This window comes from Danio rerio, chromosome 21 (genome assembly GCF_052040795.2).
Source record: "Danio rerio strain M-AB ecotype USA chromosome 21, GRCz13ab, whole genome shotgun sequence".
NCBI lineage: Eukaryota > Metazoa > Chordata > Actinopteri > Cypriniformes > Danionidae > Danio > Danio rerio.
In genome coordinates this window covers 30878066-30950154 of record NC_141041.1, presented here as the reverse complement: position 1 = coordinate 30950154, position 72089 = coordinate 30878066, and the positions used below count along the sequence as shown (strand labels likewise).

At 35.8% G+C, this 72089-nt stretch overlaps 3 protein-coding genes and 1 long non-coding RNA gene across 6 annotated transcripts in view; 2 read left to right on the top strand and 2 right to left on the bottom strand.

The window, feature by feature from the left end:
* Nucleotides 1–22210: 22210 nt before the first annotated feature.
* On the top strand, nt 22211–35289 carry ppp1r14ba (protein phosphatase 1, regulatory (inhibitor) subunit 14Ba). 3 transcript variants are annotated; one of them, XM_087300105.1, is made up of 5 exons: nt 22211–22361; nt 22485–22693; nt 30037–30120; nt 30399–30431; nt 34203–35289. In XM_087300105.1, exons 2-5 carry the CDS (start codon nt 22502–22504, stop codon nt 34284–34286), a joined length of 393 nt encoding a protein of 130 aa, XP_087156231.1. In that variant the 5' UTR covers nt 22211–22361; nt 22485–22501; the 3' UTR covers nt 34287–35289. The 3 variants fall into 3 exon arrangements, with proteins under 3 accessions (XP_087156231.1, XP_087156230.1, NP_001039318.1); NM_001045853.1 differs by having other exon boundaries at nt 22223–22361; nt 22497–22693; nt 34203–34884; XM_087300104.1 differs by having other exon boundaries at nt 22211–22693.
* fkbp2 (FKBP prolyl isomerase 2) lies at nt 35135–39979 on the bottom strand (the record flags this gene model as incomplete). Its single annotated transcript, NM_001004677.2, is given in 6 exon segments — nt 35135–35531; nt 38019–38054; nt 38150–38196; nt 39135–39247; nt 39331–39493; nt 39897–39979. Coding segments are annotated over 5 exon segments (417 nt in total). The 3' UTR covers nt 35135–35469.
* Nucleotides 39980–61106: 21127 nt separating this feature from the next.
* Nucleotides 61107–64794, top strand: LOC147838852 (uncharacterized). Its single transcript, XR_015520502.1, has 2 exons — nt 61107–63658; nt 63725–64794. It is a non-coding gene; the product is annotated as an uncharacterized LOC147838852 (long non-coding RNA).
* Nucleotides 64795–67033: 2239 nt separating this feature from the next.
* The window catches only part of pcxa (pyruvate carboxylase a), a 224914-nt gene continuing 219858 nt past the window's right edge, over nt 67034–72089 (bottom strand). Inside the window, 3 exon segments of the mRNA NM_001328356.2 lie at nt 67034–67504; nt 71466–71606; nt 71774–72022. Of these exon segments, the coding sequence (NP_001315285.2) occupies nt 67253–67504; nt 71466–71606; nt 71774–72022 (642 nt within the window). The 3' untranslated portion in view covers nt 67034–67252.

Here is a 72089-nt window from a genome sequence, read left to right as displayed (position 1 = left end):
CTCTGTGAGGAAGTGTATCACGATTCGTTCAACATTTCTACTGGTTTGAATAGTCACATATTTAAATTGATTTTCAAAGGCTCACAGTAAATCCTTACATCCCTATTTGTGGGGTATGTTGAGCTGAAACTTCACATACACACTCTAGGGACATCCGAGAATTATATTTTATATTGTAAAAAAAAAAAAGTGCATTGGGCAATTCCATCACTTGTTTCTTATGCAATACTATAAAATAAGCATTAACATGGGGTGATGGAAACCTAGCTGTTTTATTACAAACTGTGTATGTTTATTAAAAAGTTTATATAAATATTTCAAAGAACCTATATTTAATATTAAATATATTAAATATTAAATTTTAACCTATAATGAAAGTCATTGGGGCACAGAACAAAATGTAAGTCCAAAGTATACTTTGTTTTGTTAGCCCTAATTCAACCTGGTTTTACCACATGCATTGTAAATGTTCCGGTCATACATTGTCAGCCTAACCATCACCGTTTTCACCTATTATTAGCTTGCCAAGTTCTAAATGAACATTGTCAACCTAGTTTACAGATGAAAATATCAAATATTCATTTTAATACAAGCTGCACACAAGCCTTTTATGTGTATGTTGCTTTACACGCACAGTTGAGCAGATTTTCATTTCCCAAAGCTTTTTATCTTAAAGGATCGAGGGAAATTAGATTGAATATCATATGACCCCTTTAAAGAATGTACGCTTGAACGGTGACACTTCTTTTCAAGCTTTTGCATTCTCCAGAATGTTTGACAGATGGTTCCTGACTCGGTTCTTTCCCCCTGCAGACCGATGAACAGCACAGAACTACAAAACAGTCATTAGAGGGAAAGAAAAGGAAAGGAGGAAGACAGGGGAGAGGAAACGCTGTGGAGTGGAGAATGTAAATTACAACAACAGAACAACACTGCAGAAAGCCTCATAGGGAAAGAACAGGAGGCAAAGACGCTTTTTTATTTATTATTTTTTTATAATGCCTGTTCATCTGAAGAGCTACAAACAAGCAAGTAAGAATATGAGATGTAAAATTACCATAGCATGCTGTCATTTATTATTGCTCATAATCTAGATGAAAGTAACATTCTGATAGTTTCGAGGGGACCAAATGTACTTGCAGTTTCCTTTAAATCCACACAGCAAGAGGAAAAATGTTTGTAATAAGACTGGTTTCCCTGTACACTTGTTTGTAACAAAGTTTAACTGCAAACAGTCACAGTCATCAGGAGAATGCATAATTTATGAATTCATTGATCTGGCTAATTGATTTCCTTTTATAATGTTGTTCTCTATAACTTTAGAGTCAACATGAACTGAAAATGCCCCCTATTTATTTTGTGTTAATACATCCATGTATGTTTTATTCGTTTAAAAAGTCATTTTGACATCATTTTTTATTAAAATGCCTTAAAACTTGATCTCCCTGTAAGTTCTCTCTTGCAGCATATACACTCACCGGTCACTTTATTAGGTACACCTTACTAGTATCGTGTTGGACCACCTTTTGCCTTCAGAACTGCCTTTGTGGCATAGATTCAAAAAGATACTGGACATATTCCTAAAAGATTTTGTCCATGTTGATATAATAGCATGACGCAATTGGTACTAATGGGCCCAAAGTGTGCCAAGAATATACACCCCACACCATTACACCACCAGCAGTTTGAACCGTTAATACAAGGCAGGATAGATTCATGCTTTTATGTTGTTGATGTGAAAATCTAACCCTACCATTCAAATGTTGCAGCAGAAATTAAGACTCATCAGATCAGGCTACGTTTTCCAATCTTCTATAGTCCAATTTTGGTGAGGCTGTGCAAATTGTTGCCTCAGTTTCCTGTTCTTGGTTGATAGGAGTGTGGTCTTCTGCTGCTGTAGCCCATCCGCCTCAAGGTTGGACATGTTGTGCGTTTAGAGATGCTCTTCTGCATACCTCGGTTGTAACGAGTGTATATTTGAGTTACTGTTGCCTTTCTATCAGCTGGAACCAGTCTGGCCATTCTCCTCTGACCTCTGGCGTTAACAAGGCATTTGGACAGGTGTCCTAATAAAGTGGCCGGTGAGTGCATATATTTTATCTCCATAATCTTTTTTTTTTTTTTTGTAAATCATATTTTGTAATGTTTCCTTGCAAAGTAAATAGTACAAAACAGTTAAATGAGCCAAATTTCTTTCTATCACTAGTGCAAAACTTCTTCGCGTACAGCATTGTCTCCAGAAAATCTTTTTTTGAGTTTTAATGTCAAAACTGAAGCAGTCAACATATTCCTGTAATTTATATATATTATTATATATATTATATATATATTGAGACTTATGACATTCATATTTTCTAGGACATTGCAGAGAGCTAGTGTTTTATGCACTGAGGAAAGTTGAGGGGAAAAAATCCAATAAAAAAAGAAACCTTGATCTTTATTGGAAACCAGAAATAGCAGGAGAAAGCAAAGGCCGGTGTTCAATAATGCATTTAAAATGAGCCACATTTCCCTTATAACGACGTTGTTGCTCTTCGCTTAAGATCCTTAGAACTCACTTGAACTCCTTTCAGCACATTTTGACGGTCAAATGAGAACCGAATTTTCACCCCTTTCTTTTCAACCCCCCTTCTTTGGCTCATTTTAAAGGTGCCATATAGTGCATTAATACAATAAGGTCAATTGTTCTCTGATAAACACTCACCAGTCCAATTTTCAGGTACACCTTACTCGTACCAGGTTGGGCTTGGACCCCCTTTTGTCTTCAGAACTGCCTTAATCCTTGATGGCATGAATTCAACAAGGTACTGTAAATATTCCTCAATGCTTTTGATCGATATTGACATGACAGCATCACACAGTTGCTGCAGATTTGTTGGCTGCACATTCATGATGCAAATCTCCTGTTCTGTCTCGATATGGTGATTGTGGAGACCATTTGTATACAGTGAACTCATAGTTATGTTCAAGAAACCAGTCTGAGATGATTTGTGCTTTATGACATGGTGGGTTATCTTGCTGGAAGCAGCCATCAGAAGATGGGTACACTGTGGTCATAAATGGATGGACATGGTCAGCAACAATACTCAGGTTTGTTGTTGACACAATGCTTAATTGGTAGTACTGGGCCCAAAGTGTGCCAAGCAAATATCTTGTGTTGTGCATTCAGAGATGCTCTTCTGCATACCTTGATTGTAACGAGTGGTTATTTGAGTTACTGTTGCCCTTCTATCAGCTCAAACCTGGCCATTCTCCTCTGACCTCTGGCATCAACAAGGCATTTGCGCCCAAAGAATTGCCATTCACTGGATATTTTCCTTTTTCGGACCATTCTCTTTAAACCTTAGAGATGGTTGTGCATGAAAGTCCTTGTAAATTAGCAATTTCTAAATTATTCAGATCAGCCTGTTTTGCACCAACAACCATGCCACGTTCAAAGTCACTTAAATCACCTTTCTTCCCCATTCTGATGCTCAGTTTGAACTTCAGCTTATTTGCAGTCATTAACTGGCCCCAATATGCTATTTTTGGTTTTGACCTTATTTGGAAGAGTCATCCCTATTGCTCAGACACACACAGGCAGCGTGGTTTACTCTAAAATACACATTTGAAAAATACTTAAACTGTCAAAAAATTATTGAACAAATTGAGTAGATTCCTTGTGAATGACAATCTTTTCAACTGAATCGGTGGAGAGGTTTATTTTAGCTAGAAGGAGTGAGTGAGCTATCTCTTATGCCACCAGCATAGGCTTTATGTACAGACAGCAACATTGACAAAATGATACTTGTTTACATGGATCAGTGAAAAATGTATCATGCATGTTAGACCATCCATAAGATGGTGATGGTCTTGGGATCTTATGAAAGTCACAGGATTGATTCCCGAGACCAGCAGGTATTGTTTGTGGGAATATACATGGGGAAAAACCATTGTGATGTAAAATTCCAATACAAACACATAAAAGTTTTCAGCATTAAGCTGAAAGCAATATCATGTAAACGTCCCCTCAAGTCTTACCTGTCAAGCCTACTCTGATATTGATTGGTATTTCAATTTACCTTCACAGAATCATCTTCTTCAATATGCTTTAAAAACAAGAATCTTCCTGATCGATGAGGAATCAGATGTCTGTTGTTTTCAGTGACAGTCTTTCTCACAATCCACATCTCTATTTTCAGATCACTGGGGAGATGGGAAAAAAAGACACAGCTGCAGTGACAAACATTACAGTGGCAATTTAGTGTCATCAATCACAGCGGCCGCAGCGAGAGACGGGGATGAAGCGAGGTCAGCTCACATCATGCTTCAGAACTCAACTGCAGTTGTTACTGGAAATGGATTTCACTCGCCCAATTATAGCCGTCATGTTGTATATCTCAACCAGATTTGACTTTGGCGAGCTAGGTGGGATTGGTGGGAGGGCCAAGTGTGCAACAGATAGTTAAGAACACCTAGGCGAGAAACTAAACTACATTACCTATAGCACACGACGTACATCACAGAGACGTCTATTAACATTTTGAACGTTCATACAGCAGGGGTCCGTTCTTCGTACCTCGCTTAAATGATCTAAGATTATTTGGCAGATCCCGGATCTTTTAATCTTGATAACTGATCTCTCGCTAATTTGGTTCTTCTAACGAGTTCGCGGATCAGATTAGAATGTCTGGATGAACTGATCTGAGATCGCTGCGTGTGTTGTGAAGGACAGATCTATCGATCCTCGAAATCATGATCAGCAATGCAATGATTGGCTGACGGCACAGCAGCGTAATGACAACATCTGATTAATATTAAATTATCCATGTGAGCAAAATTACATCAAATTAGCAGTAAACGGCTTGTTAAATATGACACACAATAACCTTCCACATGTTGTGAGCTGCAGGCTTTACAATTTCATGTGTCAAGAGTATTCATCATGTATTTCAATGCAAATCAATGTATTTAGTTCTACATTTAGAAAAGATTTTCTTTATTATAGTAGCCATTTTTTAATCGGTGTAAAGAATAACTGGTTGTTTACAAAAGCATTTTCATATTGGTAAAGGCGTCTGCAACTTTTGTGAAGCATCAAATCACCGGCATATTAACTGTCAAAACATGTTTATGACTGCTGAAATGTATTATTAAAAAAGTCACATATTGTGCATTTCTATTATACACAATTTGTACTAAAGCGATCTAAAAAGTTCATATCAATAAGCTTTCTCTTTGCACCACCAGGTGGCAATCTTTGTAGCCTACTTTTATTTCGAGGGTGCAGATTGCATACGTTTTATTAAAATGTATACCTTAATTTATTTTATTAATGACTATAACTTTATTTATATAGTTTAAAAATATGTACAATTTCCCTAAGTTTATATAACTACTACTGTAAGAAAATATCAGAATTCGGAACATACTTTCTCTATTATCTTTGCTTGAACTAAGCCAATCTAATCCTGTTTATATGAATTGAACCTGCTGCCGATCAGGTTTGACCTAGCAGAACTGTTGCTATGACAACAACTCTCGGATCAGCTTTGAAGAACGAAACGATCCTGGATCATGTCAAATCGTCAATATCCAAATCCAGCTAACTGAGTAATCCATGTACGAAGAACGGACCCCAGACCTTTAAACCTTTATGTTATGTTGAGAACATTTTCATCCACTATGAGGTGCTGTTTAGTCTTCAGTTGGCCACAACTTTTTCTGTTTCACCAAGTGGAATGATTTTTGGTGACAAATCTTATTTTGACACATATTTAGGAGAGAATATGTGTCCATGCTTCCATTATTACAACATTGTTTTATTGCAAAGCCATGACAACATATAATTAAGCATTCCTGATTATTGGTGGTTTTTCCTGTTGGGAAGAGATGCTATTTATAATTTTTACTGTTGATTATCAGCTCCACTGCAACAACAGCTTCCTTCTTGACTTTTATTTGAAGTATTACAGTAGTATTTGGAGAACTACTTGGAGTGAACAAAAACAAAGTAAATATATTTATGCAGGCACACTATCATTTGGTGTTACATCCCATATAACTCTAGATAAAAGCCAGAAGCTATGCTATTTTTGCACAACACCATATCTATAGGGTTCATGTGCCAACTGTTGATTCTTACTCTTCAACAGTAAGAAATGACACATTGTACCTGTTCCTAACAGGGAAAACCGCCAACAATCAAGAATGCATGATTGTATGATATCATGGCTTTGCAATCAAAAAATGTAATTATAATGGACATCAATGTGGAAAAAACTGAATAGTAAATGAAGGAGAACATTTGTAAATCTGATGCTGCACAAAACTGACAATACATCAAGGCCAATGTTGTGACTAATATTTCACATATCCAAGACTGTTATAATAGTTAAAAATATATTCAGTCCATAATTACCTTTAATATTGAGTACAAATCATTTTGTACTTTTGTTTTAATAAAGTAAGTCACATCATGAACTTTAAACTGAGTCATAATCCTGGATTAAAAAAAAAACAACAACATTCACCCCCGGTTTCACAAACAAAGTTAAGGCTAGTGAAGAATTAACTGCATGTTTGAGCTGTCTCAACTCAAAATAACTAGCAGTGAGAAGTCTTAAAATATGCCAGTGTCTTTTTTTGTCTCCAGGTGCACACCAGTAATATATTTTTCTAAGGCCATTTTTATAAATGTGGTTTAAATAGCCTTATTTAACTAAGCCTTAGTCCTGGCCTAATCTAAGCCCTGTTTGTGAAACTGGGCCTTAGTAGTTTTGATCAAGACTAAGGTTGATTACCAGATGTATGCAAAAAAATAATAATAATAATAATAAAATAAAATAAAATAAAATAATATTTAACTGATACATTTTTACAGCAGTTTAACTTGGTGGATGTTTTCATCCCAAACATAACTAAAGGGTAATAAATTTGAAAAATAAAAAAGAGTTAAGGATCTTTGTCAGAGCTTTGACTACAGCAGATGTTTTCCAGATGTTAAACACTAGAACTACATAGACAAACTACAGAGATTAAATTTGTAATTTAATAACTTTAAGATAAAACCAATATAACAACTTAACAAGTTATAAATGGAGGTCTGAGCAGGTCCAAGTGGGTGGAACTTGAGCTTCAAGAGGGCTGTACAAACCTGGAGTTTACTTATTTAATGTCTTGTACATGACATAGTCCAATGTTTTGCTTTACAAATGTCTATATCTACCCCAACCCTAAACCCAACCTAACAGTAACCTGATCTGTTTTATTAACGTCTACTCCAGCAACAGTACGCCACCTAAACTCAGCCTACTTGAGCCTACTACTCAGCATAAGTCTTTTTGCTTAGAAGTCTCCAGGCTGCAGTGATACCTACGTGCATATGACTATAGCCCCTTGACTACTCCTAAATGTCTGTATATTTTATATAATTTTTTTTTGTACTTAAATAAGGTCCCACTTTATATTAAGTGACCTTAACTACTATGTACTTACATCAAAAATATAAATATAATGTACTTAATGTCTACATAATTGATCGAAGAACACTTGTGTGAGAGGGTCAGCAATTTAGGTGGGATACGGGTATTGAGACGGATTTGGTAATTATGGGTAGGTTTAAGGGTGGGTTCAGGTGTAAGGCATGGTCAACATTGTAATTATACATGTAATAACAGAAATGAATTACAGATGTAATTATGTATATGCATGTATTTAATTTAGCATACGTAAGATATAAAAAGACATTTACACAATAAGTACATTGTAAACACTGTAACAAATGGCCAATTTAACTTAACCAGCACTCAGTTACAGGGAATTACAACTACCTAACTTCAAAGAGTAACAGTTCTTGACCCCAGTGAGCTACAAAACAAAATTGTTGTCATTGGAAAGAAGACACTATGCTTTACTGTAGTTGGCCTAGAAAATGTAATGCTAAAAAATAGGAAAAGTAACACACTACTGGTAAAAAGTTTGGGGTCAGTAGGATTTTAAAATGTTTTAAAATAAGCTTATTCTGCTCACCCAGGCTGCATTAATTTTATTGAAAATACAGAACACATTGTAAAATTGTGAAATGTTATTGCACTATAAAATAACTGTTTAAAAATAGTTTATAATTTAATTTAACAATTTATTCCAGTGATTACTCCAGTCTTCAGAGTCACATGATTCTTCAGAAATCACTCTATTATTATTATTATTATTTTTATTATTGATATTATTAATATTATTATTATTGTTATTATTATTATTTTTTTAAGGCAATAGTAATAAAAGCAATAATGAATGGAGTAATAATTTCATTTGAAACTACATACAATGAGTAATAAATAAATATTTAATAAATAAGTATTGAATATTTTTTACATTTAATAAATTCTGCCTTGATGAAGAGAATAATTTTATTTAAATTATTAACTAAAATTGATTTTAAAAAATAACCCCATACTTTTGGATGTGTTTGTTATAAAGTACCTTGAGCTACCCTGATCCAGTTACTATGACCATTTATGTGAAGCTGCATTGACACAATATACATTGTAAAAGCGCTATACAAATGAAGGTGAACTGAATTAAATTGAAAGTGATGAGAAAGTAAAATTGTACTTTGTTCAATATTTGTTTTTCATATACAAACACAGGAAAACATTTATGTAATAACCTAAACAAAAGCCACGTGTCTTGTGAGTTTACAATTCAAATTTGATAAAGAGAACATGCAAAATGAGATTTCTGCTAAATGTGTTCCGAGGCTATATCAGTGTCTTTCTCTTCCTCAACGTCAGAGGCACTTTCTCAAAAATGACCTTCCCAAACTAAAACAGTAACAGTTGCTAAATCATTCCGTCTACATTCGCAGGTCATGTATCTTTGTAAAGAAGACACTTTGAGCTTTACTATCTATCATCTAGAATTTATTATGCTCAAAACGAAAAAATATACATATTAGTTAAGGCCAATTACTATAAAGTGTGACCTTGGAGGAGTCCTAAGTATTTCTACCTTGAATAGTTATATAAGTGAAATTAACTGCACGTATTTAAATGCCTGCTACTTTTTCCCACACCTTTGTATGTGAGCCTCCATTGACTAGCAACTTTCTGACTAGAGACTTTCTGAAAGTAAAAACATAACTTTACTTTATACATGCCTGTCAAAACAACATTTTCACTGCTATATCGCTTGCCGAGCAAGGAGAAATATGCATCTTTACTGTTGATCTAATAACTTGTTAATAGGAAGATCAAATTTGTCAGGTAATGACTTCATAAAATATGATAACAGACATTTAAAGCTTAATTCTAACTTCAGTTTGGCACAGTCACATATGAACTGACAGAATCACCAATTTAAGTGAAGTTTATTTATAAACTAATTTCGAGAGGATCATGTGCTATGATTGCTAGCAGCTGGATCCGCATCATCCAAATCTCAATGCACCAATCAACAACTCCTAAGCTACTACAAACACCCTAAGTTACGTACCACCGCAATCTTCGTTTTGAAGAATCCCCCAATCCAACCCTACTCCTCCTTCTTCCTAGATGGGTGACACGGTGGCCCAGTGGTTAGCACTGTTGCCTCACAGCAAGAATGTCTCTGGTTCCAGGCTTTACCAAACCAGCAGACATTACTGTGTGGAGCTTTCTCCACATGCTCACGTGGGTTTCCCCCGGGTTTCCTGGTTTCCTCCCACCGTCCAAAAACATGCAACTTAAGTTAATTGACTAATCCAAATCGGCACTATATAGACATGCTTCTAGTAAGTAGTTATCTCTTAAGAGCAAACACTATCTGTTTATAAGTTACTACAGCAGGGAAGTTCTCGAGATCTACCTGAGCTCAAACTCCCCTCTCGTTTTGAAACGGGAGGAAGCCCCAGGCTTGAGGATCTTATGAGCTCAGGGCTCTCTCCCGGGACAGCATGCCAAAGTAGCTTATAATTAATCATCAGCTGAATGTGAACTCTTGAAGTCTACAAAAAAGTTCTGTTAGTTTCAGTGTTGAAATATATTTTTCAGATGTACATAATGCTCTCTGGGTTTGTGTGTCTTACAAAGCAGTGGAACCGCACTTAAAGCACAGGCACAATAACTGCTAATTCACAGCTAACAGTCTCATTTATCTGGGAAAATATGACTAAATTAAGCATTAACTTGAGGTCACAGTCCTTGACATCTAATCAACATATAAACAATTTGACTAATTTAGCTTAACATCCCCCTGCGCTTTGTAGAAAACAGGGAAAAAACTCATTCTAGTAATAATAAAATAACACCTTTCCTTTTATTCAGAGTCTGTAATTACTTGTACAATGTTCGCTTTCTGTCTGCCAGAGAGCCCGAATGTCACCCAAAGAGGGGCGGAAATGACTTGAATTAAAACGATGAAGAAAATGGAAGTGAGGTGGGAGGAGAGAGAGAGAGAGAGATAGGATGCTTGTTTCATGAATCACTAGCTTAGGCAAGTTAGTCATCACATAGTGTCACTTCAGGGTGAGGATGATTCACTCTTAGTGCAAACTAACACTGTAGTCTTGCTGAACGCTAGCTGAGCTTTCTAATATTAGAAAACAGTGAGAAGCGGAGCATCACTTTGCCTGCTTTCACAGCGGCTGCTCCATCTTACTGCAAACAATTTTCTCTCTCTGCGAGTGTATTTGTATTGGATAGAGTGTGTAAGCATTGGACAAATTGAATACTGATACATCTACATAGCACTTTTGTCACACTCAAAGCACTTTACAGAGAGAGTGGAGAAATCTCTTTTACCTGCATGATGGGATGATAGCTACAGCTCACACATCAGCAGAGCGTAGAAAAGCCCATGAGGTTCATCCAGATACACGGCTATCATTCAAAAACAATTGAGTGCCGGAGGAGTCAATCCCCTCACTACATGCACACTGTGTAAGTTGCATTGGTCCCCCAAACCACTAGAGGGGCGCCTTGCTCTCAAAGAAATTATATAATATTGTTGCACCACAGGTGTGGTGTGTGTCTCTCCTCCCCGTGTGTGCTCTCTTTTTTCTCTCTCTCTCCTGCTCTTTTACTTTACAAAGGCTTCGCTCTAATTATGCCGGCGACTTGCCCTGGTATTGGCTGGCGTGGCCCAGGGCATCTTAAAAAAAAAAAACTGGAACGGGCATGGAGCTGGAGAGGGAGTTGGTTGGTGAGTGTTTGGCGTCTAATGTTGTGAAAATTATTATAGTTGCAAGTGTATTTCTGATTGTGTTCCCATGTTGTGTGCATGTGCAGATTTTGGCTTTGGTTTGTTGTTTATGCGTCCCCATTTTGGGGTTTGTTAGTTGTATTGTAAATATTTTACTATAAATACATAGTTAGGAGCAGTAGGAGTTGGAGGGGTCTCCGAGGTACTGGCTTCACGGTTTTTGGGAGTTTAAAAAAAAGAAAAAGAAAAGACAAGACAAATAAACTGACCGGACTGCAAGGGTTTACAAAACAGACTTTTATTTGTCAATTGACTTTATGTTATGCCCTAGACCAGGGTTGTAACAATGTAGGCATGGATGTGCATGATAAAGAAAAATTTTAATACATTAACAAACACTCTCAGACATGCACTTTCACTTCATTACACCACTGTAATGCGTAGGGTTAGGGCTAGGGGTAGGTCTAGACATTAAAAGTACATAAATGTACCTGAGAGTGCAAGTCTGAAATTGCTTGTGCAGTAATTCTGCAGCCAGACCCTTCTCAAAAATAATAAAAACAAAACATTATGCTACATATTTTTTTGGATTACATTGTCATTGTGTTTACTACAGCCATACAGCTCCGTTGAATCTAATGCTAAGCTCATCAAATGTGAATGTTTAAGTATTCGCACAAGTAAATCACATGTAAAGTCAATGCAAAATAGCTGAATATGAGCAAAATTCCACCATGTGGTGTGGATGACATTGAATGAACAATGCATTTGCTGCAGAAGCATTTGCCAGAGCAATAGCCTGTTAATTCTGTGTGGGAAACCCTGATAAAGAAGGGACTATGCCAAAGGAGAGTGAGTGAGTAATGTAATGAAATGTAATGTAGATATTTACATAGCGCATTTATTGTGTGTGGCCATACATCCCAAGTGCTTTAACAAATCATGAGGGGGGGTCTCTCCACCACCACCAGTGTGCAGCATCCACTTGGATGATGCGATGGCAGCCAAAGGACAATAGCACCAGTGCGCTCACCACACAGTAGGTATTGGTGGAGTGGAGAGACAGTGATAGAGCCAATACAGTGAATAGGGATGATTAGGAGGCCATGTTGATAAGGGCCAATGGTGGGAATTTGGCCAGGACAGAGCTAACACACAAACTCTTTATGAGAAGTGCTATGGGATGGGTGAGTCAAGACCGCATTTTAAAGTTTCATCCGAAAGACGCCGCCCTCTGACAGTACATTGTCCCCCTCACTATACTGTGGCGTTAGGACTCACACAGACCACAGGTTGAGCGCCCCCTGCTGGCCTCACTAACACTACTTTCAACAGCAACCTGTTGAACCACCCATGTGGTTTCCCATTCAGGTACTGACCTGGCTCAGTCCTGCTTAGCTTCAGTGAGTAACATGTTTTGGGCTGCAGGCATTAGGCATAAGGGAGTGTATTTGATTTCTTTTCTGGTCTTTAAAGATATTGGGACTGTTGCTTTATGAAGGATGAGAGAACTCTCAAATGTTTTTAAAATATTTTAATTTGTATTCCAAAGAAGAAATGAATGTCTCAGACAGTGAATTTGAATGACATTAGGGTGAGTACTTATAAACAGGCATTTTAAATTGCTGACAGGGTCCCCCTCACAACGTTGTGTTTAGGGCCCCTAGAAATGACATTTCCAAATTCCTTACAAGAAATACTTTGGATTTTTAACAGATCCACCTCTTTGATAGATGATTATCGCAAATATCTAATCAGCTAGTCACATGGCAGAAATTAGCTTAGAAAACTAAGATTGGGATCATTAAAATTTGACATTAGAAGACTGGGAAAACCTAGTATAAGGATTTTTATTTTTTTGCTGGGACGTTCATATGTCAGTCTACCAACATATTTATTTTTGTTGAGCATGTCTATCTCTTCATGACCACAGTGAACCCAAATTGCCATGTTACAAAAGCTCCAATCATCTTTTTCAATTCTCAGTTCACTAAACTCAAACGGCCTCGACAGTCACCAAAACTCAATCCATTAGAGCTCCTTTGAGATGTGCTGGAATGAGAGGTTCACATAATAGATGTGCAGTCAATAAACCTGCATTAAATGTGATGCTCTCAAGCCAATATCATCCAAAACCTCTGAGGAATATTTCCATCATCTTGTTGAATCAATGGCATGAATAATTAAGGCCGTTGTGAAGGCAATACAGGGTCCAAATCGGCTCTTGCAATGTGTACCTTATAAAGTGGCTGATAAGTGTGTAATGACCACACAGCTTTTCAGGACCTCAGTTTAACATCTCGTTTATCACACCTTTCACTATGGAGACCAAGCGCCCCCTTCTGGTGTTACCAAGAGCTTTTCCAGCATCAGTATTTAGGCATTGTTTACACCTGATTGGTCCAGATACAATGCAGTTGGTAAATGCTTAACAAACAGAAATCAAACCTGCCAATTAAACACAGAGATTAAAGAAGACTTTAGAGGGAAAGTTCATCCAATATTTCTCATCCAAATGTTTACTCATTCTTTACTTATTCCAAACCTCTTCTAGTCTGTTTTTTGTTGAACAATAAAGAATATATTTTCAAGTAAGATTGAAACCTCTAACCATTTACTTCCATATATTTATTTTTTCCTACTGTAAATGTCAGTAGTTTCAGAACCACTTCTGGGTTTGGAACCTCTTTGAAAGTGAGGGAGAGTGAATAGTGAGTAAATGTTCGTTTTTGGGTAAGCTATCCCTTTAAGTTTAGCTGGTCGTATGTGTGTTTTGAGAAGCTGCACATAGATATACAATGTCTTCCTTTTTTTTTGGCTACTTAAAGAATACTCTTAACAGAATGTTTGAAACTTTTTGTATTTTTCCTGTTTTCTTAAAGCCACTTTTATTCTATGAACATTTTGCTATAAATCTCACCTTTGTTCTTTGGTCTTCCCTGTTATGATAAATGACTAAGTTTGTGTTGCCTCATATTTATAACCCTGCAACAAATGTCATGCTTGAACAATTTCCTGTGCCTAGTCTCTCAAATACTTAAAACAATTCAAAATATCAATTAGAAAAGACTTTAAAGATATTTAGCTTAAAATAATTCATATGGGTGCCGATATTGTAGATTTGGGATTGGTTTTGCTCAGTAAGAGGAGAGTTTTTACCATATTAAACAAGGCGTCATGGTGGCACAGTGGGTAGCATGATCGTTTCACAGTAAGCTGGTTCGAGCCTTGGCTGGGTCAGTCAGCATTTCTGTGTGGAGTTTTCATGTTCCCCCCGTGTTTGTGTGGGTTCTCTCCAGGTTCTCCGATTTCCCTCACAGTCCAAAGACATGCGGTACAGGTGAATTGGGTAAGCTAAAATTGTCCGTATGTGTGTGAATAAATGTGTAAGGATGTTTCCCAGTGACGGGTTGCAGCTAGATGGGCATCTGCTGCATAAAATATATGCTGGATAAGTTGACAGTTCATTCCGCTGTGGCGACCCCTGATAATAAAGGGACTATGCTAAAAAGAAAATAAAGGTATGAATGAATATTAAACAATAAAGACATTTTTGCACAACCTTTTTGACTCATATTTACCAAGGGTTCCAATATTACTCAGAGAACAATTACTTAACGGACTTGTAATAAACAATAATGAATATTTTTAACAAATAAATACATTTGTTTTTATTTTACTTTAACATTTCAGTAACTTACTATGAATTTGTTACAAATACATATTTTTTTTACAATTCAATGCTCTATGTATTATCTTGAACAATATTAACAAAAAATATTAGATTAGTGCCTTTCTGTGGAACTTTTAAGTAGAACTTACTTCAAATTTGTAATTCAATTTACATTTCATTAACATCACAAAGCAACTTAGACGTGAGATTCCTATGAAAATAATTTTGTGAAGTACCAGGCAGTTCTAGATATTCAAATGCGAATAGTTGCATGGAGAATGACTTACTTATACTGGTCCTCACTATTCATCCTAAATGTTAATGTCAGGTTTAAACATGTGTCTGACCTGACCAAGTAGACTGGTAGCTGAAGATCTGGGTACTCTTGGCGCTTTGAAGGGTCAAGGACAGCTTAAAATGCTATATGATTGACAGGTTAACCAACCAATCATGTTTAATTTTGTGCCACATCATGCTTAGGGGTGTGGAAATGTCCACATAATAAGCAGTTATTCATTTACAAATATCTTACAACGGAGCATCAATAATTGAAAAGATGTGTCACCAAAACACATTTAGTCCTTATTTTTGTCCAAACTTACTTTCATTCAGACTTGTTAAGATCGCTGAACATTCGACTCCCTGAAATCTTGTATATTTAAACCAAAGTAAAATTTCAAATCTGCTGAAGTGTTTCCAAAAAAGTGTCATATGCATCAGATGTTTAGCCACAAATGTGTTACATTTGAGGCAGAGACCACATATTTTCACATTTTAGACAAATAACCCAACATTTGAAGAACAGACCAATTTACTTACCTAATGAAAAAGTCAGATGATAGACAAATCTTTGTTGTGAGGTTGAAAGAGGCAGCAAAAACGCTAGTAAAATAGCTGAAAACAAGTGATTTATAAATCCTTAAATGGTCTGGCACCTCCTTATTTATCAGATCTCCTACACCAATAAAGACCCAGTAGGTCATTAAGGTCATCAGATTAGTATTTTCTGTCTGTGTCAAGGACCCAATGTAAGCGAAAAGGAGATCAAGCTTTCACTGTTATCGCTCCAAACTGCTGAAATAAGCTACCTCCTCATATTAGACACACTCCTACTTTACTTGTTTTTAAAAACCTTGAGAAATTGCATCTTCATTCTTTAACATTTGAGCCTTTTGAATGTTGAGGGGTTTGTTTTTATGTTTTTGTTGTTATTTATGTGCTGTGTGATTTGTTATTTTAATTAGTTTTAATTGTGTTCAGCACAACACAAATGATTGTGTTTGTAAAAATGTGCTATAAAAATATACTACAACTGCTACTGCTACTGCCACTACTACCACCACTACCAAATAAGTTTTGTTAAGATCTATTTTTGTGTATGCTGTATTTAATAAAAGGAAAGGTAAGGTAACCTCTCTGATATGACATAAATAGTCACTTTTCTGTTCATACTCAGCAGGCACAGAACATCAACTTGACATCAAATTGACGTTGTACCCCAATGTTGTGGGGAAGTTACATTTTGTTCGCAAATGAAAATCTGGTTTACATCAGAACCCAACTTCGGGCTGACGTCAATGTCCAACGTAAAATCAACCAAATATCAACGTTACCCCTATGACATCAATCAGACGTTGGATTTTGGTTGCCATACCTGACGAATAAATGTCAGTATTTGACGTCACTATGATGTTGGTTTTAGATGTTGGCTTGACGTTGGATTTTGGTCACTTTCCAACACAACTTAAAATCAACCAAATATCAGCGTCATTTGATGTTGAATAATGTTGTCCTTAGACGCTGGCTAGACATTGAATTTTAGTCATCTCACATCACAGCCTAAATCTAACCTAATATTAACGTCTTATGATGTTATCTGCCTGCTGGGCAACCGAAAATTATTAAACTCAAGCAAAATTATTTTCGCAAATTTTATGGAACTTCAAAAATGCAAAGGCTTCTGTATGTTGATATGTACAGCACTGGACCTCTGCAGTTTTTTTCTCAGTTTTTTTCCAATTAACCACAAATTTTCACTTTTAGCTTGAAGGCAACCCTGCAGGGTAGAAGTTGCTGGCTAATTTCAGTCAGGCCTTTACACGAATGTCTTGAAAAACTCCACACATACTGTAATGCTGTTATAGTGGTCTCCATGACCAAAAGATCCTCAAAGGAAGAAAACACGGCCATCGAAACAGATGAGAAGAAGGACAAAAGACACTGCTGTGAAAGATTTCCCATCATTCCCCTCCCAACAGCTTAGACTCACTGAGTGTAAATATAGAGGGAGAACTGAAAGCTCGATTTGAACGCTATCCAATACTTTAAGCCAACGAGCCAATGACAAGTGGTTATGCAACATTTCATGTTGCGGATGGATTGTTTGGAAGGGCTCTTTCATCTCAAACACTAACATTAAGCTCCATTATAATCCCAAGCGGTTTGGAGAAGGCAACATGTTGGTTTTGGTTGGTTTTGTTGTGGCAGTGGCGTGTAGAGGAGCGGGTGTGATTGAGGCCCACAGAACCCAGAGCTCATAATCCAGAGCCGCTGTGTGGCACTCAGGGGCCACTGAACCAATTACATGCTGCATTAAAAAAGAAGGATAACTGCCTCTTTGGCAGCAATTTCATACGGGATCTGCCCTGGAAGCAGCAAATCAGAGGAAATGTAAAAACTGATTAACAGAGCCTTGAAGACTACAGAGGATCCTAGCCACTAATTTGTGCATTTGCTTTTTACAGCTGTTAAATGTGTTCTGTAAGCAGAGGCTCGAGTGAAATCCAAGCTGATGATTCTGGTTGTTTTTTTATTTTTTTTATTTGTATGCTATTCGTTGCAAATTAGTTAAAGTGCATTTGAAGTTTTCAAATTGATTTTGTTGTTCTTAATCTGCATATGCATGATGGTTTTCTTGTTACATCTGTGAATGACATCTTGGTCAAATGGCTTTCTCGTTTGTAAAATAAGCAGCTACTTTTTTTCTACTTTTTTTTAACAAAATACATGCATTACATAATGCTTATTCTCAGCATTGTGAATCGCTCGACACCCTTCACTGAAATAAAGTGATCGCAGACTGCCATCTAGTGTTACCTTTCAAGAACTAGAGCTCAGTATTTATTTATTTTTTTAAATAAAGTACTTTTGTTGATCAAGGATGGATTTCATTGATAAATGTGAATCTGAAGATATTAAAAAAAAAAAAAACTTTTTCAATAAATGCTCAAATATTGTAGTCAAAATTATAAGCCCCAATGTTTGTGAATATTTAGTTCCTTTTAAAATATTTCCCAAGTGCTGTTTAGCGGAAACATAATAACATAATAATTTCAAACAACTAATTAGCTTTGTCTGTCATGATGACAAAACATAATGTATTATTTTGCAAGGTATACGAGTACTGTGCTTAAAGTGTAATTTAAGGGCTTAACTAGATTTATTAGCTTATTTAATTAGACATGCTATTGAACAACAGTGGTTTGTTCTTTTGCGAATGGGGAGGGGGGGGGGATCTTAAAAGGCTAATAATGACCTTAAAACTTATTTTACTTTTTTAAACTTCCAGGCAATCTAAAAGAAATACGACATAGCCTGTTCCAGAATAAAAAAGGAAATACTGTGAACATCAGTACACACTATTTTGAAAAATAATATTTTTACCCATTTCTCGGTGATAATCCGTAATATATTTTTGGTGCATTTAACAAAACAGATTTAGAAATATATTTGTATTTTAAAAAAATGATATCTCTTTATTCTCTTTATTTTTACTTAAAAAAAAAAAAATTATTCAGTATTTTATGCTAACATATACATGTGTTTTGGACTGTTGTTGTAAGTTATTTTGTTAGATAGGCTCCAGATTTGGCATTAATACTGACTAATCTAATGTATGTGCACAAACATAATTTTGTATAGCATCTTACAGAAAATATTTATTTGAAAGATAGATTTCTGAGAGGTGTGTTCATACGGTGCCTAGAATAAATAAGTACACCCTATTTTGTAAATGATTATTTTTATCCATTTCTCAGTGAATATAGGCAATGCATTTTGGTGCATTTACACAAACCAGATTTATTTAACAGATTGATTTATTAAAATAATACTTTAGTCATTAAACATCTTTTAAAATGAAAAGATAACACATTTAAATTTAAGCAAAATATAGCAAAAACTATTTACAATTTACACTCTTTCAACAACACTTTTTTTGCTTCTTTTAATTTTTCCTCTTTTTTAAATTTGTATTTAATATTTTTTATAACATATAAATTTGTATGTATTTTGGTCAATTTAAACAAAACAGCTATATTTATTATTATTAAAATTTTATTTGTCAACAAACATAATTAGAAATTGAAAGATAATACAATTAATAACATAAATGTGGGTGTACTAGTTTTTGGACCGTTTTCGTAAGTTATTTTGTTAGATAAGCTCCAGATGGCTTCAGTACTGACTAATGTATATACACAAATATAATATTGTATAGCATCCTATTAAAAATATGAATTTAAAAGAGAGATTTGTGAGGGGTTTACTCATAAATGCTGAACTCATATGCTGAGCACTGTGTTTACAAAAACAAATTGAGCAGTTTTCAATAAGAAATCAATTGAACAAACAAATCAACAGAAAATCAATATGTTACAATGAAAGTTGAGCTTTGCATCACATGAATGAATTGCATTCAGCTTTATTACAAAACAGTAATTTTAATATGTGACATCTGACAATATTTAATTATATTTAACTGTAATCAATTCAAGTTTTAGTGAGCATAAGTGACCTTTTCCTTTCACAAAAAATAACAAAAACAGGATTACTCCATCTATTTGAGGAGGTCTCTGTTTATTTCAGCTTTTTGAAGATCATATGACAGTAAGATAATATTAAAATAACTCAAGTTTAGAAAAGGCTTAATAGTATGTAATAATGCATCATCAAATGTATTAGCTTTTTCTTTTAAGTACAACAAAAAACACAATATTTATTCATTTTATTTCTTTTCTGCTTAATCCCTTTATTAATCTGGGGTCGCCACAGCAGAATGAACCGCCAACTTATCCAGCATACTGTATGTTTTATGCCGAGGTTTCCCTTCCAGCTGCAACACATCACTGGATAACATCCATAAACTCTCATTCACACACATACACTGCTGTGAGGCGACAGCCCACTACGCAACCGCACTACCCCCACAATAATTATATTGTATCAAATGATTAATTTAAATATAATAGTTAAATACCAAAGTGAAGCCACGTAACAGTAAATGAAAAAGGTTAATTGCCCCCAAAATCAGCTTTTACCATCCTGACATGTTCTGCATTTAGAAAGGAAATTGTGCAAATATGTGTTCAATGCTGAAAGTTTAGCAAACCGTGATACTTTTATCTCTTTGCTCAGAAACAGGAAGGCATCAGAGGTTGTGCATGGCACAATTATTCATAACACATTAGTTGGAATGACACAGCCACAATTAAAAATACAGATTCTATTAGAATATTTCGTAATTTTACACTTTAAAACATTTACCACTGCCTGAAGATAATTTAAACAACAAATAAACAAAACACAGCTAAAAAAAAATTATTGATGTATGTTTGATTTGAAGTGCTTTACCAAAAATGTGCACATTTCAGCCTTAAGTCCCATTGTTTATTTTAGGACAGACAGTATATTTTAGTCATCTTATTTATCTTCTAGATTTCCACTATAATGTACAGGTATACTGACCTATTGAAATATTAATACTCTTTTTTTTTTTTAATCTCATATTTAATTTAGAAAAAATAAAATTTAAAAAATTAGGTTGGCTATAACAACTACAGCCTGCTAATTTCGCTGCACGTTTGACCGACTAAACATTCATTCAATTGAATACATTAGTAAGGATTAGCATAAACATTAGCAATTTTACCACGCCCTTAAGTATTTTCACATTTTTAAACTTAATTTTATACATTTAAATGTAGTCACTTCACTAAACACAGTTATGGTGCTTAACGTCAAAAAGGAATTACAGTAGCCATGCATGACCATAACAGTAAAATATAACCCAATCAAATAAACATAATAATAAAATAGTCATAAAAGAACATTCTAAATGGACAATCAAATTGCCCGAGGGCTGTTGAACCATTCAAATTCAGCTGATGCAGAAATGATGGCTATTTACTGAAGTGAATGAACCAATTGTGGTTGAATAAATTACATAACGTTGGATGATTTTACGATGAAATGAGACAGTCGGAGGGTCACTTGGTTTGCACAGGCGCAATGCACAGTGTGTAAGTGTGAGAGCGAAGGATATTTGATTTAGATGGAAGAGTCCACATAAAAAAGAGGGGTCGCAGACAGCATCTATTATACATACATAACATAACAATAATGCTAAGGTAACTGTACTTGACATAATTATATGTGACTTTATATAAACCGATATCAATAATTAATCTATCAACTTTAGAACCACAGACACAGCTACATAAAAAACTGAGGAAACGATTAGAGGTGGTAATATTAGTGATGGAGGTCCGACTCTTTCGCGAATCGGTTCTTTTGAACTGGTCTTTTCAAAATAGTGGTTCAAATGCCTTTTTTGTGATATTGATGCATTCTTCATTAAATAACAATTAGAGAAGATTGCTGTAATAAGTTTTAATTCTAATGTTACTGGTCGCTGCATGGGCATCAACGCATGGCTTACAGTTTTAGTAAAACAGTCAAATGATTCTTCATTACTTCAGATTAATGTGTCTGTCTAGGCCTAGGTGCAAGCATAGACTGCAAAAAAATAAAAGTGGTGCTCACTGCAGAGCGAGCAGTGTCTCCAAAAATAGGGTGCAACATATTGCTATTTCTGCAATAGTGTAAAATACACCTAAAGTAGCATAAATTAGTAGTAGTGGCTGTTTCTGCAACATTAAATAAATAAAACAAACAAACAAATAAATAAACATAAATAAATAAATAAAGGCATTGGAAGATATAAAAGTTGAGGGGAAAAATAATCAGATTTAAGTTTCCTCTTTATATTAAATAAATATATGAGCGCTGAGGTTCTTAGAGATACACTTCTTAGAGATAAAGTCAAAAGTGTGACATTCATTCATTCATTTTCCTCCGGCTTAGTCATTTGATCATGTGAGAATTTTAAACTTGAAAATGTATTTATTTGTGACAATTTGTTTTTAAGTCAGAACTATAATACGAACATAAGATCCAGAAACAAGCTTTTATTCACGATTGCTACTCTGAGTCATTTTTGTGAACTCTTCAACTGATCCACTTAAAAGAACCGACTCGAACGACCGATTCATGTGCGGCATCCCTGGTATTTGAGCGCGGACACTTGGCGGCGCCCACAAGCTGTTCTGTGACAATTGATGGAGCGATTTGGGGAAGATGGACTTTGATAAACCGCGGCCACACAATTAGTCTAATGAATTCTTCAGTTTTCTAAGCTCTTTGTATGCCCGATCTCAGTCTACCGTGGCGGACTCCTTGCAAACTAAAGGTCTGTTCCATTTAAGAAAAGGGGGCCTGGTACTTTTTTTCAGCAACATGCAATGGATGTGCACATGACCAGCTGTCTTTTGAATTGATGCTCTTATTAATCAAGCCATTAAATCCACCTCAGCTTTTTTATTAGGGACAATGGCAGCGGTAACGAGTCCGGAAACAACACCTCAACCCCGGGTCTATTTTCAAACACCTCCCGGTACCGAAGAAGAAGTGCCACAGAAGCAAGGACGAGTGACCGTAAAATATGACAGAAAAGAGCTGAGGAGGAGGCTGAATTTGGAAGAGTGGATAGTTAGCCAGTTAATGAATCTGTACGACTGCGAGGTAGGACACTGAACACTGTCACTGCTTTCAAAACCTGCAATCCTTTGTTGCCAGGAATGACAGCTCTTTCTTTCCAGCAGCACTCGTGCACCGGTATTCTTCACGCTCCATTTGTCATGTCCATTTAGCGCGATAGTTGACTAATAAATAGCTTGCTTATTAACTCCAGCATGTCATCTTTTATTTATTTTATTTTATTTGTGTTGACTTTTAATCAATGCTGATTTTATGGTTTTGCGTTTGCACATGGAAGGGCGTGGCATGACAGAACTAACAGACAAAGCCATAAAACAAAGGTGAGTCTTATGGACAGGTGCTGCGAGGACAGAAAATAGACATATATTCATAATGCAGTCTTTAATCATAACGAATCCATTCATTTTTCATCGAAACTTGGGCTTGCCTCGTTTATTAATAACAGGATGGAGCTCTAGTTGCAGGAACAAAGACATAGATTTCAATTCTAATATTTTTATATTTACACGTGCACAAATCCCAAGATTTCTCTGAATGGGGTTATCATGTCTATTTAATATGCATACATATACAGTAGGTCAGGATGCATTTTATTATTTCTTAGTTTCAGACCCCTGGGATGTTTGGAATCACCCTTTTAGCCATTGTGATGATGTCATCTGTTCAGACATGCAAAGCATGCTTCACTCTGAGCTTGACTTAACCTCCAGGGCTAATATAACTGACCTAGATTATATGTGGTGTAAAACTAGGCAGCTCTTGAAAATGAGATTTTTTTTCTCCTGTGAATGCTCTCTTCAGCCCAGCGGTAGGCCTCATCCTGAGCTAAAATCTCGCTTTGTCTGATTGACATACTGAATCCGTTGGATTTGTTTAAGAGCCTGCTGACTTGTGATAAGTTTTCCACTGACAAATGGTTTCTGATGTCAGATTATAGCCCTACACAGTATGGTGACATTTCAATAATGAGGAGGAAGAAGAAAATAAAAGAATGCATTGTCGAACCTGTGAAATGTCATCTGAATCCCACAGGTTATGCGTACATTAATGTGGCCTGACAGCAGAATTTTCCATTATATTGCATGTTTGGTCCAATTATGCTGATGCTTTGAGAGCAGATCTGAAATCACAACAGCCCTCAGCCAAAAAAAACCCCCGAAGATAAATGTTTGTACCTAAGAGAACAGCGATGCACTGTGACAAATTACATAACTTAATTTAAATCTTTTTTTGTTGTAGCTTCTTTTCAGAGTAGTGGACAAAGATTGGTTGAAATGTATTTTTGATTAGATATGTAGCTTTTCAATCTCAACACAGCACTGAAAATATTATATGTGTGTTAAAGTATATTTATATAGATAGATTTGTACATTTGCTCATTGAGCATAGAGCAGGGAAAGAAAAACTACATGGTAGGCATGGGCCGGTATAAGTTTCTGATGGTATGAATATCTTGGATAAAAATATGGTTTTACAGTATCACGGTATTGTAATTACTGCTATCAAATAAGTTATTTTTAAATGTCTGTGTAAGAAAACCTTTTGCCCCATTTAATAAAATACATTTTATTTTAGGAAACATGTTATTTTGGAACAGTAAATATGTCAGGATAAATAATTTAAATAAATCATTTTTTTAAAAACACATTGAAAAACCTTATAAATACACCTTAGGAACATTATAACAGAAAACCTAAGCAGTTTTAAAACCTTGACTTCTTCAAATGATGTTTAACAGAGCAAGGAAATTTTCACAGTATGTCTGATAATATTTATTCTTCTGGAGAAAGTCTGACTTGTTTTATTTCGGCAACAATAAAAGTTAAAAATAAAATTTTAAAATTTAAAATATTTTGTGTCATTTTGTATAATATAATTTTAAGGACAAAATTATTAGCCCCTCAAGCAATTGTTTTTTGATAGTCTACAGAACAAACAATTGTTATACAATAACTTGCCTAATTACCATAACCTGCCTAGTTAACCTAATTAACCTAGTTAAGTCTTTAAATGTCACTTTAAGCTGTATAGAAATGTCTTGAAAAAATCTAGTCAAATATTATGTATATATATATATATATATATATATATATATATAAACAAACTGACTTGAAATATGCACACTATCATTCAAAGGTTTAAGGGTCAGTAGTATTAATTAATGTTGTATTTAATAAAATCTAATTTTTATAAATATAGGTACAACTAAATAGAACAATACTGTGTAATATGTTGACAGAAGTTCAAATGTTTTCATTTAAAATTTTTAAAGGTCCCATAAAATAAAAAAAATAAAAAACTTAGATGTTAGTTTCAGTCTGTTAGTTTTAAGGACATCTATATGTTGATGCGCTCCAAAACATTGACAAAATTAGCATTTATAATATATAAACCAATATAAACATGTAAAGCTTGCAGTTTATCACTTTGGCTAAACCAGGGTGCCCAAACTTTTTTCAAATAAATGGCAAAAAACCAAATATTATTATGAGCCGTGGACGGGAGGTAAATATACCAAACTGCATTACATTACATGGTATTACAAGTTCATTCATTCATTTTCTTTTCGTCCCTTTATTAAACTGAGGTCCCCACAGCGGAATGAACCACCAACTTATCCTGCACATGTTTTATGCAGCGGATGCTCTTCCAGCCACAACCCATCACTGGGAAACATTCACACACACTCATTCACACACATCCACACCGGACAATTTAGTCTACCCAATTCACCTATACCACATGTCTTTGAGCTTGTGGGGGAAACCGGAGCACCCAAAGGAAACCCACGCGAACATGGGGAGAACATGCAAACTCCACACAGATACGCCAACTGACCCAGCCAAGGCTTGAACTAGCAACTTTCTTGCTGTGAGGCGAACGTGCCACCCACTGCGTCACAGCATCGCCCTGTATTACAAGTTGCCATAAATAATTTTATAATTAATTGCAATATATATATAAAAAAAAACATTCCCTTAAATTGTATTAACTAATGCAGTGTAACTTTTAAAATGATAACTTATTGCAGTAAAAACATAACAGTGAACAGTGGGGTTCAATGCTGAATACATTAGTCAAACAAAATCTGCCATTGCCTAATTTGCTAAGTTTCGACACATTTGCTTCGACTGTTTCAGTGTTTCATGAAGCCTCACCTTGCCCACTACTATAAAAGGTTACATTAGATTTGTATGACTATCTTGTAACCAGGGGTGACCAACCCTGTTCCTGGAGATCTACCTTCCTGCAGATTTTAATTGCAACCCACATCAAACACACCTGCCTGTAATTATCAAGTGCTGTTCAGGTCCTAATTAATTGGTTTAGGTGTGTTAGATCAGGGTTGGAGTTAAACTCTGCAGGAAGGTAGATCTCCAGTAACAAGGTTGAGCACTGCTCTAAACCATCCCCATAAATCTTACTCTCTTCTCAGTTGGGATGGTGGGCCAAATCAAAGGTTACTATGGGCCAGCCCGCGGGCCCTAGTTTGGGCATCTCGGGTCTAAAAGATAAACTTTTTTTTTCACATCATCTCATACTTCAGTTTCTCATCAAAGCTTGACTAATCAAATGCTCTCTAGTGTCTGCCATGTCATGCACCCTTCAAAACGCTTTACTTTTCACTTGATCAACTTAAGCTCAAACCCACTCATTGACAGAGCTGTGATTATTAAATTATTATTATTGGCTGTTTTTTATTAAAAAGGGGAGGAGCTTCTATACATCCTCTTTTCATTTTTCAGTTGCGATTACGTTAAACATTGAATAAAAATGCACATTTCAAAGGACTTCACGGGACCTTTAAGAATGTCGAAAATGCTGGATTTTCAGCATCATCCCTTCAGTGTAACATGATCTTTCAGAAATCATTCTAAGATATATGTACTCTACAAATTATTATTGTTATTATATTATTAACAATGTTGAAAAAGGTTTTGTGAATTATTATTTTCTTGATATTTTAAAAGTCTATATTATTTTAAAAGATATTTTAAAGCTATCCAAAATCATTTGCAGCATTATAAAAGTCTCACTTTCATGCACCTTTGTGGTGTTTTTTTGTTCATTACTTTCACAGCTAAAAGACAGAGAAGTTTAATTAACAGATATTATATTAGTGGTAATTAGTTATAATATGTGAGCATTACGTGACAGGTCAAGACATGAAACCGATAAAGTAATACTTCATGATGGCTATAAATAAACACTTTCAGTCAATAATAGCAGAGGCACTAATATGCCCCCTTTAGTGGACATCATTGAGCCTGTGACCAGCCAATCAGAATCCACTGAGAAAGAGCAAATATCATACATTTCTCAGTCCCATTATGGTCTCTTGAAGTGCTACACAAGTCTGCAAATGCTAAATGAAGGTAATGCATTGACCTTTCTCATCTCACTGTGCTCAAGTAATAGATGCGAGAGAAAGTGTTTTAATTTTAGGCTTTGGTCAGCTGTGATAAAGCAATATGGGTCAGCGAGAAGGGTTTCGTAACAGACCTGCTTTCTCAACCACTGCAGTGGCACATATACTTGAAGAAAAACTTGTGACAATTTCTTCTATGGCAGTTTTCCTCCCCCGTCTTCCCTCTGCACACATAAACCCACTAATGGGGCCTAATAGCACTGCAGGAAACAGCAAAATGAGAGTGAATCTTTGATGAAAAGAAGCGTGACTGCAAACTAGCCGCAATAAGACATTAAAATCCCTGGTTTTACACAGCTTAAGCGAAAGCTGGGGTTCAACATAAAAACTATCAGACTGCATTGTGTGGATAGACACACAATGTTGTCTTTGTAAGCTGACAGGAAGTGAATGGAGATTGCTATTTTTACAAGCAAACGTACACAATAAATCGCGCATGGAGATGAGGATCAGCCCATCCTGTTGTGCAGAGAGGATATCATGCACAAAGGCCACAGATAACTTGATTTTTATTTACAATTTTTTTGCAGTCTTGAACAACATCTTGTCACTGGGATTGCACCATTAAAAGGGCAACTTTTTAACTTGACCCCTTTAAAATACTACTATGAACCATTTCACAGTGTGAACTGAGAAACTCAAATTTCCTTGATTTGAATTTAATTCCTTGTTTTTTTTTTTTTTTTGTAGTCTGAGTACTAAAAACATTCTGTTAGGATCAGAGCTCTTTGTTACTCTATAAACTGATTTTATAAAATGCCGTCTAAGAAATGGCATTCTGTTGAGGGCTTAAAACAAGACAGAACATAGTCAATTTAATTTTATAAATAATGTTTTTTTTATGTTAATGATAACATGATAACCTCAGAGAACAGTACAAAATAAAAAAAAATTCATAATCACTTTTAAAGGGATAGTTCACTCAAAATAATAATTTTGTAACATATTACTTTCTCTTCACTGGAACACCTGTGGGCACCTAAACAGTTTTGGTTCACCTTGACATCTGGTATTTGGGCCTAACTACAATGCAGACCTATAGAAACTGAACCCAAAGAGTAATTATCATCATTCCTAGGCCCAAACTCAATAGTATCTGGCTGCAGACTTCCACATGCACAGAGAAGTGCAATCATAGACATAAGGCACGTGCACACATAGGGCTCAACCTGTATTGTGTGTCCTTTTTAGTCTTGGATAGAAAGTGCCCTTCCAAAATGATCTAAAGTGCCCCCGCTATCCACACGGGGCTGATAGACATGCAGTCTCAGACACATGCATTCAATATACCTGGTGACATCACAGTGAGGGGCGGGGTTAAGTGTATGCATAAAAGTATTGCAAGCAGTCTCAGCTTGAATGTGCACCTGTTCTGCAGCCAGATACGTCTTGCCAAGTTTGTATATGATTTAAAAAAAAAAAAACTTAAAAATGTGTAATGAATTTATAAAATTATAATAATAACATTAAAAAATCATAATTTATTAGTCATTGCCATACCTGATAAACTGGATCGCTGATAAAAATGGATGATTTTCATTTTAGTGCAGTTGAGGTAAATATTAACATAGATGTTAAAATGTGTTAAAGCCTTCCTTTAATGTTTTGAAATGTTATGCCATTGTCAGTTTGTTTGTTTTTTTGGGAAGTACTCTACTCATAAATACATAACATGCAATATGAAGCTGCTTTTGCATTTTTCTGAAAAACAACACTCGATAGACTAGAGGTCATTCAATTTCAGTGTTCAAACACACTTTCTGTAATATAACAGTTTGATCAGGGTTTTTGTTACTGTATGTGTGTGTTTTTTAGACATACTGTATTTGGTCCAATTGTTTTGTGTGCATATATTCATTACAATATATGTTAATATTAATATATGTACATATATTAATTAACCAATTAGTGCAGCAATCCCATGTAGAGATAAAAGAAAACCTAAGACATTTTTTTCTCTCCTATATATTTTGTATCCATTGAGCTTTTACAAATGCAGTATTGGGTAGTAAGTTACTTTTGAAACTAATATATTGCAATCATATGCTTATCTTAATCTTTAAAAAAAAAAAAAATAACAGCACATACTTTCACATTACCTTACGCAAGTAGTAAAACATTTAATTACTTTTCAAATAAAAAATGACTCAAAATTGAAATATTTATTTTGCTTCGGCTTAGTCCCTTATTTATCAGGGGTTGCCACAGCAGAATGAACCACCAACTATTCCAGCATATGTTTTACACAGCGGAACTGGAGCACCGGAAACACATGGAGAACATGGAAACTCTATACAGAAATACGAACTGGCACAGCCGGGGCTCAAACCAGAGACCCTCTTGCTGTGAGGCAACGGTGCTAACCACTGAGCCACCTAAAATCTTAATACTAAATTACTTTTAAAATGAACTTTACCCAAAACTGTGCACCTCCAATGCAATCCGCTTCAAAAGCTTGCCCTTATCATGCTATTTATACACTTTGTGTATAGACAGGGCTTGTGCTGGCAGATTCATAAATCTGTACATTAGATTCATTTTCTTTCTTCTGTTGAACACAAAAGAGGATATTTTGAAGAATGTTGGTAATCCTTTTTTCTTACTATAGATGTCACTAGTTTCCAACATGCTTCCAAATATCCTCACACTTTTATGAGTGTAAGTTGTACACATAATGGTAAATAATAGTGCAAAGTTGTCTCTTTAAGGGCAGTGCTTCAGTGATAAGCTGTTATATCTATAAAAAAGTAAAATCTTCCACATTTGAACAAATACTGTAAGTCAGCCAGCTGCCTGAACTATCAGATCAGCCGGAATGTTTGTCTGATTGATTTCACCATCCAGCTCTCTGCATAGTTCACGATCTGACGGCCAGTCTGTGGCTTGTGAATTATTCACACTCACTCACATTAACGTCTCCCTCATCTGTGTTTTACAGGAGGATGAGGTGCCTGAGCTGGAAATAGATGTGGATGAACTTCTGGATTTGCCCAGCGACGTCGAGAGAGCCATTCGAGTGAAGGTCTAATCAGATCTTTAACACATTTACTTGATTCTGCTGGCTTCAGATATCTTCCCTTTAAGACTATTAACATCTCCCTTCACGCTTCTGAAGTGTGCTGTAGTATCCCTCGTCTGCAGGTGGTTTGACAGTAATCCTTGCTCTTTTTGAAGGCTGAATTTTCACTAGGAGATTTATTTCAGTGCTTTGCGTCAGCTTTCATTGGTGCACAGCTGGAAAAAAATAACACGCAGATTAGCGTGAAAGGCATTCATTTTGCTTCCATTTCTGTTTTTCAGATGCTGCTGGTCGACTGTTATAAGCCTAATGATGTAAGTGGCATTTTGAATATTAATAGCATTAGCAATTACCTTCATTACAGGCAGTGGGGTTATTCTCAGAGCCGCTCATTACAATGCGATTATGGCTCATTTAATCACACTATTCTGCCATAATTCTTAGGGCTCCAGCAGTACACAAAGTCACAGTTTGGCACTAAACATAGCATAAAATGAAACACTCAACATTTCTCTAGCAAACGAAACAAGCTATGGAGAATAAAAGAAATGTAATGCTACACTGTAAACTGTTTTACTGATGTTTTTCTACCACTCAAACAATAGCTGGGTTAATGCACACAAGTGATGGAACCTTAATTAAACTAGTTATGATCTGTGGGTAGTAATGTCTATGAAAGACTAGTGATGTCTAGTGTTGGGGTAACGCATTACAAGTAACACGAGTTAGTTTTAGGGTTTCTGCAGGCTTCACCAAGTCAAATGTAAGATCTCTGTAAGACCATCAGGAATGAAATTTCAGACAAATATAGGGTTAAACGCTAAGGATTTTCCAGCAGAAAAAAAAATGTACTTGCCCCATCAAGAAACAAATTCTAATTGGTAATTTTTGGTTACATATTTTATATAATGTCAAATCAAGCAGACCCTAGTTGTACACATGCAAACTTTTTATTTTTGCAATTGCCTTTCAGCAATTTTATGAAAAGAATTATAATGTTGTGGATATGTACTTATTTGACTTTCATTTTTCATTCATTCTTTATCAGTTTTTTTAAGCCTCTCTTGAACATGTGTTGAGCAAGTCTGCTAAAACACCTAAATGCAATTAGTTCGTCCAGTGTAATTGTGATGTCCATATCAAATAAACAATCAATAAAATGATATTAGTTATAAATAGTTTTTTTATAAGTTTAATTGAGATGTATTTGTTGCTGATTGGATGCGTGTTGGATGAATTGGGTAGTTTTACATAAACAAAAGATGGCTGCACCCACTCGTACGTGTAGAATAAGGTCAAGAAATGCTGGGGTGCTTTTATGTGTTTTTTAAAGGTAAATGTAGGTTATACAGTGTATTGATAATTGCAGAACTCCTCTACTAAAAAAAAGTTCTGAAAGAGATCAAGCCAGGTGATAAAAAGCAACTCAAAAGTAACAATGCATTACTTACTATAAAAATTATCTAAATAATGCAACTAGTTACTTTTTGGGGAAGTTACTCAATATTGTAATGCATTACTTTCAAAAGTAATTGTCCCCAACACTGGTAATGTCCGTGAGAGACTAGTGATGTCTGAGAGAAACTAGTGATGTGTGTGAGAGACTAGTGATGACGAATAAGAGACTAGTGATGATTGCTGAGAAAAACTATTGATGTCTGTTAGAGATTTGTGAAGTCTATGAGAGACTAGTAATAACTAGTAAGAGACTAGTGATGTCCTGTGAGACAAGTGATAACTGTGAGAGACTAGTGATGACTGAGGATGCTTTCACACTAGCACTTTTGGTCTGCCCCCAAAGTCGTTTGACATCAGAGTGCAGTCTTCTAAACTAGGTTGCACACCCACAAACCGTGCCCCAGTCTGTCTGAAAGTCATGGTCTGGGGTACGGGTCACTTCTGATATAAATGCAACTGTACCAAGTGAAGTTTCACAAACTATTTTCAAGAAGAGCACGTGATATGATTGATCGTGGCTGGTCCCTCATCATTAATCATTAGCTAGCCATCGGATTATTCCAAACTCCACATAAATATCCTTCCTGAATTTACTCCCTCATCTTCGTTTTGGAAGATCCTCCCATCCACCCCTTCTCCCTCCTCCTCTTTTCTAGTTCAGTTCAGGATTGGGTGACACAGTAGCTCAGTAGCTATGACTGCTGCCTCACAGCAAAAAGGTCACTGGTTCAGTCCTGGCTTGGCCAGCTGGCATTTCTGTGTGAAATTTACGTGTTCTCCCTGTGTTCATGTGGGTGTCCCACAAGTACTCCGGTTTCCTCCCACAGTTCAAAGACATGCAGTATAGGTGAATTAAATAACAGCATCAGTCACAAGCACTTAAGTACTGAGCTTCTCTATGCGAGTAAGAACTGGTGAGGTTGGTGGTCTATTCCTATAGCACTCTCATTGTTAATCAAGAAATAGGCCAAGCAAATTGGGGGAGCCCTCGAGAACTATCTGATATTGTACCCCCTTTCATGCTCATTGACCAGGTGGAAGCTGTGAACTCATCCATGTTCGAGCTCAGGGTTCTCTCCCGGGACATCATGCCAATCCAGCTAATGTCGTCAAGCATTATCTAAGTGTGAACTCCTTTAATAAGATAAATGAACCGCCAACTGTACAACAAAGTTTAGTTTTCATAACATTTATTTCTATGTCTGTGCATCACCTACCTTGGTGACAAGCGTGACTGACCCATTGCAAAGACAGTGATAATGTCTGCTCGTCTTCTCCGAAAACAACTTCTGTGGACATCGTGTGACTTTTTCATTCTTAGCGACTGATAGACGTAAGTGGCTCTTTTTAATTTGATTTTGATAACAAAACGCAAAAACATTTTGGTAACAAAACGAAAAGATACAGTAAAAGCAGAAAAACCATGATGTGTGTACGTCTTTCGATTTTGGCACCTTTGCTTTTTTGGCCGTCACTAGCAACAGCTGTACACACAACAGCAGCTTCAAATGCAAGCTTACCAGGGTTCAGAAGAAAAAAAAAAGAACTCAAATCAGCCAAGAAGCTGGCAAGGGGGGATAATCGAACTCTGGTTCGGACTAAGCAATCAAACCAAGTGTGAAAGCACCCTGAGCGACTATTGATATACTGTAAGAGATTAGTGATGACTGAGAGACTATCAATGACCAGAAAGAGATTAGCGATGACTGTGAGAGACTAGTGATGACTGTGAGAGACTAGCAATGACTAGAGACAAGAAATGTCTGTCAGAGGCTAGCAATGACTGTCAGACACTAGCGATTTCTGTAAAAGACTAGTGATGAACAGTACGAGTGATTGTGATGTCTAGTGATGTCCTGTGAGAGACTAGCAATGACTGTTAGACTACTGATGACCTGAACAAGACCTGTAATGACTGATGTCTTACATGTGCTAAACCAAGGGTGTCAAACTCGAATCCTGGAGGACCACAGCCCTGCACATTTAGTTTCAACCCTGCGTTACCTCATTTACCTGTAGGTTTCAAACATGCCTGAAGGACTCAGTTTGATCAGGTGTGTTTGTTTTGGGGTTGAAACAAAACTGTGCAGAGCTGCGGCCCTCCAAGAGGCCAGTTTGACACTTGTGTTGTAAACTCTTGTGTAACCTTCAGACATTTTAATCATAGTCTTTATTCTCCTATAATGTGGATTATTTTGTTTTCCACAAATAATTGGTTGTTTTGTAAAACACTGTTCTGTCTGCACTGTAGCCTAGTGGTTAGCACGTTGTCATATGTTGCAGTAGCACATCAGGGCATTTCAAGTTTGATTCCAAGCTCGAGGACATTTACCAACCCTTCCCTCTCTCTCTTTCCAAATTTACTTCCTGTCTCATTACTGTCCTAACTAATAAAGGCAAAAAGGCCAAAAATGAATCTTAAAATAAAAAAATGTTGTTAGCATGGTAAAGTCACAACTAAAACCCTGTACATTTTTGAACAATAAAGATTACATTATTTCGACATCATTATAATAAAGCTAGTTTTATAACCAAACTGCATTTCTACAATATAATTGCACCTCAAACCAAAACATCAACAAACAAGAGTTACCCATTAATACTTCACACACCGTGTCCGCTTGCAGGATTTTGTGGCAGCGCTGCTGGAGAAGGTGCGGGGGATGCAGAAGCTCAGCACCCCTCAGAAGAAAGGCGATCTGACGCCATGAGTTCACCACAGCTCCTCCAAACACCACCAAACCAACCTGTCACTCCAAACCCAGAGGAGCGATGCAGGCATGCAGACCCAACCACTAAACCACAGCGTCTGTCAAATGAAGATCAACGATACGAGTCCAGCCAAGCCAATCTCAGCCGCAGGTTGACCACCCCGAACTCTTTTTACTTCGTCTTAGTACTGTTTCAGCATATATTACACGTAGAGAGTGTGCTAGTGTCCCCCCCTTTAGTCTAAAACTACCGTTGTGATTTAGGGCAAGGAGTCGAATGGTTGATGTTACACTGTTCACTAATACACTTCTTTTTATTTTCCGACCACGTGACTTGGCTTGATGTGTCTGTCTGTAATCAAGTAGGAAATTAGAACAAAGCTGATTTCTTTTCACCCTCTTTTTTTTTTTGGTCAGTCTCTCACATCAGCTGTCTTTCTTGAAGGCGAAATGATTTTTTTGCAGGCCAGCAAATAGTTGTAGATGTGGGGATTCAGCTTTTGGAGCGTGTTGATGTATTTTGGGTAGGGGAAGGGGGGATGAAAATTGTGAACTTGTGTTTTGTAAGCCATTTTTAATCTACCATTTTTAGAGAAAAGAAGAAAAAAAATGACAGTTCTGTGCTTAGTACTACTGCTTTTAGGAATCATTTGACTGAAGAAAATTAAACTAGATTGAAGTTCTTTTAGGATGAAGAGCAGCAATACTGATTGAGTGGATTTGCCAATTTGTTACATCTGATATTTTTACAATAAAGGAGAGTACGCCGAATTGTGATGAAGGCTATGAATGATGATGCGTTAGTTGTGTAGGCCAAGGTTAATGCGAAATCAAGCTCAAAGCCAGAATATCTTTTGTAAATAAAACGTTTATTCAATTTTAAGATTTGAGATATGCGTGTTACTGATCAGAACTTCTTGGAATGACAGAAAACTTGTACTTTGTGCACTCTCACAACCAAATACATGTAGTAAGGCTCTCAAATAAAGAATGGTGCTACATACATGTTTGAACATTTGTGTTTTTTCTTTAAAAAGGAAATAAAATGAAGTAAGCTTATTCTGATTGTGTAACACCTGAACTTACTATGCAGATTCATCCAGTACAGCAGCTGCAGTTGTTGCTCTTGCAGCAAACACACTGATTTTAAGTGTTTAAGACTGACAGGCTCACCGCTCTGTCACTATAAATCAGATCTTCTCTCAATGTTCAGCAGCTCTACTTCAAAGATGAGCGTGGCACCACCTAGTGGGAAAACAACAGATTTGCACAGTGACTTTGACGCAACCACAATTCTATTTATGTATGAAGGGGAAGGGCTTCAAAATTTAAATCTAAAAAAAATGGGACACCACTACAACACCTGCACATGTCATCATATGCCATCACAATCTCTTATTTCATATGAAATCAACAACGGTGACTGCTGTAGTTATCCCAGTTGCGTTATTTTTTGCTATATATCTTCAGGAAATCCCTTAAGGCAATGATATCATAATGATATAATGTGGCAATAAGCTCGTAACTATACTGTGCATTTACACCATGGCCATATTCATCTATGTAAACACAAGAAAACAACATTACGTTATACCAGACACTGTAAAGAGGTAACTGCCAGCCATTAGACTTCTGACAGGGTTTTTGAGTGACAGATGTGAAAATTTGTTGTGGGACTACTACACAGGAGTTATTAATAGGGATTATAGATAGTGAAACTTTTTTTTAAGCGGGGTTTTTTTTTAAAGCATGATGGTAAAAGATGAACGGCGTTATGAATGTATTAAAACACATGTCTGCTTGTTGTAAAAATTCATAATAATGACAAAAAAATACTAATTTGTGCATCTCCTGACTTCTATGTGCAGCCATGCTGTTGTTGTAGATGGTGTATTCTGAGAAATTTTCGTACCCTTGGTTTCGAGGGCTGTCTAGCCCTTCCCCTTAGCCCTATGCTTTCAGGCTCAAGAGAATTGGGACACTTTTGCCTCTTCACGTTAATGCGCAAAATGAGGGGTGGGGTAAGGGGAAGGGCTAAGGCAAGGGTCACCAATCTTGGTCCTGGAGGGCCGGTGTCCCTGCAGGGTTTAGCTCCAATTTACCTCAACACACCTGCCTGGGTGTTTCAAGTATACCTAGAAAGACCTTAATTAGCTTGTTCAAGTGTTTTTAATTAGGGTTGGAGCCAAAATCTGCAGGACACCAGCCCTTCAGGAAAAAAAATTGGTGACTCCTGGGCTAGGCATGGGACGATAACTGTTCAATGTATACTATAGCTTGGAAAAGTCAATGTTTTTAAACCGTCAAAATTTTCTGCTATACCGTTCCTAAGGTTTGAGTAAGATTTTTTATTTACTTTTTTTTTGTTTAAGATTGCAGTATCTCCAACAGAAATACAAAGATACCTTTTTCAATTGTAAAAAAAAAAAAAAAATCTGTGTTTCTGAAACTAACAAAGACAGCAGAAGTCCATAATTTATTTGAATTATTTAGCCTGACAAGTTTACTGCTCCAAAATATTTTAAATGTTTCTCAAATTAAAATATATTGTGTACAAAGAGGAAAATGGTTTTGTTTTTTACCCAGACATTTGAAAACATTATATATTATAGCAGTAATCTCAATACCGTGAAACCGTGATATTTATATCTAAGGTTATCATACCGTTAGAACCTTATACCGGCCCATGCCTACCCTAGACTAATGAGTGGAATTGGGATTGGGCCAAAGTGGCACAAGCAGAAGGTCTAAGTTTTATTTCGGGAAGGCCAGATTTGTACAATTACAATTGTCAAATCACTGTCTTATTGATGTAAGGCAAGATATTTCTTCTTGTATAACGGTGATCATTGTGCAGTTTTTGATAAAACTAATTATAATCTTACTCTTGCAAACATTATGTTGCCCCTTTAATTTGTTGTAGTTATTAATATGTTGGTTATACAACACGTAATAGTTTGCTTTCAATCACATGGTTCTGGTGATGTGTGAAATTTAGATGGAGGGCAAGTAGAAAACAACAGAGGAAAGTCAGTATTTTTGCGATTTATACCATATATCAAAGAAGATATAAATAGACAATAACCACATATGTTGGGCATGAAGAGGGCCGAGTTTCTACTGTACTAAAATATATTTGCCTGCCATTGAGGAGGTACATACTGTATGCAGTAAAGAAATAATTTAATAGGCTTTAATTTCTATAATTACACACCATCTTAATGCACCACAGTTTACACTAATGTTACAGTATTCATTACAGTTTACCGTGCTACATTATTCAGTAGCATTAATTAACAAAGAGTTATACGCTTTACTAAGTGGTTTAAAAACATGTTTATTATAAATTACTATAGTTTTTCCCCCCATGCGGATATCTTCCAGACATCACAAAATAACAGATGAAAGCTTACAAAAGCGTGAACGCATAGTCTACACTATTATTTCTTTATTTCGTAAGGGGGAAAGTGCTCCACAATAATAACCATCTAGTTTTGTCGCTAGGGTTGCATTTCTTTTTTGTTCGGTCTATGATCTTACCATCAACAAACATTGACCACTGCTGCACATATAGACATTAACGTTACGGTTGTTTTTTTCCACTGAAGAAACCGGGAAAAGACTTTATTGATTTTATAAGACTTTAATATTTCTTTTTTTTTTTGGTAAATAGTATAAACACATCTAAAATCAGACTGTATGTTAAAAACGAATGACTGTGTATTATCTTACCTGGAATTTTAGGTGGTGCTCCTCTATCGCCATAACCTATAGTTCAGAAAACAATCACATGCTCAACATGTGATCTGTAAATCATTTTCTATTTAACAATTTTAATAACTCAGCTTTCATTACACACTTACCAAGCTCAGAGGGAATGACCAGTTTCCTTTTCTCACCTTCACACATCCTAAAAGAAACAAGTAGATCACATGCTAAAAGATCTTTTAATTTTTCTATATAAATCGAGACATCAATGATCTGACAGGACATCACTAGAGAGAAAGAATAAGATATCAAACTTGAACCCTAAATAGCACACTAATGCCAAATATATTTGCAGACAGGGTGCGAATTACAGGGGGGTTTGGAATCAAGCATTTAATAAATGCTTGATCCCCCCCTGAAGGACATCAAAACAAGATGCATGGGGGGTTTGTCTTTTAATAGTTAAGAAATAGTTTGCTCTGGTCTGTCTTAAATCATATTAATATATAAAATAATAGATGACTTCAGTACATTTCACCACCCGTATAATGGTTCATACCATTGTGAGTGTGTGTGTGCTTGCAACAAAAATATTAATTAATTGGTTGAAAACCAGCAAATCTAGAACACCAACAGACAGCATAACTGGTCACAAAACATGTTGCTTTAAATAAGGCGCTTGTAGGCATCTGTAAAACTAGATGCATATGTTGTATTTTATTACACACTGCCTCGCACATGGAATTTAAACAGTAAAATAAAAAAATATGTGCAGTCTTTCATGGTCATCCACTTGCTGCAGGAAAGCCTGTCACCATTAATTTAAAATCACAAATGTCACAGAGAACCAATAAATATCCCTTAAAGCACTGAAAACATAATAACAAGTTTGATTAATAAATTAGATGTAATTCAATTAAATATATAAATTGGGTTCACTGAGGCCCCCCGATCGTCAATGTATAATTCACACCCTGTTTGCAGACCATCAATGAATGCTAATATATCTGCACACCATCTTAAATCTAATCTGCTAATTCCTCTTCTTAGTGTAGGGTTCATCTCTTTAAATCCTAATTCAGACTAACATGTGAAAAATAATCTGAGCTTATGTGTGAATGCAGTAATGCCGCTGCTCACCCCAACAAACCCTGATCCCAGCCCTTGATGACTTGTCCTGTGCCAAGAGTGAAGGTGAACGGCTGATTCCTCGGTATACTGCTGTCAAACTCTGTCCCATCCTCCAGTTTACCCTGCAGATAAAAACAAAACAAAAAGGTAACACAAGACATTTCTGGCATGAATAATACTTTGGTGAGAGCAGTCAAACACATACAGTGTAGTGCATGTTCAACACGTCTCCCTTTCGAGACTTAATGGGGCAGTTGTCCACTCTTTTCTTGATTCCAATCTGTAGCTTCTTCTTTTCGGCTCCCTGCACAAGTGCCATGGGGATGGACACCAGAGTGACCGCTAATAGCAAATTCAGCCTCATGGCGCTGTTAAAACAAACAGAAATGGCAGAAATTAGTCGTGGAAAGCTACTAAATAACGTAGATTTCTACGCATGCGCAGGGTCTCTACACATAAGTACACGTTATCATTTAAATTAATATAGTAAATGGTTATATTATCAGCAACATGACAATTCATTAGCATAAGTGATTCTATAAGGTGCATTTTAAGTAGCAAAACGCGTCCATTATTATTCAGTTTTGTGGTGTGTTGGATTTATTTAAGAGGAAGTTAATTGGATGAAGGCTTCGGTTTTGTATTTAAGCATGCTTATTGTGATTTTTCGCTTAACATTACAGCAGTGTTTTGATGATTCGGTCGCATTTTAAAATTACATGGAATATTTATCTATTGCAGTGAATAACGGAGAGATGAAAATGCAGTTACCTGTTTTAAGAATAATATTCTTGTTCCTCCTGAATCTCAGAATGAGTCGGTCATTAGGAAGTGACGTCACGTCAGCAGCAGGCGGTTTCAAAATTTCAGTCAATGTTTAAGTTGATTATAAAATTAAATAAAAAAAAAACTACATGTATTTTGAAACATGTAAATCTCGAATAAGTATATAATAATGAACAAATCTACACTCATAGGAATCGCTGTCATATTATATTATTATAGCTTTGAGTAAATACTGGCGTGGTAGATTGTGACTTTTATTTTGTTTGGTGCTACAGCACCAATGATCTAAAACAGAGACACACGAGGGCGCCATATACTCACGAATGTCTGACTTATTTTTGTCGTTCAACAGCTAAACTGAGGCCAAACATTAAGGCAAGTGATTTTTTGTGTCCAGTCTTCATCAACAATCAGAGCCAGACTATTCTTATACAATGTTAGATAAAACTGATAGAATTATCTTGTTTTACTAAGGAAAAACTCTTTGAGAAACCCTTTCTTTTACATCATTCATAATTAATAACTCAGTCGTCAATGTAACTTATTGTATTACATTACTGTATAGCCTTATGTTTTCACTTCCACAGTGAAAAATACAGAGGTATTGTCACAATACTGGGTATGTAGATATCATTTTCCTAACTATTATTATATTGTGACATATATTATAGTATTATGCGATAACAGCCAATACGACAAATTAGCCAGTATAATTGGATATTGCATAATTTGTGTAAATTTGTACATATAAATACATTTTCCATCCCTTGTTGTTATCTCATTATTATATCACCAAAATTGTCATAAATACCTGATGCATTAAATATGACAAAACATAAAACCTATTTTTTTAAAGTTTGTATAAAGGTTCAATAATTCACACAACCACAAATTGCATGCTAAATACAAAAACAAACCAAAAAACTAAACCAAGTCACGTTTTATAATACCATATGAAAAATAGCTTTGAAAACGGATCAGATATATTTATGTTTAAGCATAGCACTTTTTTGTCTTATACTGTAAACTACTGATGATGTTCTTTTAAAATGTAAAATTAAGTATATATAAGTACTTATAAGTATATATAACTTGATATATAAGTGCCATGTTTTCAGCTTATGAGCAATGTATGCAAATGTCAAAGTTCCCATGAGAAAAAAAGTTTTCTACCCTTTCCACTGTTTGCTTAGGCTTGTATTTTACAGAACACTCAAAAATGTCTCAGTCAATATTCTCAAACAATTATATTTGATTTACCAAAGTCACACAATTGCCAAATTCACATCTGTCACATCCATAACTGAGAGATGTCACATCCATAAAGAGGCTTTTTCTGCATAAATGCAAAAAATGTAAAAATGTAAAATAGAAAAAAATCAATCATTTTTGTTCTATAGTGAGCCAACTCTTATCCTTTTGATTAGCATTATTTCTTTTGGATTGTGCAGTTCAATTTCTACAAAGTATGTTGTAAACTGTAAACTCGCATACTTTGTCACATTCATAATGCATGTTTATTTTCCTTGTTTAAAATTTTGTAACTTTAATAGCTAGAAGAAAAATTCTTATAGAGTGGAAATCACCAATGCCACCTAAACTGTCACTTTGGCTTAATGATGTAATGCTATTTTTGAAAACATGAAATTTTTTTTTAGATTTTCTCAGAGGATCAACCACAACATTTTATAAAACATTGAAACTTTTAATTAATATTGAGACTAATGTACTCCTCATACCATATACCCCCCAAACCCTTTCATATTCATTTTCATTGTGTTTATTTGGCTCTGTCAAGTTAGTTTGTGGTTAAAAAAAAGGAGGAAAAAAAAAGAAAAAAAATATATATAATGTTTACAGATTGATATTTAACTGATTTCATATCTCTGTAGTTTTGGAAAATATAAACAGATGTTTCAATGTAATGTTCACATAGTAGTCCACATTTTAAGTGGATCATCAGATTTCTTCAAATTTGTCCTAAAGCTATTGAACAACACCCATTTTTCCCTCCTTTGGATAGTTTTGTAGCAATATTTTTACCAACTTCAAAAGTTGACTACTGTATACCTTTTTTGTGAATTTATGTTTTTACTACAAGTGTCACATCCATAACACTTGAGTTGGGGGGTGATGTTTGGGCAGCTCATTCATTCATTTTCTTATCGGCTTAGTCCCTTTATTAATCTGGGGTCGCCACAGCGGAATGAACCAACAACTTATCCAGCAAGTTTTTACGCAGCGGATGCCCTTCCAGCTGCAACCCATCTCTGGGAAACATCCACACTCACATTCACACCATACACTATGGTCAATTTAGCCTACCCAATTCACCTGTACCGCATGTCTTTGGACTGTGGGGGAAACCGGAGCACCCGGAGGAAACCCACGCGAAGGCGGGGAGAACATGCAAACTCCACACAGAAATGCCAACTGAGCCGAGGTTCGAACCAGCGACCCCTTCTTGTTGTGAGCCGACAGCACTACCTACTGCGCCACTGCCTCGCCGACTGTTTGGGCAGCTTTTATTTATAATTTGGAGAAAATGAAATCAGGTTTAATATCTGAAATCAGATATTAAACCAATATCTATTAAACCAGTCATTTTCAAGTGATCTTAATTCATTTCAAATGTGCAAAGAGTAGGAGATGAGTGTAAAATATGGTTTCAGAACATTTTAATGGTGTACATGTGTAAATCCCATGTGATAATTAACTGCAAAAAAAGATTAAAAAAAAAAGTTTCTCTCTTGCTTTTAGCCTAAATATCTAAGAACTTTCTAAATGTAGAACCGTTTTCTAGAAAAGTAAAAAATATTTTGTTTTCAGAAATACTTTTCTGTAAAATATTCTTCTGTAAAACAATCTGTAAACAAGATTAATTATATTTCAAGCCGAAAACATTCATTCATTTTTCTTTGGCTTAGTCCCTTTATTCATCAGGGTTTGCCACAGTAAAATGAACCGCCAACTTATCCAGCATTTGTTTTACACAGAAAGTGCCCTTCCAGCTGTAGCCCAGTACTGGGAAACATCCAGACACACTTATTCACACACATACACTATGGCCAATTTAACTCATTTAATTCACCTATAACGCATGTCTTTGGACTGTGGGGGTAACCGGCACACCCCAAGGAAACCCACGTCAACACAGGGAGAACAAGCATACTCAACTCAGAATGGCCAACTGACCCAGCTGGGACTTGAACCAGTGATCTTCTTGCTGTAAGGCAACAGTGCTAACCCTTGAGTCATTGTGTCGCTCCAAGCCAAAAACAGTATTATTTTACTTACTCCACTGGCAGCTTATTGTGATTGTTCTATTGAAAACTAAAATGAAAACTAATGATTTATTTCTAAAAACAAAACAATATTTTGACTTGTGTAGTGAAAATGTTTGATTTAAGATCATTTACACTAATAATAACATGATTCAAAAAATTTATGTCTGTAAATCTTTTTTTTTCTTCAAATTTTATTGACTATCATTTCTTATATGGATCTACAGGGTTAAAACTACAAGTGTCAGAAATCTTCTGAGGGAGTGTGGCACATCTTCAACCTCCACCCCGAACAAAAGCATCACCATAATCACTTCATTCATCTCCGTCTGAAGGTTTCTCATTTCAATCCCATGAGTCACATGTGACTGTACTCTATGTGACTGCAATAAAAAAAGGTTTCCGTTGCTGTGGGTGACCAAAGGTAGGCAGACAGTCTTCTTCATTCTGTCATTTCTCTCTCTCTCTCTCTCTCTCTCTCTCTCTCTCCAATGACTTGTTTCAGTTCAGAGTCGGGCTGAATGTAAATGAGTCAGCTGCACTCCCCCAAAATCATCTTCTCTTTCCCCATTCAACTGTCTCTCACTGCCCCGATAAATCACAACAGACTCTGTCCATGGGCAGGGGTGTTACGTTTGACCTTAAATGAATAAATTATCACAGGCTTCAGCAGATGTGCAGTAATCATGCTGTGCCTACCAAATGTTGCTATCACAGATTGTTGGTTAAAATTAATTGAAGGCTATACGTTCCCTCGGCAATGTGTTCATGTATTATTTGAGAATTAAATGCTGCTCTACATGAGGCATGGAGTTTGACGGCTTGTGTTTAAAAATGATTGATCAGATTTGACAGGTACAGTCGGTTTACTTTAGAAGTTTTTGTGGTGTGTTGTTCCGCCTATTGAGCGCAACAGCAAACGCCCACTTTTTACATTTTTTTTAGGTGTTTTTCAGCATTAAGTAATTGGGAAAAAATGTTTATGTAATAAACCTAATCAAACAGATGGGATTAATCACGACATGCAGACTTTGATTTGAAACCAAATTGCGTTTAAAAATGTAAAAAAAAAAGGATGAACCCAAAATCCTACATAAGACTAGCAGATGGTGTTCCCACCATGAAAACAAATAAGGGTAATAATAATCATAAAAATAAAGTAATGTAGGGCAAAAAGTGACAATTTTACACATTTTTATTTAAAGGGCACCTTTGATGAAAAGCATGTTATGTAAGCTGTTTGGGCAGAACTATGTGTATAGTGTGTCCACTGTTAATTTGTAGTGATAGAAACACAATAGGTCTCATATTTCAAATTTCCTAACGTTAAAATCGCATCCAAATCCCAGTGATTTTGAGGCCTACTGCAATGTGCCGTAGGAGTGCAGTTATCCACCACCCACCGAATTGATTGATGAGCTCCATGTTTCTATAATAACATCACTGTATGTCCACAGAACATGTTTTGCAAAGAAACTGGGATTAAAACATGTTACAATTGTCTATGATCATCTGCAACTCAGTAAATCTGTTTGCAAGTTTAAAACGTTTCCAAAACAGAGCCTGTTTGAAATAAAGACAAAAAGCTGCGTGAGGTTAGTAAACGAACATATGTTTGTTTGTACTGCAAATGGCATTTGTGTGAGACTCATCGTTTTAAAAAGGCTTGAATAAACTTCACAAAAAATACATCAAATAAACTTGTTATATTAGAGTAATGAGCTGCATTTCAGCTTTATTCGTGTCTGTCTCTATCACTGACTGCTGTTTATCCGAGGTAGCACATGAGAAACAGACACGCATGTCAAGCAGTGGGTGGGGAGAAGCAGCTTATTTGGATTTAAAGCCACATTCTACAAAAACATCTACACTGTATTCAGACAACAAAATGAGCAGATTCTACATGATATAAAAATAATCTGATGGGTACTTTGAGCTGAATCTTTACAGACACATTCTTATCTTACATGTTGTAAAAGGAGTAAAATAGGTGCCTTTAAAGTCTCTCAGAATTGTACAGTAACAGTATCTTGTATAATATGTTATATTAAGCTATTAAAAAAGTTGTTATATGAACTCAGAAGTGCATGAAAAAGTCAGAACTGCAAGCAGGCTTATAAACTAAACATTGACTTCACAGCTGTTTGATTTACAGGCAAACTGGCCATCTGAATCATTCATTCATTCATTCAGAATCACAACATTCCATCTGCAACCCATTACTGGCAAACATCCATACACACTTATTCACCCATAGCGCATGTTTTTGGACTTGTGGGGGAAACTGGAGCAACCTGAGGAAACCCATACAAACATGGGGAGAACATGCAAACTCCACACAAAAACGCCAACTGACCCAGCTGGGGCTTGAACCAGCAACCTTCTTGCTGTGAGGTGATTGTGCTCCTCACTGCGCCACTATGATTAACAAACATTGACAATTAACAGAAAAAATGAAGAACATATTGTCATATGAGACTTGCGATGCAGACAGCAGGTATAAAGAAAGGCTGGCCAATATACAATTTCACCCTATCCGCGAAACCTAGAGAAGAGAGTGAAATAGATACGTTTATGTGGACGGCCTTATCACCATTAACTGCCAATCAATGATGTTGAATGAATGACTCAAAACGCAAGCACTGGTGATATTTTATAGAGATACGCGACTTGTGATGACAACCTGAGGACTAATGACAGGTGGTGAGATAAGCTAACTTTAACTGCAAAGCCTGGAGACCCAACAACGTGTTAATCATTACTGTCTCCATTTCATAAATGCATTATAGTTTTGTCCGGTTCAAGATGCCACTATTTGCATGTGTTTTTGAATTAAGTTAGAAAATCAATACGTAACATTTTAATTATATTCAAATAATCCAGTCTGTCCATCACTATGCTTGTAGGCTCGCATCCTGAATATGTCCCTCACATGCATATTGTAGCCCTCCATGTTTGCTCCTGTCTGAAATTCTGTCATTTTTCTAAAAATCATTGAGTATTTCCCTGGTGAGTGCACAAATTGATAGGGGAGCGACATGCGAAAGGTCAATTGCAAAAAATCAAATGTCAAAATACAAAAAAAAGTCAGAACTGCAAGTTCTAAGCTCAGATATAACCTCAGATCATTTCCCCCCAATTGCACCAAAACTAAGCTACAATAAGAAAAGAAAAAAAAAAGAAAATAGTTTGACAGTGCAATTTCTGTATTTTTTAACATTGATGTAAATGTAACATAATAAAATGTAAATGCAAGTTCATAAAAATGTTAAACATCATTTGGGAAATATATAAAAAAGAAAAAAAAATCAAAGGGGGGCTAATAATTCTGACTTTAACTGTAGTTTGCTAAGGACTGCAGACCAGGGTGTGAATTAGAGGACGGTTTGGAGGGGGATCGACCCCCCTAATTAAGGTTTTATCCCCCCCGAAGGACTTTCAAACTGGATGTAGTCAGCCCTTTGAAACTTAAAAAAAGTTCACTCTGATTTGTATTTAAAATAATAATGCTAATAATTAAAATGATAGATCCATTTGACCACTCTTATAACGGTTCATACCATTGTGAATGCATAATTGTGCCATTTAACAGTTTAAAACCGCCAGATTTAGAGCACCAATAGACATCGTAAGAGTTCACAAGACTGTTTTCTTATAAAATAGGTGTTTGTTTCTACATAAAGCTTAAAAGTAAAGTCAAATTAGATGCATAGTTTGACCTAAACTGAAATAGCTAATCAGGGGTGCGTTTCCCAAAACCATCATTAGCCAACTAAGGTCGCAAGTTCTGTCATTACAAACATAGTCTGTTGATTTGCTGTTTCCCAAATCCGTCGCTCCAACGAACATTTGCAAACTGCGTCGCAAACTTGAACACTCGCAACTACACCTCTGGAGCTGTAGTTAGAAACATAGTTCCTGGCTGTGTTCTATTCCCACTTATCCCCCCTATGCCCTATATTCATTTAGAACATTCTAACTTTCAAAGTTTAAATTATTAAAAAAAATAAAACACGCATTAAGGTCATCTCTCTTAGGTGTAATTTGCTTTCAAACTATTTTTACAGTTCAGTTTTAGCGATCTTCATTTAAGATCACAATTTTAAAAATGCTCGCTTCACAGTGCACTTTGAAAACATTGAATATCATTTTCAACACAGCCTCATGGCGAAAGCTATATGTGACCTATTTAAAATCGGAATTTATGTTACGTCTCCAAAGCTTGTGAAAACAGAAAGCATACGTTAATTCTTTTTTCATTTATAGTGGGTTATTTATTAAGAATCTGTAATGTATATGACATGGAACTGCTGGTTACCATCATCATCATTAATATAGTTAATATTTTTATTATAGTAGGATTTTTTTCCTTTTTAATAAATAATAAATATTACATTTCATTTTATAATAAATAGCCTTATTATTTGTTTATTTATTTATATAATTTATATATATTTATTTATATAATTTATATGAAGTAATATGTTTTAGATTAGAATATGTAATCTTCAACTTCTCAATAATATTAGTAAAGCAAACATAGGCCATATATGTGCCATTTACATATATTTATATAGTTAATATGGAAAGCGAGTGCATGTTTTATCAAATCTAATATTGGATTTTATTTTAAATGCCTGTGCATGTTAAACAATATAATTTTCTCAAAGAAATTATGGGTTTTTCTCTAAAGAGTTACTCTACCCAGTTTAGAGCATCATTATGGGCGTTTTTACTAACGTGGTTCAATCAATGGATCTGCAACAGAGAAACTACGGGTTTTGGGTTTGAGTGTTGAAACACTCGTCACTACATTGTTCTTTTCCCAAACAATGCATCGTACTATGATAGTTCAGCCGCAAGTTATGTCGTTGTTTGGGAAATGCAGCACAGGTCAGAATACACTAAATAATCTATCCAACAAAACAATGAAAACTTTTTATATATATATAATTCATGAAAATACATTCATGTATTAATAAATTAGATGTAATTTAAATAAATACATAAATTTAATTCACTGAAGCATGTATTACACAAACTAACATTACGAAAAAGTTGACCCCCGGACTGTCAATGTATAATTCGCACACTGCTGTAGACCCCTGGGTGAGAATGTTGCCAGCAAATACCAAGTGTATAAAATCACTTAAGATTCATAGAGCTTGTGGTAAGTCTGCTTTCAAAGCTTTATACAGTATACAACATTGAGGGAAAAAAAATCAATTTCTCTTTTTACTCCGGTAACCTTATGGTTGCATTCTATTGCATTATGTGTTTTCCTGCTTCTGGTATTAATATGTTCATCCTTGTTGGCCTAGAAAACTCATGAGTATCATTACAACAATGCTGCAATGCACATTTCCCCCAACAATGATAACAGACTTGACCTGTTTAACACAAACTAATCTCTGTGAGTGACTAATCAAGTGCTGGAGTCATTTGTGATGCGTTTTAGTGAAACCAAGTACATAAAATCTGGCAGCTGAATGCCCTCCATCTCTTTATTTGATGAGATAATGTAACAGTCCGGAAGAAGAATTATTTTTACTGGCGGCTATGTTCAAGTGCTTTTTCTAGTTTGTTTGGTTCGGTTACCAAATGTACAATGCATTGAAAATATATATATATATATACACACACACACTGTGCAAAAAAAAAAAAAAAATCCAAATGCATACAAATAGTGCTGAGCAATATGACGTTATACAGATGAAGTCAGAATTATTAGCCCTCCTGTATATTTTTTCCCCAATTTCTGTTTAACAGAGAGTAGATTTTTCTAAACATTATAGTTTTATTAACTCATTTCTAATAACTCATTTTTTTTTATCTTTGCCATGATGACAGTACATAATATTTTACGTTTTTCAAGATGCTAGTTATCCACTTAAAGGGACATTCAAAGGCTTAACCAGAGTAATTAGGCAAGCCAGGGTAATTAGGTTAATCATTGTATAACGATGGTTTGTTCTGTAGACAATCAAAAAAATTGCATCATAGCAGCTAATAATATTGATGTTAAGATCGTTAAAAATAGTTTAAAACAGCTTTTATTCTAGCCAAAATAAAACAAATAAGACTTTTTCCAGAAGAAAAAATATAGGAAATACTGTGAAAAAGTCCTTGCTCTATTAAACATCTTTTGGCAATTATTTGGAAAAATTTTTTTTTTATTTTAACTGTATATATGTTTTTATGGTCAAAATTAAAAGCGTATAATTTTATTAAACCCTCTATTATTAATTTTGTGGCATCACAAAAAACATTATGGTAATACTTTTTCATCATTTATATGAGCACAATAGACAAACGAATAACGACCACGGATGGGCAAAACTACACTGAAATGTATTTAAAAATAAAATTCCAAACACCTATATTTTATGTGTATCAAAATAAACCACAAAACACTGCAGCCAGAAATGTATCAAAACAAAATTCTGTATTTTGTATTCTGAAAATACTACAAAACACTTTTACAAGGGAGCACGACATTTCTTCGCAAACCTTCTATCAATAAAAAATTGGGTGGCTGGTAAAATTTTTATATTTTAAAAGGTTGATAAGAGTTTGTTTTATTTTTTTATTTTTTCAATATATATATATATATATATATATATATATATATATATATATATATATTGCAATTAAAATCTGCAATGCCTCATGTAAAAACAGGATTTCTGAAAACTACTCAAATCTCCAGTTTAAGTCGTTTCCATAAATCATGTTTTTTGCAGTTGTAATCTTCAATGCAGAACATAAAACATATTTCTAAAATATAAAGTTATCAGTTTTTGCAGATAATTACTTTATATACATCATAAATAAAATAAAATAAGAATATTTGTGTCTTTATCCTTTATTGTGCCACTTTGACATCTCTTTATTAACTGTACACTGGACCTGCAGATACTGGCAATTGAAACGGCCGATAAAGTATTGTAGGAATTGCCACAGTAGGACTTGTTTGTATGTTTTTTGTCTTATTTTCTTGGCAGTTGGCATCTACATCAGCAATTTTTTTCCAGTTATTTTTTAACTGGAAGAGTCCTAGTTTAATCTCTTAGTGAACACTAGTACACAGTCTTTAGGTGTTTTATATTTCTAAACATCCTCTGCATTTCCACCTGCAACACTCAGACTGACACTGATGATGCTCTGAAGCTCCACATCGGGTTTTTAAGGACTGATGTTTTATTCCATCTCATTTCTTAAGCAAAGATGCTGATGCCAATTGTACATACTGCCATTATATATAACTGGTCTTAGCATTGTGCAGTATACTATGTTTGATGATTGAGGACTTGCTGCCACATATACCCATGCCATTTTTCTGTTACTTTCTTTGTGTGCTGCATAATTTCCATCCTTACTCCAAGCATTGGCCACCTTCTTAATCAATTTTCTGTTCTGATCTCATGCCTATGTAGGCAAATAACGAATCAATTAGAGGCCACATTTTTATGATGTTATCGTGTAGACTTCTTACAAAGTATTTTACAGTATTTTAAAAATACAAGACACCAAAGTATTTCGTTTAAAATATTAACCCATTTTCATAAACCTCATCATACAAATGGCATAATACTATTTTGTGATTGAAATATGTATTTGAAATACATGCATCATAAATACTACCCATCCCTGATAACAGCATTGTTAGAAATTTGCAATCTTGACAGTACAATGTTTACATTTTTGCACTTTATAAACTGATATTATTTTTATATTTTATATGGACCAGTCATCATTAGTATTTGAAAAGTGTTTTTTGTTTTTTGGCAATATTTATTTTCTATTTTTGTTTTTAGTCATTTGCCATGAAGTTCTAAATAAACAGAGAAATATAATCACTTAGAGTATGTATTAGTGCATTTCTAAGTTCAACCCCAAATTTAAAAAAAAAAATACTGAAATACTGATTCATCTGACCCCAGTACACGTTTGCACTGTATGATGGTCCATCCTAGGTGCCACCGAGTCCAGATAAGTCGAAGAGGCTTCTGGACACTGTTAACATAGGGCTTCCTTTTGGAACAGTACAGCTTTTAAAGCCATTTGTGAATGTAACTACGTATACATATTGGGGTACTTCACAATGGTTTGGCAAAGTAGTCCTGAGTCTATGTGGTGATATGGCTTATAGATAAATGATATTTTTGATGCAGTGACACCTGAGGGATCAAAAATCACATACGTTCAGCTTACGCTAGCGGCCTTGTGCTTTACGCACTGAAATTCCTCCAGGTTTCTTGAATCTTTTAATTATGTTATGCACTGTTGAAGGTGAAATATACAAATCTTTCTTAGAGAAACATTGTTTTTAAACATTTCAATAATTTTCTCATTCATTTGTTGTCAAATTGTCGATCCTTTGTCCACCTTTGCTCCTAAAGGACTAGACCAGGGGTAACCAAACTCGGTCCTGGAGGGCCGATGTCCAGGAGAGTTTAGCTCCAACCCTAATCAAACACACCTGAACCAGCTAATCAAGCTCTTAGATATACGAGAAACTTCCTCGCAGGTTTTTTGAAGCAAGTTGGAGATAAACTCTCCAGGACACTGTCCCTCCAGGACTGAGTTTGGACACCCCTGAACTAGACCATTCTTGGATGCTGCTTTTGCACCAGATTATAATTACACAACGGTTGACATCACCTGTTTCAATTCACATCAGTCTTTAACCAATTTAACTGATTACTAGCTCTAAATTGCTCCTGTCCAAACCTTTTTGGGAATGTGTGGCAGGTCTGAATGACATAGAAGAATGTATATTTACAAATGAAATGAAATTGATCAGACAAAGCATGAAATATTTTGTTCATATTGTCTGCAATGAAATACAAGTACATTTGAAAATCACTACTTTTTTATTTGCGTTTTCCATCCGATCACAACTTTTTCTGATTTGGGGTTATATATACTTTAAAATGTAAAAGTCCTTTACATGTGGTCAATATATATATAAGCAGTCACTTTATTTTGATGGTTCGTTTGTGGAATTTAGGTTACATTGCATTTACATGTCAACGAATTCTCATTAGATTATAAGTAAACTACTTAAGTTAGGGTTAATATAAATTGACATGTACTTGCAAAGTTTCTTATAGTCCGCTAAATGTCTGTTAAAGGAGCAGTATCAACAGATTAAGCAGTCTACTAATACTCAAATGGAGCATCAAAATAAAGTGTTATCATATAAACTACTAATTGATTGAACTTCCAGAAATGGTAGTATATTGCGGGAGATATATATATATATATATATATATATATATATATATATATATCAGGATGTGATGAGATTTTTGTCATATCGCCCAGCATTACATACAAATACTGAAAAGATGTAAAAAGGTATGAACAGCCATACAATATTGTGCTATAGGTACCAGTAAGAGGTTAATACAAACAATATAATCTGGAGAAAGGTCATCTGTAGTTATGAGTAATGGAGCTATACTGTGCTCATTGATTGGACGCAGGTAAGGCAGGATCTGTAATATGGTTCATATATTCGAGTTGCAGTGAACCAACACTGCTCAAAGCAGGCAGTGACTAATCAGGTAAGAGGACAGCATGATAAAAGTGTAAAATCACATTGGCGGAGAGAGACTGGATTTACAGGGCTGATGCAGGGAGCACATTGCCTTCTGTGCCCTTCACGATAATAAATGTGCTCATGATGTCCTCTTCAAGATCTTGAGCTCCACAAAGACAGATCTGCTTCAGTAGTTCTGTATAGTCATGAGTGTGCGGTGTGACTGCATCACGACAGGAATGTACATGGAGAATTGGCTGCTAATTTACTCACATTCAAGGTGCTGATGTCTTTACAGTTTTAATAACTTTTTAACTTTAACCATGGCCCTTGCTGATTCATAAAATGCAAGCCACTCTGCATAATTTATAGTGCATTTAATAACATTTAAATGATTGCTCAGAGGTTTGAGGCAAAACTTGTAATAGATTGTAGAAATATATAAATGATTATGTTGCAATAAATCTGGCTATAAAGATCACGTTTATTTTTATATATAAAAATAAACATAACAATTGATTTGGTTTATTTCAAACTATAAAAATAACCTTTAAAGCAAAAAAAGGCTCGCTGTTAATATTCAAAATGGTTTATTAATGGAGAAGAGAGATCATATTAGGAGAGAGTGTAACTTTAAACATCCTTATACAACATTAAGGAGTCTTGGTCACTTCATTTTAACGTACAATCCAATAAACAAACCATTAACTATAAGGCTATAGATCAATAAACTCATTAGCGCATTATTAATAGTAAGCTATAGCAGTTGGGTATTTGCAGCATTAGAAATGTATATTAAGATCATACTTTCTAAGTTCTAATAAACAGGTAATATCCTGATAGGTCATACACCAGGGGGGTATTCCAGAAAGCTGGGTTAACTTACCATCTGCTAAACCCTGAACTCTCGGTTGATTTACCCAAAACCTGCTTACCGCGAGTATGTTGGTTCCAAAACAGGTGACAAGAGTTAGTTAAATCAACCTCATGAAGATAACCGCGGGTTAATGCGCGTGCACGGCCCACACCTGAAGGCATTTTCAGTAGATCGCCGAATTCACGAGTCACCATAAAAAAACACGGTGAGAAAAAAAGGGCAACGCACTTTACAGAGGCAGAGCTGGAGGTTTTAAACACAGAGATTACACATCTGCTTCAACGAAGGAAAGAAATATAGAATAAGAAATAGATAAGAAAAGAAAAAATAGATAATAAGAAAGTTTGTTAGTTCATTAAATTACACATGCCACCCTCCATTTTATTCATTGTAATAAACAATTAAACTTCTCTTTAACATCCTTTTGAGTATGTTGTGTAACCATTCATGCATTTATTTTTATTGCCATTAATTTCTTAAGGCCACAATATGTGTATTGACTAATAAGGCTTATAGAAATTGTAATCTTTCTGGAGCTAGAACTCTGTCCAAAGTCATTAAACACAGAAACATTCTCCTAAAAGGTAATATTTAATTACTGGAGCTCTGTATTTATCACTCTAGAACAGTGGTTCTCAAACTGTGGTACCTGTACCACTAGTGGTAAGCAGCCTTCCTTCTATTGGTATGCGGAGGAATTAAATATGTCATGTACATGCCATACACATTTCAAAATTGATCAAAAATGATGTATATAATATGTCAAATATGACATATAGCCTATATTTCTAATGTAATCTGCCATGTTTTTTAACTGCAGAGTTGTAGCTGCTTTACTGGGCCTACTACGCTATTGTATTTCAATACTGCTCATTCTGGTGGTACTTGGAGAGACAATTTTTTTCTGAGGTGGTACTTGATGAAAAACGTTTGAGAACCACTGCTCTAGAATATTCTTTCTGTCATGCAGCAAATAGAAAGAGGCCTGTCTAACTGCTGTGGTCCACCAGTTAGAGGAGATGCTGTGTCCTATAATAAAGGCTCATCAGTGGTTGAGTTTTTGACTTAAACCACACAATATGTCACTGTTGTAAGTGATTGTTGTTAGGTAGCTTTAGGTTCTTTTTATGCCTTTTATTTTGCATGCAGACGAAGTTCCTTCTGCTTCAACTAACAAGCAGTGTAAGAATTTGTCTGCACTTTTCCATATTTGAATATTACTCTTGGATCACAAAATCTTATATATATATATATATATATATATATATATATATATATATATATATATATATATATATATATATATATATATATATATACAATTTTAATTCTAAAGTAGCTGTATAAGGTCCATCTTCAAATATAAACAAAGTCACATGAGCATCACCTTTAAGGTGAGAAATGTATATGAAAAGTATGTTACACGTTAAAGGTGCGTGTATAAAGCAGTGTAAAAAAATCATTCATTTTATTTCAGGAAATTAAGAAATTAACAGACCAAAATATTTGATTAAACATAGTTTTTTGACAAATTATATTTTTTTAGCACTCTTCCATCTGTTTTGTCTGCTTGGGTCACTGAGATTTCCTCTGGGTCAGGCTGCAGGTAGGGTGTCATCGTATAAGGCAGAAAAGGGTATCTTTGTCCTCCAGCAAGTAACAATGTAGTGCCCACTAATGATTCTATTTTATAATACAAATATAATAAAAATAAACATTGTGTAAAGCAACATTTGCTTTATAGTTTTTTTTTTTTTTTTTTACTATATTTGTGTTATACACTTGAATCATTACATCCTGAAAATTAGCCATTTAGCCTCAACATATAGTGATGAGGTGGGGTCATCACATATGTGCTGGTAGGATGAAGCAGTAATGAGTTTAATAGTTGAAACACCAAAAGATTAAGGATAGAAAATTAAGTTGTACCTGCACATTTATACTATGGACAGATTTCATATTATCAGTGTCCTTTAGTGACTGATGGAGTTTTAAAATTGGCTGCAAATGCACACAAGCATTTGGAAACCCTGAAAAAAATATTATATTAAAAAATGTAGGTGTATGTGCAAGAATGTATACATATAAACGACGTCCTACATCTTAAATTATAGGTAGGCCTATATTTTCCTACTAGATTCGAACTGGCTCCGCTGTGAGCTCCGCTGTTCTTTAACGACACACTGTCCACTACACTATTGCCGTGCTCTGAATCAACTGTGTAATGATACGCAGTGATTTATGACCAAGGAACTGTACAAAAGTGTAAAAAAACAGTTCAGTGCCAGGCATACTGTACAGGTGGTCCTACTGCCACATTGTACAGTTGCCTAAAATGCCCTGACGCGAATACAAAGAGCTGCACTGAATGTTTTTTATGGTAAGCCCAGACCCGCGGTTTGTCACATTTGATTTCAAAAAGGTTTGTTAAATACATTAACATTATGAATTTGGTTATGAAAAAAAACTATGCACTTATAACCCTCACAATGAAAAAACTTGTATCTGTGCGTCCACATCCATAAATATTCTCATCAAAAGAGCACGCAATGCTCAGTAAACTCTCTGAAACAGACAAACTCTGGAACATAGCAACTTACTCTCTGAACATAACCTGCTCTGGAGCAGGTTATCTTCAGAGAGTAAGTTGCTATGGCTACTTAACATACCCAGAAGTTACCTCCGATTTTGGAACCAAAGCTGAGGTTATCTACCTACTTACTCTCAAACTTACCCGGGTATGTCACATAACCTGCTTTCTGGAACAGCCCCCAGTAGTAAATGGCACTAATAAACACTAATACAATTAAACAACATCTGTCTCATGAATCTAGTTTCTAATCATTCGAATAAAAGTCAACATTTTTGTCCAAGCTAATGGGTATGTGACTAGAAAGAAACAAGATCACGATACCAACCTCATTTATGGCCCTGTTATACATTACCATCCTCTGAATAATGCTTTGTCAGATCGCGCTGCTCTCCTGATGCAAAACACAACTTGGTCTTGATGGTGAATCTCCTCTAGAAATGACACCGACTCTTTGTTCACAAGTTTGTGGGGCGTTTGAGTAGTTAATGTCATGTTATGTGTGTGTTTGACAGGATGGACTGTACCTTGTGTTCATTTCATACAGATTACAAAGTTAAAAAACTTTTGTTTTCAAGTGTAGTTGATTAAAAGTACAGATTTCAAGCTTAATGTGGATATATGGCGTATGTCTTTGAAGCAAGTACTCGCTGAGATTCCAGAGTGTTTATTGACCACAAAAACTGTTGCACACGTCAGGTGTGAGCTTCACCCCCAGAGAAACGTCAGTCTAAGCAATCATTGATTGGCACCTACAAGTTGGCAGGGCTTCATTTGCCATATTGACGGTTACAAATTTCCCCATTCAAAACTATACGAGTGACACGTCTTGTGTATTCTGTAGTCTTTGTTGTTCCTTAATTATGCAGAGTGGAAAATGGGTAGAATTTAATTAAGCTTTTTCTACAAGTACAAATCATTTTGTATTGCTATGTTTATTAGTGTCATTGTAGTTATTGTTTACATTTAAAATAGTCTAATATATAGATAAGCAGCCGCAGAAATGTATACAGAAAAAAAATACCCATGGCTCCTGATGATACATTATGGTCTTATGAAGGGAAGTGATTAGTCTGCGCAAAAAACTGCACTGTTATTTACAGCTTTACTTCACACTTACCTTTAATCCACAGATTTGTGACAATCTGGAGAGCTTCCTGTCAGTTATGATCACATACAGTACAAAAACATAAACATACTTTTGTTTATTGGTGGCAGTGTCAAGAATAAGGCATAATAAGGCAAACAATTAGAATCTGACTCAAAATTCAGTTTGTTTTAATTCCCTTAACTGTTCCATAACAGTTAACCCTTATGCACTGTTCCAATTTACTACCCTTTTGTTATGCTAGAATGAAAACATCCACCAAAATAAACTGCTGTAAAAATGCATTTCATTTTTTTTGCATAAATCTGTTAATCAACCTCAGTCCTGATCCCAGGATTTTAACTCTTTAATTGCCAAGCTCACAAATTATGTCACTGATTTGGTTAAAAAACACAAAAATGAAATTTTCAATATAAAAAGTAATTGTGGACTAGATTGTAACAATGTGAATGATTAGTAACAACATTGGCTTTGATTCATTGTTAGATTTTCATTTTTCTCATTAATTTTCAGTTGGTGGCTGGTTTTGCCCCATTATAACCACATTTAATGGTTCATAAATGCTTTGTTTTTATTTGCTCCATGTAGTTCTGAGAGCTGATAAGCATATTTTGATTTTCTTAGTCACATCAAAGTGCGCAAAAGTCACTCTCACACACTCACAGGAACACTTTAATTTGCTTTTATACTCAATATAAAATCCAGAAGCTAAGCTTTTTTTTGTTGCAATTATTAGAATCAGTTTTATTGCCAAGTGTGCTTCACACACAGAAGGAATTTGTTTGGGCTACAGAAGTTTCCAGTGTACATAAAGTGACAAGTGACAACACAAAATATATATATATATATATATATATATATATATATATATATATATATATATATATATATATAAAAAGATGATAAACATTAAACAGAGATGCAGATAGTTAACAATAAAATAAAATAATAAAAATTAAAATCAACCAAAAACAGTTCATCAAAGACAACGTTCTACATGTTCAAGACTTTGATAAAAGGTTAAAAAAATCCAGTGCACAATTACTTTTTATATTGAAAATCGTTGTAATCAAGTCAATTTTATGGTAATGAGCTATGACAAGTACAGCAGCAAGCAATCGGTTAAGTCTAGATAGGATACAGTTTAGTCACTACTACCACCATGTTTTGCTCCTTAAGATCATGAGCAATTCCTTTCCTTTTTCATACTCTTCCCATCAGTCTGGTACAAGTTGATCCTTCTCATCTGTCCATAGGTGTTGTTCCTGCACTGTTTTTAGAACTCTAATCTGGTGTTACTGTTTTTGAGACTCACCAGTGGTTTACATCTTGTAGTGAATTCTCTGCATTCACTCTAGTGTTGTCTTCTCTTGATTGTTGACTCTGACACAGATACACTTACCTCCTGGAGAGTGTTCTTGATCTGGTCAACAGTGTGAAGGGTGTTTTCTTCACCAGAGAAATAATTCTTCAATCATCCATATGCACATATGCAAATTGTTGCACATATGCAAATTGTTCCAATACTGTTAACCAAATTTGGATGTAAATACCCTCCAATTAAAGCTGACAGTCTGCACATCCTGTTTGTTTCATTTCAAGTCTGTTGTGTTGGTGTATAGGCCAAAAATGTTAGAATGGTGTCGATTTCCAAATATGAATGGACCTAACTGTATTTTTTTTAAAAGTGGGAATCTCATGTTAACTATAACTACAGTACAAAACAGCATCACTGCTTCAGAATATTTCAGACATATGGACACATTGGATAAGTGAAGCAAAGCCACACTACACAACAGCTTGATCTTAAACAGTTAAATGTATTTGATTAAAGGCGCGCAACATTTTCATGCTGTAAAACACTTGATGCAGGAATGTAACAGATTTGCTAATATGCTTTAACGGCCCCATTAAATACAAGAATTTTGATGCTCTGGCCTCCAGCACTGTGAAGGCAGACTGTGTCGTAGTCAGAATGGTCAGAGTGAACTTTGACACTCTCGCCACCTTCAGTGTGAACACACAGTTGTGTTTAGTACACCAAATTGACATTTACTTGCAGAGTTACTTGTAATCAACATAATATATAAAGAGCACCATGAAAACAAAGTGCTAGCCCTATTTTGTTAACACCACTTTAAACATTTCTTTTTCCACTGGCGGATCTGCGTGTCGTGTATCCTGACCGATGTGACACAAAAAGTGAAAAAAGTTCCCAGAAATAAACTGTGAATCTGAAGCACAAGGAGCTGCAGAGCAATCAAACACCTTTTACCGAATCTCTGCCGATAACTCCCACTTGTCTGCTCCATATCTCGGGTGAGGCGGCATTAACGCGCAAGGTGTGACCTTTTCCAATCAGACTGCCATTATACTCTCATCACAGTGAGAGCTCCTCTTTCATAAGGCAGTATAAACAAGGCTCGCAAATTGGACTGTACACTCGCTAGGAAAATTAAGCAAATGGCTGCATATTCAGGGCGCACAAATGAAGCCAATTAGGCATTTGCACTTCATTGAGAAGAGGCAGCTTTTCTGTGCCCCCCGCCTTAACTCGACAGTACCCACGGACTAATCCAATGAGAAGTTTTCAGTCTTTCCACAAGCCCTCCAGCCCTCCGATCAAATGAACAGTGCAAGAATAGTGCAAGTCAAGCACGTAATGATGACACGGCACAGCTCCAAATGAACAGGAGAAGTGGACCGGGCTTGTAGATTCAGGCACGGCAGAGCAGGACCAGGAGTCAAGGCCTGGTGTTGAACAGCTTGCTCAACTCCCAGCGGTGCAAAGCTGCTTGCCGACCGGCGAGGGGATGGATGAGTGGACTCTACTGCCAGCTGCCCCGTAGGATGAGAGAAAACAAACTGAATCTCACTCCAACACGCACGCAGACTTCCATAATCACCTTCCTCTCAGCTCCGACACACCACTGACTCAAGATAAGAGAGACAGCAGCGAGAGGGACAGACAGACACATCCAAAGAGCTGCGAGGCGGACAGATGGAAGCCGAGCCGCCGCTATCTCACTGATGGATTTTGAAGAACTCCCAGAAAAACAGGAAGGTCATGATAAAGCACGCACACACACACACACACACACACACACACACACACACACACACACACACACACACACACACACACACACACACACACACACAGGCTGCGCTCGGATATCAGGACTTGCTTTCATTGTATAGAGCAACACTAAAACTGATAAGGAGAACTTACCTCTCGGACACTAATCAGCTTCTCGACATCTTTGAGTTTGTCTTCTAAACATTCTGGGAAATTACCAATATAAGCTCAGCAGAGGCATCACAGTGGCACAGTGGGTAGTACAATTGCCTCACAGTAAGCAGGTCGCTGGTTTGAGCCTCGGCTGAGCCAGTTGGAGCTTCTGTGTGGAGTTTGCATGTTCTCCCTGTGTTGGCATGGGTTTTCTCCGGGTGCTCTGGTTTCCCCTACAAGTTTAAAGACATGCGCTATAGGTGAATTGAATAATCTTAAGTGTAGTGGATTTGTGTAAATTCAAGAGTGTATGGGGTCTCCCTGTGCTGGGTTGTGGCTGGTAGAGCATCCGCTGCTTAATAACAAATGCTGGATACGTTGGGAGTTCATTCCGCTGTGCCGACCCTTGATTAATAAAGGGACTAAGCTGAAAAGAATATCAATAAATGAATGATATACGTTTTGTCTTTTTGGTGTATGTAACCTAACTGATATTGTATGCGTAATCATGCGTTTTTTTTATTTTAGATTGCCTTTTTTTTTTTTTTTTTTAATCTGGCCCTTGAAAATTTGCCTTTGTGAATCATTCTGGCTTATTTACAGTTTTACTGTTGATTAAAGAGCATAGTCCATGTTAAAACATAAATACACTTAATGTGCTTATTTTTTAAAGTCTGTGTGAACTGAACATTGCAGAAACTGAAATGGAACATTGAGTAGGGGTCTGGGCCTTCTTTTGTGAAGCAAACTCGAAGACTATAGAATACACAAGACGTGTCACTTTTTTAGTTTTGAATGGGGAAAAGTGGAACGGTCAAAATGGTTAAAAAGCCCTGGCTACTAGTGCACGAGCCAATTATCAATTGCTATAGACTGACGAGCTCTGATCAGATTTGTGCTTGAAGTATGACTAAAATAAATAAAGCTTGAAATCTGTACTTTTAAAAGAACTCACTATACTTGAAAACATTTTTTTAAATTTTTTTGTTTTTTGTAATCTGTATGAAACAAACGTGAGGTGCATTCTGTCCGGTCAGACACACAACACATAACAGCAACAACTCGAATGCCCACAAACCAAGCGGCAACCTCCCGCTCTCCCTCGGAGAGGTTATGAGACGGTTGTTGTTTAATTTTATTGGTGATTCCAAATACGTAATGTAATCGTAAGCTTGGCAAACAGTTTCAGAGAATGCAATGTTTTTCTATTCAGACAAAATGCCTGAGCTTACTGCCCGAGAGGTGTTTCAAAGATGACCACCAAGTGAAATGACTTGCCTTAAGGGGACTTTGCGTCAAAATAGAAGGATCACCATTCCTTTGACTAAAGATTTTCAGTAAGTTAACATGCATGGATTATTTGTTTATCTAAAGAACAACGTGTGTCGGTAGCCTGTAAAGAGCACCAACAAATAGTACCATAGCACTGGGTGACCCCAGTTCAATTTCTGGCTTGAGTTCCTTTGCCGATCCTACCACTCTCTCTACTCTCAACATTTTACTGTCTGTAACCTCCACTGTCCTATCCCAATAAAAGGGAAAAAAAAAAGAATTAAAAAAAAAAAAGAATACAATGTGCGCTGGCAAAATAAATAAAAACACTGTACATTTCTCTTTCACATGGACTTTAAAATCTTGTCCACAGAGACTAGCAGCTACTGTACATTTTTAGCCAATCAATTGGTAATACTGTGTAAACACAGGGCAGCCCAATTAATAATCATTAGCCATGCTGATTACTTACTAGCTTTACACAGTTATTAAATGATGACTACTGAGTGAACATCATGCCACCAAATTAATATTCCACAGACAAGCTAATAACTCTCGTTTAGCAAATTATAGAGTGCTCACCACATCTCTGAATTAATATTTAATACCCATGCTGACAACCTACCAGCATTTCAGCAGATCAGTTAGGACTATTGGGTAAATGCCATGCCACCAAATTAATATTCAACAGACACTCTGATGACTTACCAGCTTTTCAGCAAATCAGCTGTGACTGAGTGAATGGCACAGTTTAAGAAATATTCAACAGTCTTAAATGATAACTTATATGTTTTTCTAGCAAATGAGGACTACTTTGTAAACACAACACCCTATAAATCAATTATATGACTTGTAGGTAAACACAGCACCATCTAATTCATATTCATGAGCCGCTATAAAATAGTTTATTATACGTTTCCTTTACTTTTTGCACACTGCCTTCTTGGGTGAGCAGATAACTTTAGGAACTGCATAACAACAAACACACAAACATTAAATACACTTTAATTTAAAAAGTGCCGTCAAGCTTCTTTTGAAATTTGTGATATTTATAGGTTAAAAAGGCTTCAAATGTTTCTTTTGGTGTACAACTTTGCCTTTGGTCTAGGTTTATGACTTGCCAAAAACTGCACAAAAAACGTACTAAGATGTTAAAGTAAAATACAAGCATGAGGAGCACCTTTCATGGCACTTACCCTTGAAAAGAAAAAGAGTCGTGTAACATTTCTCCGCCAAATTATTTTTAAACAAGATCTGACAGTTCCTCAGATCCTGTTTAGATGCAGCAAAGCATCAACTAGTTGAGTTGGATTTCTCAAATTACAGCAGTGTTCAGCTTCTGTTTGCCTATACTGTATGACTACAAAGACATTAAACAGAAGTATGCCCATTCAGATGACCAGCAAAAGAAAAAATCCAATATTTTTAAAGGGCTTTTTAGCATTTGCAGGACTACTCTGATATCGACTGTGGCTTTTTTTGGGGAGTCATTGATTTATGCAAAAGGGACATGTGGGATAATCCAAAGGCAAAGAGGAAAGGCCAGAATTACACAGAGCGTATGAATATTTGGTGACACTGTGGTATTACAGAGTGGCAGGACCAGATTGTGAATATTCATATATAATTCATCACTGTACCTGCAGACATAGGTTCCAATACTTTCCTTGAATACAAGATAACCCTTTTAAACAGAGCTCTAACAGCCGGAAGGAACGTGGAATAATCGGGCCTTCAGGGTTATATTGATAAAAGAGTAAGGGGTGTGGGGGGTTGGGGGGGATGAAGGAAACAAGACAGTGGAACTGTGAAGCTGAGAGAGTGTGAAGGAATGAGGGTAAAGAGAGAGAGAGAGAGAGAGAGAGAGAGAGAGAGAGAGAGAGAGAGAGAGAGAGAGAGAGAGAGAGAGAGAGAGAGAGAGAGAGAGAGAGAGAGAGAGATTAAAGCTAGGTGATGAAAATAGGATTGTGGGATAGACAGCCACATTGATTCATACATCTGCTGATAAGATTGGCAAAGCGACTGAATAACTGTGAGATGACATGAACTAAACTCTCTGATCCCGCTAATAAAGACCTAATCTACTGTGTGTTTTTACAAGGACGACACGTCCACACTTGGGTCATTCGGTTGCGTTTCATTCTTTTGAATTACAGTACCAAAAATAGATTTCACTTAGTGCCTCTGAGTCATTCTTCCTCCAATTAAACACCCCCACTGTCACCGTGCTTATGAGACGCATCAAATCTGAAACTGACCAAACCCTGCCGAGCTGCACCCACAGATATCAATCCATCAGCCGAGCAAATCAACTCACTCCGCACTTGCTGCCAGAATAGAACGAGCATATGGATGCACAGGGGAGCTCCATCTATCACTCCTACATTATCCCACAATCCTATACCCCGTTTTGCCACAAGCGCACCAATATGGAGCCATCACTCAGCAGTATCATTGGCAGGCTGACTATCCCTAATTGTAAGACTCCGCAAAGATAAAGAACTTAATTATTCACATGATGGAGTTCACATTATTCCATCTCCTCCATTTTTACAGATGGTTTCTCCCGGCCACATGAAGTAGGCAGACAGACAATCAATAAGCAGTGTTTATTGAAGGCATGTGATGTCATCGGCACGTGAGCTCACGCGATCGCAGATATTGATTTCAATGGATCCCACTGAAGTGTTGACTCATTAAAGCATCGAGTTGAGCTATTTTTAACGTCTGGTTTGTTATTCACATGCGCTGAATCGAAACAATTGCATCACCACGTGCTTAATTATTGATTTGTGTGGTAAAATATCAAACATGACAAGGAAAATAGTCTGTTAACCTCCTTTTATTTATATATATATATGTACTGTATATAGTTTTTTTTTTCCTCCTCCAACATTTTTCAATGATAAAATAGTACACACAAGGGTATGGTGCATTAGTCTTTGCATATGTTATATTTCTCATTATCAAAACAGATGGAAAGAGATGAACTTCAAAGAAATAAAGACATTCAAAAATGGAAAGATAACAAATGCTATTAAAGGCATCAGATCTCAAATGTCAGACAGATTAGTTCCAATTCCCCTCAGAACATTTTCTATTTCAATTTCAAACACAGTGACAGAAATATTTACCCTGTAAATTCCAGCAGTTTCAATTAATAATGTGGCAAGTACCTTTTGCATCAGCAATGAACAATGCTATATTAAGACTGTACATGACCCATTTCACAACAACTTTGATAAATACTGCATTGTTATATTAGCGGTGTGAAACAAAGGCAAGGCATCCACCAATTCTTGACTTAAAAAACCTCACAGAATAACAGAGATGGACATAGGTTTGACTGCACTGTCAGAGATAATAGCATTACTGTATATGGTTCTCCAGAGATTTTTAGCCATACCAGTGGCCCATATTATTTGAAACCATAAAGTCCAAAAAGCCTTCCCCCCCAAAAATGCCCTAATTCTGTGCTAATTAGTCCTTAATGTTGTGCTCATGTAAACAGAGATGTGTTTATCTAATAACAACAATCTGTAATATAACTGCCAAGATGAGACGGATTGTTCAAAGATGCTGGCAACTGAAACTAAACCCCAGGCCAACTAGATCTTAACCCCCAAAAAAAAAGACAGTCAGAGCTGATAGCATTGAACGGTTCTCCAGAGATTTTCAGACACCTACACCAGTGGCCCATATTGATATGAAAGCCAAATTTAAGTCCAAAAACCAACAGAAAGCATCCCTCTTACAACAAATCTCCTAATTTTGAGCCTGTCACTGTTCAATTCTTAACATTGTACTCGTGTAAACTGAGATGCGTTTGTCAAATAACAACAATCTCAAATATGACTGCAGTGATGAGACAAATTGTTCATAGATCAAATCCCAGACCTTTTGTTTGCTAAAATCTACGTTGGAACAACATTAGCTCCATTTTAAATGGCAACGTCCATATAAAGGGACGATCATCACATGTATGGGTCTGTGTGACAACAGAAACATTATGTTTCTCAATCTCAAACATGACTGCAGTGATAAGACGAATTGTTTTGAGATCTAAGTTTTGTGCTTGAACATCTACATATAAAGAACAATTGCTTCATTGTAATTGCCAACATCCATTTAAAGAGACGACCAGCACATTTACAGTATGGGTCTGTACGAATCACACAATTAAAACAAGACACTCTAGTCGCTACCTTGGGATGTTATGATAAACGACGAGAAAATATCTACGCTTCAGGCTATTGGTCCTCATGAAGAATTGGTCTACTTAGAGTCGAGACTGTTCAAACCATTTGAGACGCACCCCGGCGGACCTCTTTTGGCGCAACAGTCGTGCGTCTCGTAGATTTCAGGCTGAGTGCTTTCAATTACTCCAATGCCGTTGAATAAAACCTCATTATCTGTTACGAATTATATCAATCGTGTTCAACAAGGGAAATTAGAGAAATACAGCCATTTGGTGTCACTACAGCAGCCATGAGGCCTCCACAGCTAAGGGGAATGTAACAGGACAGTGAAATAAATCCACATTAGGAAAGAAATTGGAACACAAGCACAAGATGAGCCTTGGGAAAAGGACGTTCCCCTAAAGCCTGCGTTCTTACTCAATGCGCCCCGGAGTCTATAAGTGCTCTTGAATATAGAGCCATCGATCCTTGTTGGCCTCAATGAAGCTCTCTTCAGCCCAAACCACCTGGGTAACCGTTCTCCACCTTTACATGATACACAAACTCAAGTGGAAGACTCGGGAGACTAGATCAATTCCATTCCTGCCCTTATTTTCCCAGCAACAAAGCAGGCAAGGCCATTGGTCAAAACATTGGGTATGTGTGACAATTTTTCTTAAAAGTAATTGCTTGGTAATTCAAGTAAGATACTCTGTGCTATAAGACTAAGTAGTAAGGGATTGTGCATATGATTTTTTTTTTTCAGTTCTAATGTTTTTAGTTAATGTAAACGATCATGACGAAAGCGATGTAACATCTGTGTGCGATATTTAGTGTGGCTAGGAATGCATCTAATTAAGACTCATTCTCTCATTCATTTATTTATTGCTTGCTATCTATTTGTTTTCAATGTCAATCGTTTAGTTTCCACTACATTCATTAATACTAATGATAGATTTCTGTTAACAAAACAACACTAGAACAAATTCTCGTCACATATTAATAAAACAAATGCGATTGAAGATCACAAAAGCACATGACACTAAAGCCAAAGAATTCACGCTTGACGTTTGCAGATTTGTGATGTGTTGTTCTTTGAGATCCTGTAAAAATATCTGTAATTTGTAATCTGTGCTTGTACTAGTGCTACAGCTTCTACTGTCAGCCTCCATGTGAGCGTGTATGTGTGTTTAGCCGTGCAGGGATTGGCAGTGGTGATGTGTTATGTTCCCTGCTGTTGGCTTTCGTGATATCTACTCGGTGATCTCCAGAATAAGATCATCTCCTTCAAGTGTGCTGTCGGCGGTCACGTAGATCTTGGCCACGGTGCCGGAGATGGGAGAGTTGACCACCGTTTCCATCTTCATGGCGCTGAGCACGCAGAGCGGCTGTCCTTTCTCCACTTGCTGCCCTTGCTTCACTTTCACCTCCACCACCTTACCGGGCATAGGAGCTCCGATCTGACCACGAACGTCCTTCAGGGCTTTAGGGTGGAAATGCATCTCCTGCAAATCCAAGAAAATTGATTTAGGTCAGCAGGGGTGTCCGGTTCATTTACAATTTGCATTCGACCTTCAGAAACTCTTTAAAAAGAAATGCATACATGTTGACCATTAGAGGATCATTGAAAACAGTATATCAGAATATAATAAAACCAGACAGACAGACAGACAGACAGACAGACAGACAGACAGACAGACAGACAGACAGACAGACAGACACAGACAGACAGACAGACAGATAGATAGATAGATAGATAGATAAACAAAAAACGAATAGACAGACAGATAGATAGACAGATTGAAAGACAGAAAAATTAGTAGACATATAGATAGAAAAAGTTAATAAACACAGATAGATAGACAAAGAAAAATGAAGAGACAGTCAGACAGACATGGATGGATGGATGGATGGATAGAAAAAATAATAAACAGACAGAAAAAACTAATACAGATAGAAAAACTGAAAGACAGATAGATAGAAAAGTTAACAGACAGACAGATAGATAGTTTAATAGACAGACAGACATAGATAGACAGAAAAAAATTATTAGACAGACAAAAAAATTGACAGAAAGATTGATAGACACATTGACATACAGAAAAATGAGTACACAGATAGGCAGAAAAGTTAATAGACAGACAGACAGACAGAAAAATGAATAACCTAACAGATAGGTAGCTAGCCACAAACTGATTTTAGTATTACAGTTTGTATAGTGCTAAGAAAGAATATCTTGTCACAGATAATTAGAACAAGAATGACATTTAAAGACCCTTAAAAGAATCGAAGCAATAGTTGCTGTTATAATAGTATAACTGCTACTTGTAAATTTTTACTATCTTTGCTGTTTTTAATTATTTAAATTATATATAAATAAATAATATTTAGCCTTTTTTCTAAAAGTGTAAGTTAGAATTAAATATGTGGCCTCTTTTTTACATAAACTTATCTTTAGCACTGAATGAAGATTAACATTATTAAAACATTATTTATCTGTTACTCTGAATGACAGACATCATTTTACCTATATTGTGACATTTTATTTTCAGATAATTAATTAGTTGACTGTATTTGCATTCATCACATGACCAGTATGAATGTATTATGCAATTTCTCAGGTGTGGTTTCTATTTAGAGGACTTGATTAAATTTTAATTAACAGAAACCGCAACAAGAAATCTAATTAAAATAAGTGTGAAATGATTAACTAAAATGCATGCATACTAAAATAGAAAATATACCTTTTGTACATGATACTTCATAAAACATTTAAATAAAAATAACACCTTACAGCCATAAACCCAGACTGTGCTTAGAAATGTTACTCAATGGTTTAAACAGAAACCACTCAGTAGATTAACTTGGGCCTTCCTAATGAACTGTTTACCCCAGCACTGTACACATAACTATAATGTTTAAACACTCATTATAATTCTGAGAATAGCAGGCTTACACAGCTTCACAGCAAAAGCAGCTACATGGAGGAACAATCACGTTAGAAGTATTTTCTGAATGATTCTTCTATCTGGCCCTTGATTAAAACATAATGTAATTCCAACTGACTTTTAAGGCATTTGAGCATGTGATATACAACATAACCACCGTGCCCACTTAAAACAAGCTATGTTATTATAAACATCCTGTAGACACATATATTAAAAAGCTAAACCAATTAAAACTACAAAACACATTAGAAAGCTAAACTACACTGCGTGCGGTTCAGTAGTTTGGGACCAGTATGTTTTTTGCTCAAAAACAAAAAGTTTGCACAGCACACTCGTAGTTTTTACATTTTTGGTGCGTTATTCTAGTTAATTATATTATTCAGAAGGTCATGATTCATAAACCAAAGATATGACTTCAACAGTAGTAAGACATTTTATAGATTTCGGACATGACGTTAAACAACTAGAATGTATAGGAATTGAAGTATTTGAGTCACATAGAGAAGCTTTCTGGATTCATAATTTTAAAATCACTTACATCAAGGATTAAATAAGGAATTAGATCTATTGGTGTTTCTTTAATGTTTTAGTGTTTATCTCTAATATTGTGAATCATGGATTTTGAGCATATAATGATACAAATAATGAGAAGACATTGTGCCGAAACGTCTGTGTTTTGTATCTTCTAAGAATGTAAAATAAAGCTATATAAAGTACTTCTTTAATGAGAATACTAAAACATACTATAAAAGCAATAATATAGTGACATCAATTTAATGCAACTCTTATCTCTGTGAATGCTTTTAAAAAAAAAAAATAATTCTTCAGTTTTTTGACTCCTATTTATCGCATAATTTCACTGACAAATGTTGTGAGCGTAGTATTACAAGTAGAAAGCGCATTCATGTTATACGAGCGAGTGAATCTCTGCTTGCGCGCCAATTTCCTATGTTTGTGGACAAAACTGCTCTCAAATTTATGCTGCTCGGCGCAAATCTTCTCAAAAACTCTGTCAGATGATGTGGACTCACAATTTGTGCTCTGTGTTTCCTCTTCCTTTCCTGATTTTGCTCTCCAGAGATCCTCCTGTTAAATTGGCTATCCCAAGAATGTTGATATGGTTTATATATTGCTACACTCTTTATTAACAATACATGAAAAACTAAAAGGTTAAGGTAAATTTTATAATAAAAACTAGTGTTTTTGATGCATTCGGTATACTGCCTATGTTTTAGGCTAGTATTATTTACAACTCCTTGTTAATGAATGCTTCGCCATACTGTAGTATTAAAAAGCATATTGTAGGTTAGACACCCCAGTGATCAATGTGCATGAGAGTCAAGTAGGAACTAGATTTTCTTTAAAATACACATTAAAGTCGTTTTTAGTCACAGAAATGTTCTTCCGCATCTAAAAAAAAAAAAATCACAAACATTTTCTTTAAAATGTGTGCCCTTGTGCTTGGTAAAACATTTTAATATGGTATTTTAATGTTATTATATAGTATTTTCACAAACGATTCTACCTTTTTTGAAATAGTTTAACCTACAATATGCTCTTTAAAAATAGTAAACTGATACAATAAAATGCAAAGTGTAGTTTTACTACAGTAAAGTGTGGTGAATTGTAGTATAATACACCTTATATTTTAAAGAACTGCAGCATTGTGTCATTTGTTTATATTACATTTGCTGAGTAAATAAAGCAAATATAGTATTACCACAACAGATTAATTGAAGTACTTTACTGTAGTACTGTTCAAAACACTGTATATGCCAATAGACGTGTTCAGGGGCCTGGTAGAACAGCTTTTCCTCAAAATGAAGAGGATAACAAAGAAAATGTCCTCCAAATATTAACAACAATGTGAAAGACAGCAGAGACTAGTTCACTTTTTTGTAGTAGCCATGATAAAATGAGATAGTGATAGTGACATTTATTTGAAGAGTGAACAGTACAGCAGGCTATAATACCTTATCAAGTTTTTCCCTACTTTCAATCACAGTTACATTTCTGTTTGCATTAGTTAGTTTTTCGTATAAATGTTTTTTTTTTATAAGTATGGTGCACCTTTTGGATGTTTAATAAATGTTTTTGAAATAAAATGTATTCTTTACATCCAACGTTGAAATATCTCATCATATAACATACAGTCAAAAAATGTAATGGTTTATTACATTAAAATGTAATGTCTATTTTTAGTATTTTTTATTTATTGATAGTAAATGGTGTACTAGGGAACACAAGAGGGAAAACAAGACACAAATTGTGAGTCTGAATATCTGTGAGCAGTGTATTGAAAGCGCACAAGTAGTTTTCTCCACGAATAGAAGAAGTCGGCGCACGAGCAAAGAGATTCGCTGGTTCGTATTACATGTATGAGCTCTTCACTTGTAATATTGCGCTCACAACATTTGTCAGTGAAAAACACCATACTGGTCAGGAGACATTTCACTAACTGTCACTAAAAAAAGGGGAAAACTTCCCTAAAAGCTGTAAGTGAAATTCAGAAACCCACCTTCATGGCCACGGTGTCTTTGACCAGAACAGATCTCAGCTGACCGTTGAGCTCAAAGAACACCTCTCTCTGCCCCGCTTTATTAAGATCTCCCAGAGCCAGAGCCTTGATGTGAAGTGTCTTTCCTCGCTCCAGCTCCACCTGAGACAGACAGCACAGATATGAGCAGAGGAAATACACAACTGATGCCTGGAATGTAGGAATGACATGTACAATCATGGCTGACAGGAAGATTTATGACAGGGCAACAGCGAATAAAAATTTGATGCCACTTCTGTTAAATAATTGAAAGACTGAAATACTCCCACCTCAAACTCTTCAGCAATTTTTGGTCCGTCTAGGAAGAGTCTGGTATCCAAACAATCCACAGGCCCAAAGGTTCTGGTGAAATCCTTGAACTCCTGGAATACTTTGGGATACATGGCTGCTGACATCACATCCTCTGGAGTGATTTCGTCACCGTGAGCATCTTTCAGCTGCTTCTCCAAGGCCTGGAAATCCATGGCAGGCAGAGAGGCTCCAGGACGTCCTTCGACACGGGGAAGAGACTTCAAAACCTAAAAAATAAAAACAAAAGAGAAACTTAAAGAACAATTAATAAACACTTCATTTTCTCAGAAATAA

Coding starts and splice junctions, on each gene's coding strand:
- ppp1r14ba (XM_087300105.1), top strand. CDS start 22,502: ATGGCAGCGGTAACGAGTCCGGAAACAACACCTCAACCCCGGGTCTAT. Junction 22,694..30,036: donor TGAATCTGTACGACTGCGAG/GTAGGACACTGA, acceptor TGTGTTTTACAG/GAGGATGAGGTGCCTGAGCT. Junction 30,432..34,202: donor ACTGTTATAAGCCTAATGAT/GTAAGTGGCATT, acceptor GTCCGCTTGCAG/GATTTTGTGGCAGCGCTGCT.